Genomic DNA, 72089 nt, shown 5'->3' on the forward strand with positions numbered 1-72089 from the left:
TCAAAAACAAGAGGTTTTCACACGCTGAAACTCCAACATGTATATGATGGAGAGGATGGAGGAGCAGCCGTATGTGCAGTGTAATGCAGACCTGTTGAAGGTTTTTTATATATTTTATTGTGGTGCCCAGTGCCCACTACTCTACGCAGTCCAGATACTACTTTTGGGTGTAATTCAGACCTGTTGAAGGTTTTCTATATATTATATTGTGGTGGCCAGTGGCCAGTCCTCTACGCAGTCCAGATACTATTTTTGGGTGTAATTCAGACCAGTTGATGGGTTTTTAATTATATTGTGGGGAACACTCCTCTACGCAGTCCAGAAAGATACCTCGTTGCAACGTTTTGTACTAAAAAAAAAAAAAATATTGTGAGGTGTTAGGTGTTCAGAATAGCCTTTAAATTATTGGAAATTATTGTTATTGAATGTTATTGATGTTAATAATAGCGTAGGAGTGAAAATAAGCCCAAAAACTTGATTTTTACACTTTTTAGTTTTTTTTCAAAAAAAATCAGAATCCAAAACCTTAAATCCGAACCAAAACCTTTCGGCAGGTGTTTTGCTAAATAAATCCGAACCCAAAACATAGAGAAAATCCAGATCCAAAACACAAAACACGACACCTCAAAAGTCGCCGGTGCACATCCCTAATATACATACATATTCTGAAATATGAATTATTTAGAACATTGCTTTGATGTATTTATATGACCATGGCCTTATCTGTGTGGAGTTTGTATGTTCTCCCAGTGTTTGCCTGGGTTTGCTCCGGGTGCTCAGGTTTCCTCCTACATTCCAAAAATATACTAGTAGGTTAATTGGCTGCTATAAAATTGACCCTAGTCTCTCTGTCTGTGTGTGTGTTAGGTAATTTAGACTGTAAGCTCCATTGGGGCAGGGACTGATGTGAGTTCGTTGTACAGCGCTGCGGAATTAGTAAAGCTATATAAATAGCTGATGATGATGATGATGATGATATTAACTATAGGAATAACATACACCTATAGAAAAACTTAGGAAAGTCTTATTTAAGACTAGGCACACACTGAAGAATATTTCGACCGACGCGTTATCTCAAATGATTGTACCTACGACTGAAAGTCCGATCAGTCTGACAATTCATGCATACACACGGACACAATTTACCTTCAGATCTGTGCTTTTCATCTTGTCCTCTAGTCTTCAGATAATGACAGTACAATATTCATTCATTCATTATTGTCACATTGTCATACTGATTAAAACAGCCTTGTTATAGCTATCCACATGTCCTAACGAATTTCGTTAGCTTCTGTGACTCTCAAACGAAACATTCTGTCTCAGAACGAAAAAATTAAATATTGCTTATACAGCACTCTCTACATTTATTCACTGGGACATTCATTGCTAGCATCGGTTGAAAAGAGCCCGACTCTGTAAACTCTATGGAGGTCGTCAGAATAAGTGCATACACACTACATGCTCAGTCAGTGATTGGTCGGAACATATTACACAGTATGACCAACCAAATGAAATGATGATCAGCACTTTGGGTCGACTTTAGATCATCGTGTCACTATACATACTCACATGATATCTGACCAAACGGTCGGATGTCGGCTGATTGAAGGTTTTTCGTGCAATTATCGGGCCAGTGTGTACGTAGCTTAACTATAGGCAGAGCATCTGAACTGCCATGAAACCTTATCTGATCTACTGAAAATTGATAACGGAATGAAATAAATAAAATTAATATATATTATTTAAACCAATATAGAGCAGATCTAATGTGTTTAAAGGACTAAGCATTTTTATTGTTTTACTGTATCAATCCAAATTTGCACGACCAATGGTCAATATATGTTCATTTGGATGCAATGCTCCCAAACAAAATAGTAAACACGACTCCTTTTCACATCTTCTGCCCCCAATTGATCACTTTCCTTTTATGGTGAAATATAGAATGCCTAAGGATCTTATGGTAAAATACCCATTTTAAAATATTACGATGGTGTTCCAAAAATCAGCACAACATATTGTAGGCTGCTTCACTTTTGAGTATTAAATTACATAATTGATATTGTAGTTAGTAAAACTTTTGACCTGAAATCTTTCGCCTGATATACAAGACTTAAGTTCATTCATATTGTCCATTGGTAATAAATGTACAAGTAATGCAACTAGATTGACATAGTCTCCAGAGACTTTAATACCCCTTCAATGCAGAATGTTTGCATTGCAAACACAATATTTATGCTGTAATAAAAAGCACTCTCTTTGTAAAACTATGCTAGGAAAGAAAAATACATTGATGTATCAGCATATCTATATGATATAGAAATATGAAAATACAGCAGAGGGGTGGAGATAGACGCGCATGTAACGGAAAAAAGTTCAGTAACATAAATAAATAAAAACTTGCATCTATATAACCAGCAGTTAAAACAAACAGGATTTTCCTATTAAATTATTTTCTAGTCTTTGTGTTTTCTCTGATCCAGACAACAAAACATGTAAAAGGTAAAGTACATATTTGAAACATATAACCGTGCCTTTGAAAATTACACTATTATTTTTATAGTTTTGTGCTTTGTATATAACACTGCTGTGAGAACAAAAAGTTTTCCATAAGATTGGCAATATTTTTGTCTGATGCCAAAGTTACAACTGTAAACACACAACCAAGGATTTGTAGCTGCAAAGGACAATGAATAAAATGAGCATTCCATTCCAGTATAACTAGGGGCGGATTGGGAACTTAAAGTGGCCCTGGAAAAAATTCTTGAAGTGGCCTCATGTTGGCGGGTCCAAATCAACTGTAGGTGGGACCAACACAAAAGTAGGTGGGATTTAGAACTACGTAAGACACAGTGGATCATTTCTAAAGCAAAGCAGGGAAAAAGCTTCCAGTCCTGTGCTATAAAAATACATGAATCCTTTTACATTATCTGCGACTGGTTTATTTCTCTTTGCTCAAACCTGTTTAGTTGCCTACTAACACATGCTTCCAAAATTCTCTTCATAGAAACATATCTGACTTTGTTTAATAAAGTTGAACTATTACGAAACATGTTGGCAGAAATCTATTTGATCAGTCTCCCAGAGCAGCATATAAGCAACTCACTGCACTGTTGCATCTTTCCCTGACATCAAGAGATGCAAACTACCAGTCAAATCTCTCTCTTTGATGTATAAAAATGTGTACTGTGCGTTTCAAAAAATGCATTAAAAATAATCCTTCTAATAAATGGCTATCCAATGCGATCACAAGAAAGGTAAAATGCTTCAAGCATCTGCAAGAACACACTTATATTGTAACAATTGTGTATGAGTCCTAAATGTGCCCTGTGATTGGTGGTGGTGATTTGATTTAATAACAGTGCATCGAGGGCTAGCAGACAATGGTATAAGTGAAAGGGAGAGCTATTCCAAGGATTTGCTGGTGATATACTAAGTGCAAAGGAGGCAGGATTAATGGTATTGTCAGTGCAATGGGCGATGGCCATATGTTCAACAAAGTGATCTGAGAATGGAACCAGTGCAAGGTAGAAGGCAGTCAATTGAATCAATGCAAGAACCACTAAAGTATTGCTAGAGCTGGAATAAGGCTTCGGGGGGCCCGGGGCATTTAAGACAAGGAGGTTATCATTTATGACAAATACACAGGCAAAACTGTGTGCACTACTGTTAGGTGCACGCAGGTCTGCCTACCCGAGCAGTACAGTGTAAAGTGGGACATACCTCCCAACTGTCCTTTCAGTCAGACCAAATCCTGACTAAGCAAGACAGTGTCCCAAATTCAGGACTGCCCCAACAGATTCAGGACAGTTGGCAGACTGCCCAAGCTCTCTCCTACCTGTTCTTGTCACTTTCACCACCTGTGGTTGCTGGGTACATAAAATTTGAAACACTCCAACCATCCCTGGCATTTAATCAATAGCACCCACATTTAATAACTAGGCCTCCTTCCAGCACCAACATTAAATAGTATATACATTTAATAAATATATAATTTTCCCTTCAACCAACCCAACATCAAAGTAATAGTATTCCCATTTAATAAATAAACCTATTTCCCTCCGTCCAAACAACTACAGCAATAAATTAATAGCAGTTACGTTTAATACAACCATTTCCCACAAACATCACGGCATTAAATAATTAATATTCACATTTAATAAATAGCTCTCCTTCCCAAACTCAGCCCCACATTCAATTAATAGCCCCAAACCACCCCAGCATTAAATTAAAGGTCCCTTCACCCTATATTAATTTAATTGGCCCCCAGTATTAAATTAAATTGCCCCACCAATAAATCAAATTGCCCCACCATCACCCCACAAATAATAGCACCCATTAAATAATTATCCCGAACCTAAACTCCACCATTACATTAATACCCTACCTCCCACCCATGAACTATTTAGACAGCCCCCCTCCCTTCACTCATATCACGCAATATATTAAGATCCTCCCATTCCACCCTTTAGCAGCCCACTCTCCTTTCCTACACACCCTTTAGCAACCCTCCTCACACACACACACACACACACACTTTAGCAGACACACACTTTAGCAGACCCACACACACTTTAGCAGACACACACTTTAGCAGACCCACACACACACTTACCTTGTTCCTGCTGCCACTCCTCTCACAGCACACATGGGACGGCAGCTGTCATGTGAAACGTCCCATGTGACCTGTGTACAGAGACTGCAGGCACAGAGATAGGAGGAGGGAGAGACAGATCGGCAGAGGGATCCGTGGCCACATTAAGGTGGGTGGCTGGTCCTGGAGGAGGAGCCAGTCATCTAGTACCACATTGCCCTCCCCCCTACCGGTCCCTATAACTGACTTATTAGCAGTAGTATGCAGGTAATAAAGCAAATGCAATTGTAAAGAATTGACCAGGGTTTGAACCCATTTGGCGATGGCTAGAACAAAATCTAATGGGAACACAGTTATCCACCAGCAACCCCTGCAAGTGAGTAGTTAAGGCCCAGCGAAATAGCCTTATAGGCAATAGTTCACAATATAAAGTAAATTAGACAGAAAACTGGTATATATGGTTCAAGATAAGGGCAGGAAGAATATTTTCAGAAATGTTAAATAAGCTGGGGTCAGGGTCACAGGCAAATGAATGGAGTCAGGAACAGTGGTCGAAGTAGGGGTGTACACAGTTGTATGCCATACAACCAGGGCCGGATTAAGGGAATGGAGGCCCCTGGGCTAAGGGGGCCTCCATTCCCCCGTGAGAGCCCCCCCCCCTCCGTGATCGGAGCTAATTGCGGCCCCCCCCTGATCAGTGCTGCCTGAGCTGCCCGCGCTTCCCCCCCCCCCCCCCCTTACCTCTTGCTCCGGCGCGCTGTGCTCTCTTTACTGAGGAGATCTCGTAAGAGTGAGACTCACAAGATCTCCTCAGTAAGGAGACTACAGTGCACCGGAGAAGGACTGCAGGGAAAGTGCTCAGCAGCTCTGATCGCGCCGGGGGCGCCCCCACCCCCGACCGATCAATACTGCTGCTGAGCACTTTCAAGGGCCCCCTGGATGCCATAGGCCCCTGGGCTGTAGCCCAGTTAGTCCAATGGTTAATCCGGCCCTGCATACAACCACTTCTCCAGCTGCCTTCATTGTGAAACTTTCAATCTTTCAAATTCCATTCACTTACATTTTCCGACACTTGTAAATTTCCATACCGCCACTTCTAGATTTCCAATTCACCCACTATTCAGAAACGTCAGGTCGATATTAAAGGCAGACAGAGGAAAGCTTATAAGGGATGCTCATCAGTCACTGGTGGCAATTAAATGGGCAATGATATTAATATAACTATATATATATATATATATATATATATATATATATATATATATATATATATATATATATATATATATATGTAACCCCCTGTCACTGTGCGTAGTGTGGGGTGCAAAGGGTACACAGTGCACCTCCTTCTCAAGCCCTGGCTAGCTGATGGGCATGGGTGTAAATGATCAGGGGGTCCCTGCACATGCAGGTGTTTCTTTGTAGTTAGTGGGACACAGGTAATGTCACTTTGGTGCAGTGTAATAGAAGTCACAATAATTTGGGCGCCAGACCATCTCTATAACAAACTCAACTCTTTATTTACACTCTTCCTCCAGCACGATAATCATAATGGTTGCAGCAATAAAGAAATATATGTACAGCTCCTTACTCTCTCCAGCACAGTTCTTAATGAGCAATACGAATATGGTTGCAAATATATCTCATTACTCCTCCTGCACAGTTCTTAATGTTATCCAGATGTTATGTAACATAAATCATTGGTCTCTCTCTTACACTCCATACTCACTGCAGATACCCTTTCTGCAGGGGCACATGCATGGATGCTAATAGGCAGGCAGCCTCTCCTCCATGCAGCTCTGACACACTCTGTGTACCTCTCAACTGCAGCTCACCCCTCCTCTGCGGGGATGATGTCTCCTGTGCTCTGACACGTCACTCTGTGTACTCTCAGCCTCAGGATCTGACACTACAGCTACCAGGCCTCTTGTAGCAGCCCTCACTCCAGGGCCTCTTCCATGCAAAGTGTCCCCCTCTCTCTTGGGTTCTCTATAGTGGCATGGAGTTCTCCCCCTCATCCAGGGCACACATTCCTTGCCCTGGCTCAGTCACCATGCTCAGACTTCCAGGGAATGCTGGGGGAGCCTGGGAGCTTCCACCCCAGGTCCCCAGCTACAACTCTCCTCTTGTGTCTCCCTTCTCAGTTCCTATCCCCCCTTAATGACAGCCCCTCCTTCCTCTCACTTAGTCTCACAGGCTGGGCTGGGTTATCACCATGGTAACCAGTTTATGTAACTTTTCAGAAACTTCTATCTTACCCTCTAGGTGACCCCTCCTCTATTCACTGAGGTAAAGGTTTAACTAAAACACCACTAGGGGGGTGTTATATATATATATATATATATATATATATATATATATATATATATATATATATATATATATATATATATAATGTAGCCCCTCAAACACCATGCCCCCTCTCTCACAGATTTCTAATGGCAGAATGTTATTTATTAGATGCAACCTTAATATAACGGCACGACTGTGCTCTTATAATTTAATATGCACCTATCTGGTTGCACCTGTATGAAATGCCTACTATCCAGGCGCATACTTGTGAAAGAGAACAAGCATGACACAGTGCCTGAGGTGGAGGCGTTTTATTTAGTTGTGCTCGGATAGGCGCATTTATATATATATTTTAAAAACAAGTATGCAACTGATAAAATTCTTGTTGATTGTCCACAGATAGGGATTATGTAGGGCTTGTTGCAAAAGCAAACAACTGAGAATAAGGGATTTTAGCAAAGATTTAGGGACATTGTTTAATTGTAATGAAGAAGGTAATTTGAATCAACATGACTCTGCATTAGTTCGTTCAAAAACCTTGTATGGACCAATGAAACATGAAGAAAATTTAATGAAAGGTACTTTAAATGTTATGTTTCTGGTAGAAAAAAATCCCACTGACTCATAGTGGTAGATTTACTAAAACTTTTAAATGGCAAAAGTGGAGGTGTTTCCCACAGCAACCAATCAGATTCTATTAAGCACATTCTAGAAAATGGTAGCTAGAATTGGATTGGTTGCAATGGGCAACACTCCACTTTTCCTTTCTTATATATTATATTATTATTATATGGTTTTAAAGAGAATAAAACCTCATCGGATGAGACTACCATCAACAGAACAAATAGCCAAGGGTTTTTGCAATGGTATTGTGAGGATTCCCAATTTTTTTTAAAACGGTCTACTGACTATATTCAATAACATTTCTGGCTGATCCAAGATGTCCTTGACCTCGTATTTGTCTATGTTTTCTGTCAGGATCTTCAGAGAGCCCCTATTTGGAATGAAGCGACAAAGAGTTTCAAGAGGGAAATATGGAAACTGCAATTTACAGGTTACAGAAATGATGATTCGGGTGATGTTGAATGGACCTATGAAGCGGGAGAAAACTTCATAGACTGTACTCTGAGATGTAGTTTACAGGTTGACAGTGAAAATGTCTTCTGGATGCAGGCTTGGGATACCTCACTGCTTGCTATTGGCTTGGATCTCATAGTATAGATATGCTTTAAACAGCGTGGCTCATACTTGACGACAATTCGCTGTGGAGTTTCTGCGGGATGATTTGGACGCAGGGAGAGTGGCTGAGAAGGGTAAATGCTGGTACTCTGGGATGTAAGCCATACACAATGTGGAAAGGGATTGAAGCAATGGACTCATGGTAGTGATTGTTGTGTGCAAATTTGGCCCATGGGCACAGGTCTGCCCAGTCATCTTTGGATGAAGAGATGTACAGCGGAAGGATGGTCTCTAAGTTCTCATTTACTGTTACAGTTTGACCATTGGACTTTAAAATAAAGACTTTGAAACAAGGAACGCCAGGAATTAGCCACAAACGGGACACCATGATCTGATAAAATTTCCACAGGGCAGCCATGAAGATGAAATATTTATTTGATGAAAAGTTTAGCCAGTATTTGAGCTGATGACAGGCCAAGAGGAATGAAATGTGCAATCTTAGAAAATTGATCCAATATGACCCAGACTGTGGGGTATAGCGGTGAAAGAAATCCATGGAAATGTGGGTCCAAGGAGTTGTAGGGGCATCAGAAGATTGTAAAGACTTTTTGTGCTAGGCAGATCAGGAGCAGGTGGCCACGAATTGTTAAAAATAAGTGAATTGGAAAGATAGAAAGGTGCTCAAGAGTTAGATAATACTTGTTTGGCTGTTGTCTATAACCCAAAATCAGAGGATTGTCCCCCCTCTTTTTGATAAAGATACAGGGTTGGGCGCTGCCTAATTGCACAAATGATATATTCAGTATCTACCTATATTGTTGTGGTACTAATATTTTTGTACACAGTGTTTATTTGTTATATAAACTCACTTGTACCACAATACACTTTACACTCTGTGTGCATATGAAACTTTTGCCTAAGTATTAACCACAATGGTTTCTAATTGGGTTGAAATACATTAAATACATGTCGTAGCATATCGGATGCGGCTGAAGTGGTTCTTCCTGGCTCATAAAAGATCCTAAGGAAGGTAGCATGAAAGCAATCTATATCTGACAGAATAGGGTCAGAATTCTCTTACAGTGGAGACACCCAGGCAAAGGCTTGCCCTGACAACAACAAGATGATATGCCATCTTGGTTCTCCCAGTAGGGAAGTTCCCAGGCAGTAATTCAAAGTGAATGCTGTACTGATTTAAAAACCCTCAACAGACCTTATGGACATCGTACTTGGCCGGCATGGGAAGGAGTAGTCTGGATGGCGGAGACTTAGAACCAGACCTCACTGGTTCAGATGTCGGGGGTGACAGTTATCTGTTCAGAGACGTTTGAAGGGTCTCCATTCCTGTAGAGTGTTCCTGCAGGATCCTCATGATTTGGCTCTTATTGGCTTCTTGTCTTTCTATGCATTTAGCTAATATCTGAACTGTTTCTGCCCTTGGGGTATGTTCCCCTGCCAGATCCATAGGGCCAGAACAAAGTGTCATGAATGTTGGGTTTTGGAGATCCGGATCAGGACCCTTGGGCTTAGCTGGCTTAGAAGATGATAAATTGAAGCTGGGAGACTTGAAGAAGCTCCTGCTCACCTGGGCCTTATTCAGAAGAGTTGCATGGCATCTGTTGGTACAGGTGGCCTGAGACACGAAACCTAAACCTAACCAAACTCAGGACTGGAACCGGTCACGGGACACTTAGAACTGAGACCTGCATACAAGCACACAGACCTGGAACCCGCTAAAGGGAAATCAGAGCTGGATTGGTCCACATGACACTCAGAACTGACACCTGGTGAAGCAACAAATAAGAGACTGAACCCACAGTGAAGTGTGTGAGATGGATGCAGGAGGAGGATGCTGTATAGATACTGCAGTCAGGAACAGAATAAGAGCCAGGAGACCTTCACCTAAAGGATGACAGTTGTTCTGGCAATGTGCAACCAGCAGTTCCTGGTTTAAGTAGGGCACAGATAGGCTGGCAGAATTATGTGACCAGAATTGCTGGAGACTGGTTTATCAGAATTGATCGTGTGATGTAATCCAAGATGGCCACTCCCAGAACAGCAGGGTGTATTTGTTTTCAAATAGTGACACAGGACTCAGGAGTGCCATTGGCGACTAGGTGCAGCATGGAAGGCCGTGAGGTGACACCGCCAGACCATGTGAGTGGTGCTACGACTTGGTAGATAATAGAATACCCAACCCGATTGTTTAAATAATATCTTACCTATAGTTGTATCATCAGTCTCACACTTCAAAGTAAGTGACTGCTATGGAGCCTAGGATGCGATAAAGAATATAGGGGCTTATTGATCAAAATGCAGATAAATAGTAGGAACCAAATAACGTTGAAACTGCACAGGAATATCAGCGATGACTGGATACTGGTTGCAAGGAATACTGCAGATACAGGAGGATTGGTGAGATGAAGAAGGATCCAGAGTAGAGATATGAAGTCCAAAAACACAGGAGAACTAAGAGACAAACCAAATGGAAAGGCAACAACAATGACCAGCACAGGAGAGAGAGAGAGATAGAAAGAGAGAGAGGGGCAGGTATAGGTAGGGAACACCCAAGTGCAGGAGATAATAAATGAAACAAACCCCTAGTACTAACAAAGGAAAAGCACAATAGCAGCACCTCTGGTGAATAAAGGTACTGCCATAATATATACAATGCACACAATAATAAAGTCCAAAGTCCATAAGAAAATGAGCTGCCAAGCAAAGCAGCATGCAATGCAGAGAGCTGCAGCAGATTCTGACCATCCAGAAAACATACAAACAATGAACAAAACATATTTAAAGTCCAACTATTTCCCCATTTGTATGAAATCAATTTGCAAATTCAAGAATAGACCCCAGGGCAATATGATTAATTGTATGTTTTTAGATTCACCCACATTTTATGCTTGAGATATGGGTTATATTTGGTAATACTATTGTGCAACGTAAGTAACTCATAATACAAGCCAGCCCTGCTTTACAGCAGAAATCACCCCTACTTTGCTGACATGTGCCATTCGATCAAGCACATGAGACAATGGAGCAGAAGGTGTGGAGCCACTAGATGGCAGTCTCATGTCTTCCAGAGGTTTTCTGATTGCAAATTAAAGCCAAATCACCTCCATGTAGCATTTCCACATTTTGGGGTTTTTGTTTTGAAGTGTGGCAAAATCCTCTAGATGGACCAGAGGAAAATTAAAGTTCTTCCCTGAGTGATAGGAAAAAGGCTGCTGTCTTGGCAAAACAGTCTGCCAAAGCATTTCTTTTTCAGACCTAATCAGGATGAGTGAAGTGTGGGTTGAGTATTTGATGGTAGGTAAATCACAGAGGGTGACATGATAACTGATATACAGCTTTTTCAGTCAAGCCCATCAGGTTTTGCCTAATAAAATTGATGTTTTACATATTACCACTTGGAGCCAAAGTATATTTACTGGCTTACTTTTTTCTTATACATATACATGTGTCAGAGCTACAGGTTCTGCTACCAGTGATGAGTGACAAGAGGATAGGTAATTATTATCAACTTTCTGTTGGTAACAGACAGCATAAATGCAAACAAGAGTACCATCTTCATTTCGTAATCAAGAGCAATGAACATAGAAAATAGTTCTTGGATTGTGCAGAGCTATATCTTTAAGGTTAATACTAGGTGAAGTGTTATGGGAAGTGTACAATCATCACTTGTTCACCTGCATATGCAATAGGAAAGCTGGGTTTAATACAATCTAAATGATTATTAAAACATAAGACCAATATTTTAGTAAAATCTCGTATTTGGTGAGCTTTGTGGCTGAGAGATGTTGGGCCTGATTCGTCAAGGCACCTATCTGCCAATTTTGAGTGTATTGTACGCAAAATCACTCCGCGCATTCCCAGAATGGGGAACATACGCCAGTATGTTATATCAATAATGCTTTTATTAATTGGTGGCATATATAGATAAAAAAATTCTGTACTGTCTTTTATAAATGTATAATCCACAAAGGCTTTGGACGTATCGTGCAGCGTCTTGTTTAGCAGACCACAGCAGACTTACACCAAAATTCAAACGCGCATATATGTTGAGATCTGGGCCTTGAATTTACTCGCGGTTTTAAACAAATGTGTGTTGCGCTCAGTATGCGTGCCTTGATGAATTAGGCCAATTGTTTTTTAGTACTAGGGAGTAAATATGATATTTCATACACCACTTTAGCGTCATCATCATCATCACCATTTATTTTTATAGCGCCACTAATTCCGCAGCGCTGTACAGAGAACTCACTCACATCAGTCCCTGCCCCATTGGAGCTTACAGTCTACATTTCCTAACACACACAGACAGACAGACTATGGTCATTTTTTAATAGCAGCCAATAAACCTAACCGGATGTTTTTGGAGTGTGGGAGGAAACCGGAGCACCGGAGGAAACCCACACAAACACAGGGAGAACATACAAACTCCTCACAGATAAGTCCATGGTCGGGAATTTAACTCATGACCCCAGTACTGTAAGGCAGAAGTGCTAACCACTACACCACCATGCTGCCTTAGCAGTAAGTGGGGTGTCTAAAACAATGTTAGCAGAGAATTCTACCAATGTGGCAGCATGCCTGAATCGTTTCCTGACAAAGGTATATATGTCTATTATTACCTTCTTGTGGACTTCAAGCAAACAATTACAATTTATCTTTAGAAGTTGAATGACTATTTAAAGTATCATTTATGAGTAAGTATATAAAGAATCAGTTTTACATGTCTCAAGAAATGGAGAAGCAAGAAGTAAACTATCCACATACTCTGAGGACAAAACAAACTGTGAATTTTTGTTCAGAATTTGGGAACAGAGGGACCATACCCTAAAAGCACTATTGTCAAGGTATAATTTGTACTTTAAATGTAAATGCAATTAGAAGCTAACCATTAGGATGTGCAGGAGTTCAGATAAATGCAGAAAAAGATCATCCACTGTAAAGTATCTTGTTTCTGGTGGGAAACTAGAAAGTATTGTAACAGGTTTTGGTACCACAAGAAAGATATGTATTACAATACTATTAATAGCTCAAAAGCTCCTGTAAGCATTTTTCCCTTTCTTTACTGGTAGTATACGTGCATTACAGGTAATTTCATTAGAAATTATGTCACATATCACATATGCCCTCCTCAAGTTCTGGCCTTATTGCTGCATTGTAGGAAGGGATGTTGCAGGATCAATAGTTATTTTAACCTGAGTGACTGTCAGAATTCCCTTCCCTCCATATAGAGCAGATAGGGTAAAGGAAATAAGAACTGAGATCTGCATAGGAACGAAGGATAATAAAAGCTTTGCTGTATCTTTACCTGAGCTATTCTCTGGAGGGTTAATGGTTAACTATTTGGGTATGCCCATCTGGTGTCATAGGGGAGGGGTTCAGAGGCTATAAGTTGAATGGGCGGAGTTTTAGTCAGTCTTGCAGATCTGGATGTTGCCCACCCTCCCTGTTTCGTTGGTTCATAAGAACATGGAGAATCGCTAGGTTACTTTCAAAATGGGTGCCAGTTGCTAGTGGCAGTCATAGTGGTTCGCGAAGATGGATGGAGTTTGCCGGAAAACGCAGTTCAGTCGACGGCCAGTGGTTGTGTGGGCGCACATTTACGGTATTAGGGCACGTTGAACCCGACTCTCTTCGAGTGAATCGGCTATTAGTCTCAGTTCAGGTACCACCCCTGTGGGTTGCCCTGTGGTTGCTTTCCCTATAGCCCAGAGGATCGGCGGGTTCAGTAGAATCCGGACGTAGTGCCCCGTCCAGGTAGATATGTGCGCCCGGGGTGTGATTGGTTGTCCCCCACTTGAACACAGGGGTTGGTTGCCCCGGATGAGTCCTAAGGAGTTGCTAGGACAGTTGGGTTTTGCCTGGCACGTGTCGGACTGACTGCTTTATTCTCCTCCACCATAGTAATAAATTCATTTAATTTTTGCCACACTCAAGTCTCGTGTCGTTACTTTAAGGTGATAGTTGAATAAGACGAAGAAGGTAACAGAGGTTAAGATATCACACATACACCTTTTATAGATCTTGATGGCCCTCAGATTGACAACATTTTGAATTATGTGTCAATTCATTTACAAGTGAGTATATTGGTGTTATGGGAGATGGGATGTAAGAGCTGTAGGGAAATACTACATATGGTGCTTTTTAGTTTAGCTTTTTTTATTTATTTATGAAGTTTATCCTTTTACCCTTATGGATATTATAATTACTCCTATATCTCAGTTCTTACTCCTACAGTTCAGTTTCTTTGAGTACCCGTCATTACCCATTCAGCACATACTCTCCTTTGTGCACCATTCACACCAAATCAGAGCTTGATTAAAAACCCATGGGGTCTAAGCAAGATACGGATATTACCCCTATCGCCCTCCATCTCCCACATCTTCACCTGCCTGTAAAAAAAACAAAAAAACATAAAAACAAGTTAAGGTAATCTGATATATCAGATAGTCAATTGTGATGTCTTTTCTTTCCACCGATTCAGTTGCTTGGCTATAGTCTCCAAAACCATCATATCATGTGTGGGAAATAAGACAAAAAAGTCAATATGATGTAGTATACCCAAATCATGTTAGATAACTCCAGCCAATAGAATCCTGTGGGAGTGTTTGGGATCGTGTGCCCATATATTCTCACGCAAAGGATGCTGAATCCTCTTCCATCGCAGAAATCCCCTCCTACCTTTCCCTTTTTTGTGATATGTTTACAATTCTTTTCATGGTTACAGAGTGAGTACGGTTAGGCAGGATAGCTCTTGCAGTACGGTACAGGGTGTACGGTGTTATATCTGATTGGCTAATGCCACCACATACTTCGAAGCACCCTGGTTCGTGGTTACCTTGTACAGGGACCCGGTGTTCTGCATTGTACAGCAATTCATTCTTGAGCCCAGAAGTGATGTGGTCACTATTACACCAGATTTAGCACCGGCCAATCGTAAGGGACTAGGTCCTGGTACCAGTGGGAGGCCTATTGGTCGTACACTGGTTTAGCTTTTAATAGTTAGCTGAAGGCAAGTGCTCTCGCCGCCACCAGGTTTATACATATTGTCATGACTAAGTATAGCGTACCTGCTATCGTTGGCACTACTCGAAAGAAGGTGCGGAGTCTAACGTGCCCCTGGTGTTCACCAGGGACCCCCGCAAGGAGGTATGGACTCAGCTGCAGGAAACACGCAGGTCGCGGTCCTTCCACGAGTCAGATAGCGAGTCACGAGAAGAGTTGTCAGACAGGCCGGTTCGGCAACAGTGCAGGCAAGGCAGGTACACGAGGAGAATCCAAAGCGAGACAAGCCGGGTCGGTAGCGTTCTGGCAGCGTGGTACAAAAGGGAGATCCAAAAGGGTAGTCAAGGCAATCCGGGTCACAAGGGTCACAGGCAATACGGTAATAATCAGGAGACAGGCAAAAGGTCAGTAGACAAGCAATCACAGGAACACTGGAAACGCTGGAGGACAGGAAAGGAGGCGCTTAAATAGCACAGGTGCCCAATCAGCTTTCAGCGCCGCCCTATTATTAGCGCCGTAGCGCTTCCTTGATGTGGCGTCCCGTTGCTTAGCAACGGGAACGCTTCCTGCACAGTAGCCAGGCGGCCGAGCGGGGAGGAAGTGACGCGTCTGGTTGCTAGGCAACCAGACGCGCGGATCAGCGAGGTGCCCGTCCGGAATCCAGGCGGCGCCTGACACATTAATAAACTGTGACCTATTTGGCCAAAGCAGAAGTTGTCGGTGTTTCATTTATTAGTTGGTAAGAGATAGTGTTAGGCCTGTTGAGAGGTTTTGTGCGTGGAAAAATTAATCTGTGGTATGAAGTTTAAAAAAAATCAGCATTGTGTTCCATGGAAAAAGCAGTGGAGTTCACCAAATATTCAGCTGGCACAAAATGCCTGGATGAATTAAGTATTGCATTATGTTTTAAGTTTAGGTATGCAAAAAAACCAACAAAACAAAACAAAAAAATAACAAATTGCACTGTCTTGCCCCTCTTTGCCGAGTGATGTGGAATTGAAAGCATTGCAAAGCCTCCATTGAGTATATACTCTACAAGGTCACACTGTACAATGCATTTTTATTAAGAAACTCAGTTTTTTCTAATACTCCATAAGCAAAGGAAAAACAGAAATAACCAACACACAAATAATTAAGTAGATTAAACAACACTGGAAGCCACTGGAAAATATTAGCAAATGCTTCATTGTCAAGTGTAGTGATAAAATATGGCCAATATTTAGAAGGGCAAGATGCTCAACACATGATGATAAAGGAAAAAGGAGAGATAAAAAGAGGGAGGTTACAATGGTAGTAATGGGAAGGTAGTTGTACAAGAAAGGCAGGCATAGCAACTAACCCAGTCGACCCAAGGTGCCAGGAGTGGGATAATATCCTGTGCTTTTATTTGTGGAGTCTACCAAACTGCCAAAGGTGGTATAACACAAAAGAAAGGACAAATTATGGGTACTCAAAGCTTTGTACATGGTAGTGTCTTTAAACTTAATAATTTAAGAGAAACCATGTTTGAAATAAAAGCTGAAAAGCGATACCCATCTAAAAGAACTGCCTCCTCCATATTCCGTATTTTAGTTTTACTAAATTCACATGTCATTCTCAGTTGTAGTCTTTGTAGATTTCCAATACAATTATATTAAGGACATTGCATACATTTAGAATTAGTGACTTCTGGTATAGACCAGTCAAATTGTGTTAAAGAAGAAAGCCAGATCAGTGTTAAGAGATTTCACATAATATCATGAGCCAGCCATGCAGTGTAGTCTAACTGGGACAGACGGGAACAATATTTTCTTGGAGGAAAAAACTGCAGCTTAGGGGAGGTGCCAACCACTGACGTGCAGCAATGGCGGGTGGCATACAGCAGTGGTTCCCAAACTTTTGCAGTTCGCGGCACCCTTAGAGTCTCCAAATTTTTTCAACGCACCCCTCCAAAATAATTACTGAGCAGTCCTGTTTAAGAAGTAGTTGGGTCAAAAAATTGTAATAAGTATTTAGGTCAGGACAGAAATACTTATTTAGTTGTATGCAAAAATGCCCCCTCTGCCCCCAGGCACGCTGCCCCCTCTGGCACGCTGCCCCCTCTGCTGCCCCCCTCCGCTGTCACAATCCTTCTCACTCTGCCCCCTTCTGCTGTCCCGCTGTCACGATCCTTCTCACTCTGCCCCCCTCTGCTGCCATGCTGTCCCCCTCACTCTGCCCCCCTCTGCTGCCCCGCTGTCCCGATCCTTCTCACTCTGCCCCGCGCCAGCCATAAAAAAAAGAAAGAACACAAAAACTTACCAATCCACACGGCGCTGGGACCCAGCATCCACCTCTCTTGGGTCCCGGCGCCGTGCGGATTGGTAATTTTTTGTGTTCTTTCTTTTTTCTATGGCTGGCCCGCGGCACCCCAGTGACAGCGCCACGGCAGCCCTGGGAGCCGCGGCGCACACTTTGGGAACCGCCGGCATACAGTCTTATTGTTATAAATTAAAAGGTATCTTCCAAAGCAAACTTGCCAATACCGCATATACTTGCTCTTTTACTCCAATCCTGTCTACTAGATGGTGGATCTTTACTGTTACCTGCCCCCATCTTTCTAACTTCAATTCTCATGGGACACACACACGGAGAAACAGGGTTCGTTAAGAAAAGTGAACAACACAATGAACTCAAACATCACACCATTCTCAAATTATGGTGTCTGTTTCCATATTTGAGGGGGAAAAATAAATAATTTGGGCCTGGTTTGAGTGGATTTGTCAAGGTCGAATAATTGGATGAAAGTATATTGATTAATATTGTTTTACCGTACTATTGCATTCAGTACGCCACGTGTCATGACGCAATCACACGATAAATAATGCACGCATACACTTACATTTACACATTCACTTATACATAGTTCATATTTATTAAGGTTCCAATCGACATTTATTTATTAGTAAATTGTATTAGATTGTTTATTCATGCATATATAATACTGTAGTAATGGTATTTATGGTTCAGGTGTTTTAAAAGGTAAAGAGTTTAGTCTCATTTTAAAACTTATTACACCAGCATTAACCCGGTGTGAACAGAGTAGCGATCGCATCTAGTGAACACAAGATACAAGCAATATGAGATTAATACTCAAAAATACTTTTGTGTGGGTCAGTTGGAACTGGTCATTCAGAGTGAAAACATGTGGACAATGGTTGGGGGGGGAAGTTGCCCCTCACTCCTTTGAAAGGATCAAATAAACTGACCTATAACCTGCAAGGAACTGGAATATCATTAACCCTGGACCAATGAAGACCTCACTAAGTGTTATCTGTATACTATATACAAGCATGCTGGCCTTTGTTCTAGCTCTCTTTGATCCTGGCAACGTAAGAGCATGGCTGTATTCACAGGACCTGGGTGAACATTAAAAGAAAGATGTAATGCATTCGGTGCTTTTATACTTTCCTACTTTATTGTAATATCTTTAATGTGTAATAACGGCTTGCTATAAAATCCTGCTATATTTTGCAATTAAATATTTTTGTGCGTTGGAACCACAACAATCGCATTGTACAATGTTTTATTGGTAAGCGGTAAAATAACTTTAATAGATTCTATAGACATACAGCATAAAACCATCATCACCCAACACATATCATTTACACTCTTCAGCCCTTATGTATTTACACTTTAGCTAACCAGAGTTAAGATAGTGGATACACTGAATTAATTTTTTTTTTAAAAGATATTTTATTGGGTTTTACAATACAGACAAAAAGGGAAACAGACAGTACAAGTGGAAGAAAGCTGCAATGAAGTTTCCATAAAATATAAACAACATATTGTTAACGATATGAAGAAGCATAGATAAATTTAAGGGGAGTAGGAGGGAGGAGAAAGAAAGAGGAAAGAATAGGGATGAGAGGGAAAGGGGGAATCACTAGCAAAAGCGAAGAAAAGAAAAGTATGGAGAAGGTAAAGAACCATGACAGAGTTTAGGATTGATAGTTGAGGCTCAAGGGCCTTAAAGTGCGAGAGGGGAGGATGATCCGTGGTGCTCAGTTCAAGGACTCCAGACCTTGTCAAATTGGACAGGAGTATGGCGAAGAATACTAGTCATATACTCCATATAGTAAACTTGCCATGTGTGGTTAATAACCGATGGCAGAGAGGGAGGACTCGGATTTTTCCAAAATAGAGCAATTTGGCATCTAGCAGCACTAAGTATATGTGTGATGAGTTTCTGAGTTGTTTTTGATACCTTGGGAATAGAGCGCAAGAGTAAGGAATACGACAGAGATAGGGGCAAGGAGATCTGAGTGACGTCAGAAATTAATCGATGGACCAACTTCCAAAAAGGAAGTAGCTTTGGACAGTGCTACCATATGTGAGACAGGGTGCCCTCCCGACCGCATTGACGCCAGCATAGCGATGAGGAGTCTGGGTATATCATGTGAAGACGGTGAGGGACCAGATACCAGTGGTAAAAGATCTTGCGACTGTTTTCGCTAATCTTGGTGCAAATAGGTCTTAGAGAGGTTCAGATGAATCTTAACCCATTCCTCAGGAGAAAGTGACTCCCCCATGTCCTCTTCCCATTTAAGCTCATGAGAAGCCCTGAGAAGAGGAGCGAAGATTACAAAAAGAAACCAGGGGAGAGGTTAGATGTATATCAATGACTGTACGTCGGATAGAGTTATACAAATGTCGAAGTTGTAAGTATTGAAAGAAGCAGGACGAAGGGATACGAAATCGCGTTTGGATATCAGCAAAAGATGGAAAGATTAGCAGTGGCATGATATCGGAAAGGAAGTTTATGCCACAACGCGTCCAGTAAGAAAATTGAATTGGGCGGAGTCCAGGGGGAAAGGCGGGATTATTCCAGAGAGGCGTCACGCACCATAAGTTGGGAGCTAAATTATATGAGGAGACTGTATGAGTCCAAGAAGCAAGTGAGAATGCTAGTGGAGGGGGGAGACGTGAGGAAGGAGGCCGATGTTGGGGGTTAAGCCAGAGAAGCAAAGAAGGCGAGGTAGTGTCTGATAGAGCGGATTCAATATCGACCCAAAATCGCTGTCCTGGGGGAGAGTGAAGGAGTACACACTGGGTGAGGTGAGTAGCATGGTAGTATTTGAGAAAGTGAGGAACGCCCAGGCCTCCTTCTTGAATAGATTTGTGGAGAGTCTGCATACGAATTCTGGGCTTCCTAGCAGACCAAACAAATTTGGTGGCCATTTGTTGAAGGAGCTTAAAGGAGTTAGCAGGGATTTTAAGGGGTAAGGTCTGAAACAGGTATAAAAGCCGAGGGAGGATGTTCATTTTAAGGGAATTTATTCTGCCCGTCCAGGAGATAATGAGTTTATCCCAACTGAATTCATTTTTATACACTATTAAAACAATTAAACAAAAATGAAAATAGGATTTCCCAATGAAAAATCTACATATCCTGGGCATTTAGCCAGAATGTATGATCTTATTATTGTAAGAAATAAATATAGAGATGCAGAGAAAAGACTTTGGAAAGTTATCGTATCCAAAGCACAAAATATGGCCTCTAATCCCCCAGAACCTGCCCGGTTTGTTTGCGCCCAATGACAGACCCTGTTACCGTCAATTCACTAAGCCACCTGGAAAAGGACTGGCTCATAGAAAGAGAAGTAGCTAAAATAAATAGACAGAATGGATAGTTTGGGTGACGTATAGTTGATATAGAATTGTTTGAATATTCATTCTGGATTACAAAATGGAGTCTAGCAGCCACATTTGTACACATATGCTACAGTTTTAACGCAACTAAGTTTTGCAAGAAATGAAAGTGCTTCTGACTTTCATGCTTCATGGAACGTACCCTTACCATATCATGTTGATCTGAAATAAACGGGTAAGAAACACCAACTGACATAGCTGTTTCAAAGGAGTTCGATGATTTGAGAATGAAAAAAAAGTCAAGCTTATTAATGTGTGTACACAAACCATATGGTCTGATTACAGCAGAAAGTAAGAATATTATATTTGTACATAGGTTTTATAAGCAATAATCTTGGCACCCTTACGCAGAAAGGTGTTAGCTTGGCATTTACATTGATTGGATAACTTTACAATGTGCACCTCTACTCAAAGAATGTGCCTCCTTAACCACAACATGTTTAAAAAATGGGGCCCTGTCTCTGAGGTTTGGAGACATCAAGGGCCTGATTTATTAAGGAAAGTAAATCAAAAATAAGGAGTAAATTTGCTCCTGAACAAACCATGTTAAAGTGCAAGGGGTGCAAATTAGTTTATTATAGTGCACGTAAGGAAAATACTGGCTGCTTTTTCATGTAGCACACAAATATTTGATAGCTTTATTTTTACATTGAAATGTAATGTTGACCTAGGACATGCACTTCCCCGACTATAAATCTGTCCCCACATAAATTTACCTCCCTTACAATGCAACATAGTTTTGCCAAGGTGCAAAGTTCCTCCCTTGTTTTGCTTTACTTTCCTCAATGAATCAGGCCCCAATTATCTTATCAATGTTTCTAAATAAGCACTAGTACAAAATAGTACTGGGGGTGCATTCCATGAGGCATTAAAGTCATAAACATTTTAATTTCTTGCAATACTTCATTAAAGCTGTAGGATATGAGTACCAATGTGGCTGATGGACTTAATTTGTAATCCGGGCTGAATATTCAAAACAATACTATATCATAGTTAGGAGACAAAATATGATGGGAAGTCAGGCTGTATAGATCGTCTAAGCAAGCTCGCTGTGTTGCTATAGATTGGTGGGTCTTCATGTGAGGGGCAATGTTTATTAGGAACTCTGTATTTACAATGGAGTGATGGGCTTCGCTGTGGGGAACCCACAGGATCTGCCTGGCAGAATTAACCTCACTAAGCAATAGCTGACTATACAGTAGAAAACAAGTCATAAATCATGGTAAATACACAGTCCATCAGGGCAAGCAGAACAAGGTTTCAGAAGTATTAAACATGCCTGGGTCAGGGTCACAAGCAAACTGTAGTCAGAAACAATCCTGGTCAGGCACACTAAAGCTTAAACATTAGGAAAACAAACCAGAGAAAAGTGAGAATGGGTATAAATAGAGAACGTCTGACGTCATGGGCATGTTTCCACAAACATACTTACAAGACACTGGTAGCACCTAAAAAGGTGCATGCATGCATGTATATATACATATATATAATGTCACCATGTAGTAAAATATACTGAAAATATTATTTAATCTTTAATTTAATCTGTATTTTCCACAAATGTGCCATAAAGAAAGGGTTGAATTATTGCTAAATATGATTTCAAATGTTAAGCCCCGTTAAACATACACATACCAGCCAACTTGACACATTTTCCCTGGCGTGATATTAATCTGATTCTGCACTTCTGACCAATCTTTCCATTTGCATTAACCTGGGCTGACTTGATATACAAAATGCCCTTAGCACCAGTTAATTAATTCAGCTCAGGTTATTGCGGTAAAAGAGAAGCCATAATGTTAAAAGAAGTCAGTCTAGCAGACATATACATGATACTAGGGTTATGAGTGCCTAAATTTACGACAAAGTGCATTGCTTTGTGAAGCAATAGGACATTGCTTGAAAACTTGATGTTAGTGATAGGGGGCACCTCTCAGGTTGGAACATTCCTACACATCCTGATTAACCATATCAATACAAATGCATCTATTTAGGGATGTAGAATTACTTTCTACCTAGTGCGGTTGTTCATTTTCTATGTTGGTAAATAGGGTCAGATGATGACTGATACCAGTATGTGTATGCCATCATCTTCAGACCACATTAACAGACCCCAGTGACACCAGAAGATATCCAGTTGCTTGGTCTGTGCTCCAAACGTCTGGGTCTCAACCCTGTTTGTACAGCATTACATCTGTTGCTAATCTTTTGAATTCTAAAGTAGTTAAATGTAATTGATCCATCATTAAAAAATGCAATTAAATCCTTTAGGTAATATAAATAATGTAAATATGTGCAATGATTTAAAAATAAACATAATAAAAAAAAACATTATTGCATAAATGAGAGGTGACACGTAATACATACACATACCTGACATTGAAACCCTTTAGACCAACAGGAACAGCTGTTGGATTTTATATTTGCAAATCCACGGCCCTTCAATTATGATATTCTCCCTTGTCCATGGAGGTACATTCCGTAACGCCTAACCTCCCTGAAAGATTCCAGAGGCTAACCATAATTCCATCCCGTATGTTATGAGAGCAATAGGTCACCACATGTGCTTAAAGTCAGCTATGTTTGAATAGCCACATGAAGTTAAATAAAACTGACAATTGTGAAGGGTTCCAATACATGAAATGGAATTTATAATTTCACTGTTTACTCATCCTACAATTATTGGCAGCAAGCATAAGTTTAGTTTGGTAAACTCTTCAATATAAAATGTATATAGCTTATTAATCAGAGCTAAAACCATCACTAAACTCATATGATGCACAGGGTGGATGTTATTGTCTTACATTTAGGAGTCAGAGCTAGATTTTAGCATTTTGGATATACACATCAGACCCAAAAAGTCAACAATGGTAAGAGAAAGAGAAAAAAGGGGAACTTGGTCCAAAAGAATGACCACTGCAAGGCATTAAATGGCCTTAACAATATTTACAAGTAATGTACAGTAGATCTCACTGTAGTAAGCATTCTCTGAAAGGAAAAATACAGACATTCATATACAAAATTACAGTTTACTATGCAAAGGGGACGTCATTATTTTAGGGAATATTATTTGACATTGCGCAATTTATAGTTACACATCCCAAGTTTGTTCTCGTAAAGAAAGATAAATAATGCATATAAATCTTACTGATATTTTTTACAAGAATTATAATAAAAAAAGCTATGAGGTCAACTATCATTTCTATTGCTTGCAAACACTCATTGCACAATAAGATAATACTGAATATTAACAGACAGCTCCATCTCAAGGAATACTTTGTAACTGCAAAATGTTCATGCTTGGAACAAGGCTTGTTATTTATTGAAAAAGTACAGTGCATTGCACTATTAGCTGCAACATGTATTATTAATTTTATTATTAAGCTACCACCAATTTTTGTATTGGTGAAAATCAGATTTTTTTTATTGCATTCCCATGGGAACAGGATGTAGGTTGGACAGTTTTGTCTTTAATTGGTTGTCTTTACAGATCTATTTATGTAATCTTTAAATCTGCATAGATTGTATATGAAAGTCTCCAGTGTTCTAACACTTGAAAAATGTAGTGATCATTTAGGTTATCATGTACTTAGCAATTTTGTAAAGACATTAAGGCTGGGTACACGCAACAGAAAATTTCTAACAATGCTATATCGTTAATGATTTTACGAATGACAAAGTCCGGATCAGCATGCAGATATGCGTGTACACACTATACACGTTTTACAAGATTTACCTTCAGATCTGTGCCTTTCCTCTGTCATAACCATTGGCTGAAAAGATCATGACTCTGTAAACTTTATGGAGATCTGCCTACACTGCTGGATGTGCATACACACTTCAGAGATTGCCCAACATTATTCCATCTTTTATAGAGACTTTTAGTCCATTTATAAAATCAAATGATATGATGTGCTTTGGAGTGATAAAACATGATCGCTTGAGCATACACACTAATGCGATATCGGACCTCACGGTCATTTATTGTTTTATTGGCACGATAAATCGGGTGAAAAACCTGTATTGTGTACCCAGCTTTAGAGTAGAGCTACACTTTAGATCACGTCACATGTGACCCCAGCACACTACTGAAAGCAAACATTAGGGCACTGCTGGAGTTGTCTATACTTGCATCTGATTGTCAGATGGAACTGCAACAGTGCAAAAGCATTGCAGCATGCAAAGTTATCTCTAGATTTCTAAAACGCCAAAAAGTTCCACTGCTGACTAAACCTAGTGTAGATTAGTGCTTAGGCCACATTAACTCGTGTAATTAGCTTTTCCAATAGCTGAGCGCCTTGTTAGTTTATCAAACTTTAAGAAATGAAATTTCTACACATATACTTGTTGACATTTTGTGCACATACAATTCAGTCTTACCAATATAAAAATTATTTTCCTCGTCAAATGCTAATTTACACTTAAATATAAACAGTTATTTACCAAACGGCAAGTGCCGTTAAATATTGAAATGTTGCATTTATTTCACACTTTCAAATAAATTGAAAACAATTAGTTCATCAACATCAGAAATGAGTTGTGGCACTGGCACCTCCAAGATAACACTCAAGGTATTTCTGGTATAACGGGATGTAGTTGAAATGTCGACAATGAAAATGTTGCCATTCAAGTTGACACCATAATGATGACAGTCAGAATGTTGACATGTTCATTAAGTTGATAGGTTGTAAACAGTCAGAACTTCAACATATAGCATTCAATTTACACCGGCAACACATTTAAAAAAAAGAAAAAAAAAAAAAAAGAGAAAGAAAGAAGTGTTTAAAAAATTGCATGCCACCCCTCACCCCAAACTTAACCAACCCTAGTGATGCCAGCCTAGGCTGGTACTAGCAAAATCAGGGGAACAAACAGTGTAGGGTTCGCCCAGTTTTACAATTACCAGCACTGGGCTTTACCAACCGGGGAAGATGCTCCCTGCTATAGTGCATAGCAGGGAGACCCACAGCTTGGGGTTCCCCTGCCACAGTTATAATAATTCACAATGTTGACATTTTTAATCTTATTGACCGAACATGTAGACATTCTGAATCTCGACTTTTTGTACCCAACCAGTTATAAACATCCTTCTGGTTTATCGTCAGGATACACGTCCCTATTTCCCTAATGATCCCTAGCACTAAGTTACATAGACACCTGTTGATTAGATTGACTAGCTTCTCCAGCATTGATTGCTCCTCCCACACAAAATACAAGCCTTTTAAGCTTCTCCACAGCTATACCCTGATAGACAGATGTCAAATCAATGTCTTTCCCTACCTTGCGTTTAACACCACCCAGCTCCCCTAGATAAAGCTGATTAGGACAGGTGCACTTTTTTGACAATCTGTAAAGCCTCATCACTGCCACAACATGGAGCCTTCTACTATTACATACACATGGTAAGTTTTTCACTTTGCCGTACTTCCCTCCACCTGGCTTAGCGCTAATTTTCATGACTTGCGCACCATCTTTTCTGCCAAGTCTGTTTGGCCTAGGACAGTGGATCTCAAACTTTCCCAGTTCTAGGCACCCTTAGGATCTCTATAAGTTTTTTCAAGACACCCCTAAGTCAAAATAATTACAAAGTAGCCCCCCGCCTTGCTTAGCACCTCAGGGAGCCGCAGCAGCAGTTTGAGAACCACTGGCTTAGGCACAGAACCATCCTATAGGAACCTCTGATTCTACAACTCTAGTCTCCTATCACTTGGCACTTGGATTTCCTCTTGCCAGGTTTAAAGGAGATTGACATGGTATATCTGCTGCCCTTTTTACCTATGAGTGCAATACATATGTTTGACCTTATAAATATCGATCCTGTAACTGTCAACACCATAATATAAACAGGATTGGAAAGCTGCCATTATTATTAGGGCAACAATTGAAATGTAGACAGTATTTTTAGGTGGACAATAATTTCCCTAACCCTATAATATGGTCTACATTTCAATTGTCAACCTAACAATATTATTCTTTTATTGATATATATTTCTATGGCGCCACAAAGGGTGTGCAGCCCCATACATAGTGCATAGGAGAAAACAGAACATAGCATGCAGGAAGGTACAAAAAAACAAACAAAGTGCAACTGAATTGTCAACCTGGCTGAGGACAGGTAGTCCGGGCACAGAGCTATGCCTGAATAAAGAACGCTTCGGAGCCAGAAAGGAGAAGGAAAAGTGGTGGGGAATGACCTAAAGTAGGATGGACGTGAGCCTGAGTGTGAGGACTAGAGCCAGTAATAGAGGGGTGAGGAGGAACCCATGGCAGAAACCCAGAGTTGAGGAATGAAGGTGGGGTGATGGAAGCAACAGGAAGGTGACAGGAGAAAGACACAAGGAATAGGGGACTCTGCTCATGGGAGCTTACAATCTAGGGTAAGGGGCAGACGAACAGGAAACCTCAAGGGGGGGGGGGGGGGGGGGAGTCAGGATGAGGGGACTAGAGTAATGAGGGGTCTGGAAAAATTAAGGGGAAAAAAAAAAGTGTTGAAATGATGAGGGGATGAAGAAAGAGGATGAGGTGTTAGACGACAGAAGGGTAGGCAATCCTGAACAGGTGGTTTTTGAGGGATCATTTCAAGATTGCTGGCTAGGGGATAGTCTGATCGAACAAGGGAGCTTGTTCCATAGAAGGGAAGAAATCTTGAATGTGGTAGTGAGCTATGGTAACAAGGTGAGAGGTGAAGCGGCAGTCATTGGCTGATCATAGAGCATGAGAGGGAGTATGAATGGAAATGAGCTGTGGAGTTAGAGGGCCTTGTAGGTGAGGGAGAAGAGCTTGAAGAGGATTCCATAGCAGAGGGTGAGCCAGTGGAGTTCTTGACAGAGAGGGGAACCAGAAGTAGAATTGCAAAAGTAGAAGATTAGCTGCAGCATTGAGCTTGGACTGAAGAGGAGCGAATCTGGAGCAGAGGAGGCCAGTTAGTAAGAGGTTACATAGTCAAGGCAGGAAATGGTCAGAGCAATAGTGATTGAGAGGATGGGGGGGAAGGCGATTTTTGAGGGAGGGAAGACTAAGTTTAAATTGGGCTATGTTAAGTTTAAGGAACCATTGGAAGGAGATTGTAGAGAGGCAGCGGGTCACCATAGTGAGGAATGCAAGGGAGTGTTCAGGAGATGAGAGCTAGATTTGAGTATCATCAGCAAAGAGGTGGTTCTGGAAGTCGAAGAAAATGATAAGCTTAAGCAATGAGGAAGTGCAATGAAAGAAGAGCAGAGGGCCAAGGATGGAACCCTGGGATACACTTACGGAAGTGGAGAAGATGGGGGGAGGACTCCAAGGTGAACCAAGAGTAGACAGTATCAGAAAGGTCAACGAATTGTTGACTTTCTGAATGTTGACCAAATGAATGTCTAGCAGACGACCACATTATTATTATTAATTTTTATTTATAGGGAGCCACAAAGTATCTGTAGCACCATACAAGGACAAACAATGGCACAGTACAAACAGGCGCGGGCTGGGAGGTATAAGCCCGGCAGCCGCATCACATGACACGCGATGCGGCCGCCAGTAAACAATTATTGCATCCACGGCAGGGGGGAGGCAGTCTAGCGGCCCAAACAGCCGCTAGACTGAGCGGCCTGGGAGCCCGCTGCCCCTCGGTCCAGCCCACCCCTGAGTATACATAACAGTAAGCACTACAACTCTGAGAGCTCAAAGCACAGCTAGAGGGTGGGGGATAGTCAGTACAGGCAGGTATCTTGAGCCCAAAAGGGTGGGCGCAGATGACAGGTTAAGAGCCACTGAGATGAACAGAGAGAAGTGAGAGGAGTCGGAGGGCAAAAGGTCTGAGAGGAGGAGGGCTGAATAGCTGGAGAGCGAAGTTAAAAGTGGTGGAAACAGGAGAGCCCTGCTCAAAGGAGCGTACAGTCTAAATGGAGGGGAAGACAGACAAAGACACAAGGGTGAGACAGAGAAATGGAGACGGAGTCAAGGAGGGTGGGGGAAGAGAAGGGAAAGGAGAGGTAGCCGATAGGTGAGAGGTAAGGCAGGTGACTGGTAGGCTTTTAAGAAAAGGTGGGTTTTTAATGTTCGCTTGAAAGAGGACAGATTAGGGGATGTTCTGATGGAGCAAGGGAGCTTGTTCCAATGAAGGGGGGCAGCGCGGGAGAAGTCTTGGATACGTGCATGAGAAGAGGTAATCAGAGGGGACGAGAAGCAACGATCATTGGACGATCGCAGAGAGCGGGATGGAGTGTGAATAGAGAGGAGGTTGGAGATGTAGGGAGCAGTGGAGTTGGCGAAGGCCTTGTAAGTCAGAGTGAGGAGCTTGAAAAGGATTCTGTAGGGGAAGGGGAGCCAGTGGAGGGCTTCGTAGAGTGGGGAGACAGAAGTGGAACGGCAAGAAAGGAAGATGAGCCTAGCAGCAGCATTGAGTAGAGATCAAAGAGGAGCGAGATGAGAGATGAGGACCACACAGCCTCTTGCTTCAGTTGGGGCATGGCAGGTCATTTTTCTTGTAGCTGCTGCAATGATCTACAAGCGGTCACCGAATTACAAAAATGACCAAAACATTTACAGGCCACAGACTGCATTTTCTGCATTGACCTAATTTTTTAAGAAGTTCTGAACCACCATGTTTTGTTGCAAAGCATGGTACATGTTGCAATTCACTCATAATGCACACACTGGTGACACAATCAGATAAGGCATTATGTATCTTTGTTATCTGGATGCAACACATGAAAAACAGTTATTGAGCTCTATTTCATCAAAATGTTTTCCTCGCTCGTCCATTTTATCAATATCATCATAAATTGTCCAAACTTCTTCCAGATGGTCCAGGACTCCTGTCACATTACATTGGTGCTAAATAAATTGCTGTAAAGGTTATTCCACCATATATTGATATTTGTACCCATCTATGGTTGAAATGCCCAATCATTGAAACTTGTTGGACTACAATTCTTAATATTTGCGAAAATAGTCCTCCAAATCCACATCCAGCCTGTCCTAAACACGTTTTTCTACATATCCATGCAGTTTTTACAATAAATTATTAAGTGGCATTTTTTTTTTTTTTATTACTTTTATTGTGTTCCAGAGCATACTATGCTTCTCAGAAATCTAGATGTTAAAAACTGGTGTAGGCAGTAAAAAAATTAGAGAGTAGTGCTAAGAAAGGTCATCACATGTGGAAGAGTGTTTAACAGATCTACTGAAGTGCCATCTGTTTTTCTGTTGAAAACTCAATCACTAATTTATATTTCATGTCTCCATCTTCACAGTGGTATATTCTCTATCCACTATTTAATTCAATAGTCATGAAAATAAATCAATAAATATAATTGGCCACCTTGTAAACTACGCACAGGTTTTCCGCATATGTGAAAATGTAAGATACATCCGTTTCCCCTTCAACATCTGATAATATCATGGACTGTTTGTTTCTAACAAACTTCGTCATAATTTACCTGTTGCCATATTCTTTTAAAGATGACTTAACAACAATCCACGTCTTATAAGGTAACTATAGTTACCACTTATACAATGAAGGTATACGTCATAAGAGGCGGAGTCCGCATCCTACGATTGGTCTTTCCTTCTGCCATTCTATGCCCATGTGAACTCTGTTGCTACAACGTCGCTAAGGCTGACATTGTAAGAGGCGGGACCTTTAATAACATAAATAGCAGTTCTATTGGATGCCTCGGCTTGCCTTTGATTAATACATACATGTGGTGCTGCCTTCACGCACAAACGGTGTATGCTGGAGGATGGATGTGTGAAAGACAGTCTTCAAACGATTCTATGTAACGCTGCCTTCACGTACACTCCTCTCTTAGAAGCTAATGTAGGTGACAAAACTACCACCATTAAGAATACCCAGAAAAAAAACATGGTCTGTTAGTGGCTTGAGGAAAGATCTATGTATCCTTGTTTCAAAGTAAATATCTGACACTATACACATGGTTGAAGTAATAATGATGAACAAGCCAAATAAAAAAAACAAACACCAAAAAAAAATATATAAACACCTAAATGCATACAATTTTAAGTATAGCACATATACAAAATCAGACCAAGTCGACTTTTATTTTTTCTTTCCCTACTACTTTGGAAAAACAGAAAATATTTTAAACGATTTTGAAAACAGAAAGGAGACCCTCTACTGGTCTAAATAGATAAGCAATTCCCACACTCCTGGTGGTAAATGTATGAAGGTCCGATTTCTGCAAGTCGCCAGAAATGGACGACTTTGCAGAGGAAATTTAAAGCGGCAATGGCTTGTAAAGGCATCACCGGTTTAAATTTGCCATGCAAAGTCACAGATTTCTGGCACCTTGCAAAAATCAAAGCTTCTTGCATTTTACACCCTGGTATTGAAAATTCAAGCACAGATCATTTTGATTTAGTTAATTCAAATCCAAATGTTTGTTGGAAATGTTTTAAGGAAAAAAAAAAAAAAAAAGCTGTAAGAGGTTTTTTTTTTATAAAGATAATGAAAAATCAAAGTCAAGCAAAAATTCCAGTCAGCTGTCCATTTCTTCCAATAAATCTGTCACAGTAAGCATTGACTTTCTGTCAACTGCTATGTCAGAAAAGTCAACATCAGGCAAAGGAGTCCTCCAATAGTGGAAAGAATTGAATTCACAAAAGGCTTCATCTTTCTGAAAGAAGAATACAAAGCACATTATTTATGCAATGCATAAGTCATGTGAGTAACATTGATATAAAAGGATTCTTTAGGATGGTGTCACACGTGTCCTTTAAAAGGCAGCATCTGAAAACTTTACCAAATATCTTCACAGATTTCAATGAATTTTATGAAAAGGCTATCTCACCAATTAAGATCATGAACGTATGAGTAAAAAATTTTTTAAATTGAAACAAAGCACTCCTTGAACTGTATTAAGCAAAATCTTTAAACCAACGTTTTTGGATTCCAACAGGACCCTTCATCAAGGATAAGTGCGCATGTAAGTATTGAGCCCTTATATATCCATCCTCCCAATCAACAAGTTTCAAAGGTTATAGGGGACATGTCGACGTGTCAGATACCCATAGAAAAGTGTATAGCGCGATAATGGTCCTAAATGTAGTGGATCATATGACATGGTTAAAACCATACCTAATGTAACAGTGACAATGAATTTGTATCAAAGGCATCACATAATAATAAAAAAAAAAAAAAAAGACCCACATATTTACATTGCATCTCCATAGAGGCAGTCAGATCATAATTACAGTGGCCAAAAATATGGGTACCTGAAATGTAACCATATACTACACCACAATGGAGGAGCAAATGAATAGAACCTGTGTATAAAGTAACTAATTATTCATTGGCCTATATACAGGTCATAAGACATACAGGATGTCAGAAGTGGCCACATACGGTTATTACATAGAGTGCAGTCTCCATCACAGCACTGGGACTGGCCAAAAGTTCCATCTAGATAAATGATTATTGTCCATTCTCCTCTTTTGCAGATAAGTTTGTAAATGAAATATCCACCATGCCTCATGCTATGACGACAGCTGTGTTCTGTTTCCTTCTCCTGGGCGCTGTAACATGGCCAATCATCATGTAATGTTTGGTAGGTAATGGAGGTTGTCAAGCACCGTCATCTTTAATAACTCTTTAGTGGTTAGATTTCTTTAAGAGCTGGCAAATTATTGACTGTTGCATCCTAATTAGGCTTAATGGTTTTAGCAATATTGATTTTGCTGTGTACATTGTGACAATAGGAATATTATTTGCAATAACTGGTCTACTTTTAGGAGCAAGTAGATATGTTCTATTGAGGCAACATGGTCTTTCAAATCAGTTACCCCTCAATCAACCTGTTGGAGCACTTAAGATGGCTATCAATCTCTGTTAGATCACTTTCTATTCTTCTTACTCTCAGAAGTTGTTAGTGTGGTAAACATGTCTTAGGTGGGAGTGGCAGAAAACTAGAAGCAGATACTAAACTGTTGATAGCTGTAGGCTTGGTGTTGACCATGGTCTGCAAACGTCATCCAGAATCATGTTCCATGGTCCGTTTGACCGGTGGCATCGATAAGAGCTAGTCTTAAGATTTTTTCTCTCTACTCCAAAGCATTAAAAAAAATGCCAATGTAGTGACAATAAAGCAAATATGCTTATTAATGGACATATTATGGAGAAAGTGTCTATCTTCGAAAAAGCACATGTATGAATATGCATACGTCCAATAGGAACCATTTGCGGCTTCAGTGCGCTGCATATAGAAGGTCCCCTCAAAAGCAGAATAGCTATACCTCAACTTGATTGAAAGAAGTAAAAATGTAATGCCAGCTCCCTTTTAAAAGAGGATTATCGGCTGCCTGTGTTTCACCATTGTGTGGAATGCTGGCATAATGGTTCTGTACATCCATTGTCACTAGATCTTCATCTTTTGTAGATAAGGCTAATTTAATTTAGGAAGTCGATACTATCCTGTAAATATTAATCTTTTGATTGCACACGATTTAATTAAAATAATTAAATATCCATGTATTTTGGCAAAAACTGTACAATGGAATTTCATGCAGAAACAGGATATGTTTAATAGCGCAAACACTGTTCCCATCACTAAGGAGACAGTTTGAATTGCACCCCATCTCCTCTGACACTTTATTGGGATATGGGCTATATAAGAATTCACGGTTTCCATGTGCACTTAGCCTTGATAAAGGGTCCTGATGCATTCCAAAACATTAAAGTATTAAAGTAAGTCTTGTACAACCCTGCCTTAAATCGCTAGGAGCTCAGACTACCATGTTGGACAGCACTGTCCTCTGTGTATACTCAGAGCTCAGTACTGTTCGGATACAAATTCCCTTTAACTGCATTAAGATTTAAATGTATCACATGGTTTGCCCAAATGTTTGTAACATATCACAGCACAGATTTCTTTTGTAGATGGTGTAATTTATTAGAACACAGGTTCATTGTAAGCCTGCATGGTATGTCAGTTTCTACAGTACTTGGTAACAATTGGCTAAAATTGTTACCAACTACTGTAGAAATTGACATACCATGCAGGCTTACAATGATCCTGTGTTCTAAATACTACATTAAGATTGATAAGACATAATAAAGCAGATTTAGTAAATTCAATAGACTTGACAAATATATATTTCTTTATATGACTAAAAGCCTGGATTGTTAGCAGTCCATTAGTCTGCAGGCAATAATGTTTGTAAGTTGCACTTTGGTATGCTGAATCATTTGTTTTTAAATACCAGGAGAGTTTTGTTAGCTGCAATATAGTGGTGCTTAAAGTGCCAGAATTACATCTTTATTCAGTATCTTTCAAACACTTTTTTCAAGTCTCAAAGTGGATATAAACCTGATTATATTTATAATTTAAATACAACATGAAATGTCAAATAATAATGTCCAACTTATCCTTCAAAACATATAATTAGACAGCCAACATTAGCTTATCAGTGTTAAATCATCAGAACATGGAGCCAGCATTGCAGTTTAGCAAACTGACACCTAGATTACAAGTATTGTATCCATATTAGGATAATTGAACCAAACAGGTTTTAGTTTACCAGATACAGCAGAGCTGTACAGGTGTCGGGGAACAAGACAGAATGACTCCCCATCAACCTCCATATAATTTACTGAAGGACTTATTTTGATAATATTCAAACCTCAAGATATAGACATTATTAGGAAGAATCTAGTTTCTGGCTTCTCTAATCATTCTAGGAGAAACGTTCCTAATGCTGCTGCGTCACAGGAATACTAGGAGAAACTCTGCATTTAGGACCTGAACAGATAAATAAAAGAGTGTCTCAGTTAACAAGAAGCAGTGGGATTGCTGTAGTTACCTGACACCTGAACTCTACAGCTGTGGCATCGTTGCTCTGGGATACCCTCGGCTTCTTGCAGGGAGGATGGGAGGATGCTGCAGGTCTGTCTTCCTGTGTTAGTCTCTCACACTCTGGTGAGGAAATCGTCTCAACTGACGGGGCTGACCTGGGCTCCAGCTTTCTCTTCTGCCTGGGAGCGATATGCACGTCCTCAGGGGTACAGTGCCTGGACCATTGGGACGGCTCCCACACTCTTCTCTTACACGGAGGCAGCAGAGTGCCGAGCGGCTGCTGCTCAACTTTTCTCTTGGACATGATGAGAGCAGCGCTCACGTGTTGTGTGTACCAACAGGGCTTATGTGCACCCCGAGCTCACACGTGTGCCACTTACACATGTTTTGCTTCCGCCCTCTACACTAGAAATGTCTTCATTGTATAATACTGATGAAAGTTCCAACAGTATACAATTTACACAGCGCCCTCTAGCACCGCCGACACAAAATGCAGTACCAGACTTTCGAAGGGCTTCTGAGATTCTAAACAGAATAAAGAGAAATAGAAAGCTGGTATATTATTATTATTATTATTATTATTATTCTGGAAAAAAGCAATAATACAAAACAAATATTAACTTTCCTAGCTTTGATTTTAGTCAGATTTAGTGGTCATTATTTGTGTTTTATTAGACTGCGTTAACACATGGTCACAATCATGACATTGTTTCAGAAGTGCTCAATGGTCCATTGGAAGGTATTGTGTTCACTGCACACTACCACTATGCTATGCAGAATAGGGGAGAAAGGGACATACCTCCGAACATTCCAACCATTGAGAATAAATGGCAACAATCTGGACAGTGGCACTGCGACCCATCTAAATTAGTTGATAGGTATGGTTTTATATAGGTCAGTACTTACTATCCTTAATTTAGAATTCTCACGATATAAACAAATTACAAAGACACGACGCATAACTTAAAGTTTGCTCTTCCAAACCATTTTACTATCTTGGGTGGGAGCGAGACATTTGATACATAAAATAGGGGAAATAAACCCTGCCTAATTTGTACATAAATATGTAGTGTAATACTAAAACTTATGTTGTGCTAGGAGCCGAGGACATTCAGAATTATCTTTGATAATTAAAGACTAGAGAGCAAGACAAAAAAAAAAGTGCTGCAAGTGCGTTTGTGTGCATTCCAGTAATAATTAATCTCTTTAAATACCAAATGAATCTGCTGGTGGGGAAAGTGTGTCCCCACTTATCCACTAGCATTGCATTAGTGTGTTTTTTTTGTTTTATTTTTTTTACTGCTAGTGAAAATGTATGCCAAGCACATTTGATGTGCATTTATTACGAACGTTTGGAGTGTACCTGGTGCACGCTCTATGCTTACACAATGCATTTACCTACAATAAACCCATGTGAATAGAACAATATGTGCTTCAAAAACTGAGCCACAAACAGAACACTGCCGCAATGCTAGCAAATGCTAATAAGAGTGATAGTGGTTACGGTGACATTGGAACCAATGGTTTCACATAATAATGTAAATTGTTTATCACCGGAGCAAGTTCTCTGGCCAAACGCTCACACAGTCAGGGGTGTTGTGTGGGTGCAGCACATGGAGCAGGCGGGAGTCGGAGTACGGCAAAGGCCTAGGTAAGTAGCTGGATGTATTTTTTTTTCTTTTCTATTTTTCTTCGACCAGTGATCCATGGCACAGGGTTGGGTAGGGGCTGATGGTTGATTTAGGACAGTGACAGAGACCTGCAGTCCCCAGCAGACTGCTCCCATTCTGACTTATTCTCTTCTTGCAGTGTGCCAACACCACTTGCAAGATTTGCTTTCTTATTGTGGCCTATAAAATATATACTGTACTATCATTCATCTATGAACTTGAGTTTACATTAAAAAAAATTATGACAATGTTAGCTGACATAGAGCACAAATGGAATTAGTGTAGGTTAGTGTTGAAGTAGTGCAGCAGCAATGCATATCTAAATGAGACACAATAATTTGTAGGTTTATTAACATAAACCAGAGATGGTCAAACGCAGTACTCAAGAGCTACCAACAGGTCATGTTTTCAGGATTTGTCAGTAGAAGCAGGTGGGATAATTACTAACCCAGAAAAAGAGATTAACGTACCTGCACTTGATTAAAAACATCCTAAAAACATAAACTGTTGGTAGCTCTTGAGATCTAAGTTTGGGTACCTTTGATATAACCTACTGCTTGTGGTTGCCTTAACTCTAACATATTCCATGGTATGCAATTCTAGTTTATCAAATTTATGTGTGCCTGTGTTATAAGCACTAAGATTAATATTAACAATTATGCACAAGCATGTACACTGAATGACTAAAGTGGGCAAGATTTTCAGACAGTTCAAAATCTTCCGATGTCAAACTGAGAGCAAATCCTGTACCCTTTATCGGCATACTGTGCCCACCCCTGAAGCATGTACACTTTTCCTTTAGGTGAGGTAATCTCAGATGCACCCTAGTAGAGAACACACACGGAGAAAGTATTTTGAAAGAAATAATATATGGGTCTTTTATATGTAAAAAGGCATTTATTAAAAAAAAAAAAAAAAAAAAGTCCACGACGATTGACTTTTCCTCATATATAAAGACAGTGAAACCATGACCACAGAATGGTTTCCGCTCATCACATCACAGAAGTGATGTTGTAAGTTGTAGCACTCAATGCCAGGCAACATTTGGAAAAGTAAAGAAAATACTAAGAGGAAAAATGCGCATAAAATAAAATATTACTACTTTACAACGCACTAGTAGAAAGTGCCTTAGAGGTGACCTAATTAAATATGTATAAATATATCCAGTCAATATACAGATTTTTTTTAATTAACTTTTTGCACCAACAATCATACTGAAAACAAGGGGTCGTCAACTGTGAATGAAAGGAAGGTTTCATCATCAGTGGTGGTAAAGTTATGGAAACATTTACCACATAAGGTTACAATAAATTTCCCAAATAAAAAGATAAACAAAAATGGATTGGATATCTTGCAGGAAATATTATTTGTATCAATAATTACTAGAGAAAATTATAGGGAGTAACCGATTCAGGCAATTTATCAGGTTGTTGGTTATTACAGATTTTTGTCTGAGGCCAAATTGGTAACAGTTTTTTACTACCTTACCTTACTCTGAATCCACACTAGGTTGAACTTGATGGACCGGTGTACAGTCATGGCCAAAAGTTTTAAGAATGACAGAAATATTATTTTTCACAAAGTCTGCTGCCTCAGTTTTTATGATGGCAATTTGCATATGCTCCAGAATGTCATAAAGAGTGATCAAATGAATTGTAATTAATTTCAAAGTCCCTCTTTGCCATGACAATTAACTTTATCCACAAAACATTTCCACTGCATTTCAGCCCTGCCACAAAAGGGGACCAGCTGACATCAGGTCAGGTCAGTGATTTTCTCGTTAACATAGGTGAGTATTGAGGAGGACAATGCTGAAGATCACTTTGTAATGCTGATCGAGTTAGAACAGCAGACTGGAAGCTTTAAAAAGGAGGGTGGTGCTTGAAATCATTGTTCTTCCTCTGTTATCCCTGGTTACCTGCAAGGAAACATGAGCAGTCTTCATTGCTTTGCACAAAAAGGGCTTCACAGGCAAGGATATTGCTGCTAGCAAGATTGCAGCTAAATCAACCATTTATCAGATCATCAAGAACTTCAAAAGAGAGGTTTAATAGTTGCAAAGAAGGCTTTAGGGTACCCAAGAACATCCAGAAAGCACCAGGAACATCTCCTTAAAGTTTATTCGGCTGCAGGATTGGGACACCACCAGTGCAGTTTGCTCAGGAATAAGGCAGGTGTGAGTTCATATGCACGCACGGTGCGACGAAGACTTTTGGAGGATAACCTGGTGTCAAGAAAAACATCAGGGACAGACTAATATTCTGCAAAAGGTACAGGAATTGGAATGCTGAGGACTGGGGTAAAGTCACTTTCTCTGATGAATCCACTTTCAGGCTCTTTGGGGCATCTAGAAAAACAATTGTCTGGAGAAAGAAAGGTGAGCACTACCATCAGTCCTGTGTCATGCCAACAGTAAAGCATCCAGAGACCATTCATGTGTAGGGTTGCTTCTCAGCCAAGGGGATGGGCACACTCACAATTTTGCACAGCCACAAATAAAGAATGGTACCAAAACATCCTCCAAGAGCAGCTTTTCTCAAACATCCAAGGACAGTTTGGTGACAAACAATTCCTTTTCCAGCACGATGGGGCACCTTGCCATAAGGCAAAAGTGATAACCAAGTGGCTTGGGGATCAAAATTTTGGGTCCATGGCTAGGAAACTCCCCAGACCTTAATCCCATTGAGAGCTTGCAGTCAATCCTAAAGAGGGTGGACAAACTAAAACCCACAAATTCTAACAAACTCCAAGCATTGATTAGGCAAGAATAGGCGCCATCAGTCAGTATGTGGCCCAGAAGTTGATTGACAGCATACCAGGGCAGAATGCAGAGGTCTTCAAAAAGAAGGGTCAACACTGCAAATAATGACTCTTTGCATAAACTTAATGTAATGGTCAATAAAAGCCTTTGACACTTATGAAATGCTTGGAATTTTACTTCAGTAGCAACATCTGACAAAAAGGTCTAATAACATTGAAGCAGCAAACTTTGTGAAAACCAATAATTGAGTCAGTCTCAAAACTTTTGCCCATGACTGTATTTCTGCACCAATGTTGCTACATAGTTTTATCAGACAAAGGGCATATTGTAAGAAGTGGTGGTCTAGTGCCATGTGTGGATTAGTTACTTTCCCCAGCACTCCTTTGCACTGACCACAGGGCTAGCCATAAAGTGTGACAAATGTGTGGGAGCGTTTCTTACCGTGGGAAACGAAGTGTAGAGCCGAGATGAAGTAGGAGTGGAGATTGCATTAACCATAAAAAGCACACAAATGACACAATCTGTTTGTTGGATCTTTCTATTAGGACAATGCCTGTTGACACCTGTGTGTTATTTATGAGTGTGTATTGTAGGTAAGGAACAGTAAGTGGTTCCATTGTAGAGAAGCCATTGTCTGGCGGTCTAAAATTTCTTCTTTAGTCTGTTCTAGCTCTGTTTCTTTTGTTTGCCGTCAGCAATGTCTGCACTGCTTTTTCTACTATTATCTATTAATCCTATGTTTCTAGTATTTTAACATAGATTTCACAGCAACAAAATAAAAAGTCCATGTTTCCTTTAATTTACAATGAGTACAATAAGAAATTAGGCTACAGTAATAAACAAATATTGTATCAAAAGTATTGGGCAATATCCTTGTGCTAGAAATATAAAATCATTACTGTAGCTAGTTTTATAAGTGCACAGCCGCAGGGGAATACGTGTGCGCACATAAGGAACTTGGTGCTTCACCTTATAAAGCACATAAGAATGTAACATTGAGAGTTTTACATAGTAAAAGCCCGATTTATCATAAATGGATTAGAAGCTTTAGCCAGATCCACTCCTAGCTCTCTCAAATTGCATTGAGATATAGTACATGACAAGAAGTGCAGGACTAGCCAGAAAGCAAGGACTGTAAATTAAAAAAATAAATAGGATGTTGAGGATGGCAGATAAATTTAGTCACAAGACTGGGAAGCCAGCACCCAGTCCAGGGTTATATACGAACCAGATTACTAAGCAACTGCACCTACACCTTGAAACATTAACTTTCTACCACAAAAGACATGAACTACACTACAATTATACAGGCTAATGACCACTCATGATCACAGTAAATACAATAAATTTTGACAAATATTAAGGAGCTTTCCATAATGGTTACCCACTGGTGTCCATAAAGCACCAGTGACACCACTTATCAAACATGATTGTATTTGGCATGCGACGATGACCAGCGCTTAGGGGATGAAGGGTCAGTAAGACACTCCTAATGCTTGCCGTGAACGTGAGTAAATAGACCTAGTAACTTCTAAAAGACACTATCTTTTTTGTTCTTAAATTAAAAGACAAAAAACAAACAACACCACAATAGTAAAAGCGCAATTTTTCATGCCACTGGGTAACTAGACCTCATGTAAACTGCAGAATGTTCTAGGGAGAATGAAAATGTAGCATCACTTGGAGAAGAACACATAAATCATTCATTCCTAAGTTTACACATGTGGTCAAATATCACAGATAAAAAGCACACATGAATTGATATGTTTAACTTAAGAATTAATGAACCATAATATGCATTCAATTGTCATTTGGGTGCAATTTATTTGGAACACACTAGACCCAATCAGGACTTGCACATGGCATATACGCTACCATGAAATAATCTATCTCCATGTGTGTATGCAAAACACCCAAACGCAAGTTACTAAACTCCCCCATCCTAATCTACAGGAATACCATTACTTGAAATTTGTATCCAAATAAAGTATGTACTATATACAAATACTGCTACATATAAAACTTTTTTTTCTTTTTTAAACAGTAAAATAAAACAAGACATTGATCGAATTTGCTCTGAACTGCAAAAGCCTTGAGATACAATATATAAACAAAAGTATTTGGATATTTGACCATTACACCAACAGGGACTGTAATGACATTGTATTCAAATACATATACTTTAATAGAGTTGCCCCCCCCCCCTCTTTTGCAACGATAACAGCTTCCACTCTTCTTGGAAGGCTTTCCACAATATGTTGGAATGTTTCTGTGGGAATTGTGCCCATTCATTCTGTAGAGCATTTATGAAGTCAGGCACTGATGTTGGACGAGAAGGCCTGGCTCACAATCTCCAGTTCATCGCAAAAGTGTTCAATGGGGTTGAGGTCAGGGCTCTGTGCAGGCCAGTCAAGTTCTTCCATACCAAACTTATCAAACTATGTCTTTGTAGTCCTTGCTTTGTGCACTGGGGCACACTCATGTTGGAATCTTCCCCAAACTGTTGCAACCAAGTTGGAAGCATAGCATTGTCCAAAATTACTTGGAATGTTGAACATTAAGACTGTCATTCACTGGAGAGAAGGGGCCTAGTCCAAACCCTGAAAGACAGCTCCATAACATTATTCTCCTCCACCAAACTTCACAGTTGGCATAATGCAGTCAGGCAGGTAACATTCTTCCTGTACCCGCCAAACCCAGAGTCGCTCATCTGATTGCCAAACAAAGAAGCATGATTCATCCCTCCACAGAAAATGTTTCCACTGCTGCACAGTCCAGTGTGCTTTACACCCCTCCATCCAACTCTTGGCATTTGTCTTGGTGATGCGATGCTTGCATGCAGCTGCCTGGCCATGGAATCCCATTCTATTAAGCTCCCGCCGCAGTTTTTGTGCTTACATTATTGCCAGTGGTAGTTCGGAACTCTTCAGCTATGGAATGAGCAGAGCGTTGGCGACTTTTACGCACCAATGCGCCTTAGCAGTCGTTGACCCTGCTCTTTGATTTTACTTGGTTTTCTACTTCGTGATCGAGTTGCTGTTGTTCCTAAACATTTCCACTTTCTAATAATTGCACTTACAGTTAACCGTGGAATATCCAGCAGGGATGAAATCTCACGAGCTCTTCAGAACAACCCATTTTGTATCACAAATGTTTTCAAATAGAGACTACTTTGCTAGATGCTTGATTTTATATACCTCTGGCAATGGGTTTGATTGAAACACCTCAATTCACTAATTAAAAGGTGTGGTCATATACTTTTGTCCATATAGTGTATATAGGATTGAAGATATATTTTATATATTCGGATTTGAAAGTCATTGTCCATTTAAACAGTAGCAATTAAAATATCTATCAGATACATTTACTTCTTCTTACCTGTCATTCTCCATTTGTCTAGAAACCCTTTTGCAAAATAGAGCAGATATGATGTGAATGGCTCACTCGGAGACTTCTGTCCACCACCAGCCCCATGGATTGAAACAGATAAAATATATCTCTTTTTGTAATATTTTGATTGTATTATAACTTAAAACAAATCTTTTGCCAACCACCTTACAAGTCCACTTTAAACAAAAAAAAAAATATGTTGACAAGTAAACTACACTAAATCACAACCTCATCTCAGACAGAGGGGCATAAACAGAACAAAATAAAAACAAATAAACCCTCCACAAATGCCTTTGGAAAACCTTATAAAATCTTGCATTTGATGAAATTAACGAGACAGATTTCATACATTCATATGAAAAGTTAACTTGTTTAAAAACAATAGTTTGATATACAAGGGTAGATGGGCGTTTCCTCAATAGTGTTGGCATAACTGTCTCTGGAAATAAATAATTTGTTCGAAAAGCGGAATCGCCTATTGATAAAAAGGCACCATTGTTTCAAGTTTAGATTATGACCATTTGCAGAGCCCAATTCAGGTTGCTCTCATCTTTGTCTTCCATAGTTCATAAGCTTTGAAGAAGATCAAGCACTATTCAGGCTTGCGAGCCACAAAAAATATACAATCGTAGTAGTATTTCATCATTGATAAACTATTCACAGTGTATGTTGTGGTGACCGTTTCCCTCTCAGCCTGTGAAGAGAAGGTAAATATTAATGTCAAAGAAAATTAATTTAGATATTTCTAAAGAAGTTATACATAGAAATTTGCAGTTGACTTCTGTAGTCAAACACAATATTTTACGTGACAAGTTCACATTTAATTATGGATTGGAAACACTTATTATTAGTTTTCTCCAATAAAACAAACACAAACTGATCTGTGTTATTTCATAGCTTGTACATTTATCCTGTCTAACTGCTTATTGTTTTGTTTGCTTGACAGATTTTTTGCAAAGTGAAAAGTGTGATTCTAAAGTAACAATATTATTATTTTTATTATATAATATAGTGTTTATAGAAACTAATCTTGCAATAATTTTAAATTGAGCAGCCATAGAAATTTACTCCAAAATGTAGTTGGATTTCTTTCTAACTTCTTTCTTTTCGTACCTTGTTTGCTTAGGTACTCAAATCAATTAGACCATTATGTGTAGTTTGTTTGACCAGGTACCAAAGAAAACATTCACAGCCAGCCAGGGAGACGTCTGTCCATCTGACTTATGGATATTAATGCCCTGGTATTTTGAGATTCCATCCAGTGAGTTGTGGTGTTCTGAAGAGATTATTATAAAAAAAAATTAAATGTAGAATTCATGCAGAGGAGTGCTTGTTTCTTCTGATCTTCGTGGCACGCAGAGTGACCAGCTATATATGGGTTCTTTGAGCTCTATGAAGACGGTGCCACTGAGTGTCCAGACTGAAAACAGGAAGCGCCGTTACCAATTGTCTTGGAAATTAACAGTTAAGCTGTGATAACGGAGGGGTGACCGCTACGCATCATCAACATTTATTTATATAGCACCACTGATTCCGCAGCGCTGTACAGAGAACTCACTCACATCAGTCCCTGCCCCATTGGAGCTTACAGTCTAAATTTTCTAACATACACACACACACACAGACAGACAGACAGAAAGAGATTAGGGTCACTGTGATAGCAGCCAATTAACCTACCAGTATGATTTTGGAGTGTAGGAAGAAACCGGAGCCCCCGGAGGAAACACACGCAAACACAGGGAGAACATACAAACTCCACACAGATAAGGCCATGGTTAGGAATTGAACTCATGACCCCACATAGCCACCGTGCTGCCCTACTCAGATAAAATATAGCGTTGTCGGCAGGGAAGTACCTGCATGTAAAATGTAAGTGTATTCACGAGAAAGTGTGTCTGAACAATGTCACCAAATGTTCCTGGAAGGGCTGTGAGCTCGCTTCCTCATTTCATTGCTTACACAACACATTTACACCACTGGATTACAGATTAAAGGACCAGTAAACAAACTATAGTTCATAGAAAAAAATGTCCCTCTATCCAGCTAGCCCACTGTCCAACACCACAGTAAAAAGGTATCTGTCCCATCTTTAGCTAATCATTTAGCTGAAGCTGGGATAACCTCTCATGGAGGATCTCATATGTCATTGTATATATGCAAATCTAAGAAACCACTCCTTCCTATTGGACCCTGATGCTTGTGTATTCCTGCACTCCATCCCCCCAGCCTCCAATACAACTTTCTTTTGAATAAAGCAGCCTGTTCAGTGAAGTGGAGGTAGTGTCTGCAGGTACCAGGCTGCATTTCAAGCAATGCAATTGATTTTTTTATTCTGTAAAAGGCACCGCAAGAAAGGCTAGAGGACAAATAAAGCGGAAAGGTAAAATAAATTTGTTTAAATGCCCCCTTTCTACAATGTTCTCCAAGTCTGCTACTTCCCTGGCTGTGTATAGCGGAGTCAAGAGCCCTGCTGGGGTGCATAAACTATTTTCAGCCATTCAGCTTGCTTGCATAGTTGACTATCCCCATTGCTGACCTTCTTGTGATCCATAAACCAGAGATAAGGTAGCAGGGGAGAGGCATGGTATCCTAGGACTCCTGTCATTAAACCCTTCAGTAAAGAGATAGAAGATCAGATTTAAGAATTGAAATATTGTAGTGCCGATGCATCACTCCCCACTGCACCCACTCCAGTCTATATAGCAAAAGAGTGGCAAGCAATGGAGACTGTCAGCTGGGTAAGCACAGCCAACCACATGAACATGGGAATAGTTGCAAGTTTGAGGTTCTGACGTGGGTGAACAACAGGCCACAAGAACAGAGAAAGTACCTGTGTTTATCCACCTTCAGTCCTGTTAGAAGATTCACGGTGGAATTTTCTTATAATGGTTTTGTCTGTGCTAGATATGCAGCTGTAGTAGACTACCACATTCAATAGTTACACCTTTTGCTGGTTAAAACTGAAACAGCTTTTGTTGGTTTTTAGTGTACTTTATGTGCCAGTAATAATTCCAAAGTTAAGATACCTCTATGAGAAATCCATACTGTAAGATAACATTTTTCAGATCTTCATAGCTCAGTTCTATAGAAAGTTCATTTGCCAAGTTTTCAAAATGATACAGAAGAGGTCCTTGGGAGGAAAGAAAAAAATATTTAGATCACCAACATGTCATAGCTTTTCACACTCAACCACCTGTTAATTCAAAGTAAGAAGTAAGGAAAATATTTTTCCCATAAATGGCAGTGTAAGTAATTGGTAGGGACTCCACTTTTAACTGAAAGGCAACCCCACCCCCCCCCCCCCCTCCAAAAAAACAAAAAAGAAACTGATGGCTTTTCTAGCATTTTAAGTTAACATTAAAAAAGCCCAAAATATTCATGATCCTGCTTCCCATGCCAACACAGTTGACATTGCCCCTAGTAGCCAATTGCAAATAGAGACTTTCATTGTTCCAATACCCGTCCCCAGAGGTATTGATACGCTCTTCTTCTAATGCCACGTTAGGAGGTGTTGGATGCTGTCCAGCCAGAGCCATAAAGACCTGCAACCACTGTATGCTTGAGCACGGACACAGAACGATTGAATGATTACAAGCTGTCCTGTGGCCTTGCTTTTGGGAATTTAGCGGCGTAAATGTCAAATGGTGTGTAGGCCTCTTCACTGGGACCCTCTCCCCTCTGATCTGATCACTGGACACTCATTCTTCCCTAGTACCCAGTCTCCTTTGCTTGGATTGTGTCCATTGACACACTCCCTTGTCGCTCCACTTACACTATATCCTTAACTTTTTTTTTTGGTATTCTTATTTAATGAATACCGAATAATTTTTTGCATTTTGGGGAACCCCCCCCAATGAAATTAATACAGGAATACTGACAATGCATTTCCCAAAAAATAAACACCAAAACCCTTATACACTATTTATGCCTTGCAATAGTGCTACCACATCTGTGGCTGCTTAAATTTAGCGCAGATGTTTTAACTTCTAGTTTGACACAGCCAATCCGAAATAACACTTTCTGAAAAGCAAATTAATGGGGCTGTCCACCTGAAACAAAAACTATGTACAAGCATTACATATTAACTTCCCCCCCACCCTGTCTCCTATGGTCAATGCACAGAAGCAAGCCTGGAAAGGTTCTATTTGAACTGGTCTGTTAGTTGTCCCTCAGTGCATAGCTTGGACAACTTTTAGGACTGAGACATACATTTGGTTAAGTTTTGCTGACAGAGTGTTCCTGATGAAATGCGATGTTTAGAAGCTGTATAGGCATCAGGATTATTGATTTCTCTGCACTGTAAATACATGTCAAGCAAGTGCAGAAAAATCATGCCTGCTCAATGTACTAGCGTTTCAAGCTGACCTGCAAATAACACTGCCACTTTGTGAAGCAGAGGCATGATTTTCTGAGCAGTTTGCTCGTAACACGTTTGTCTGGTGGGGTGAATGCATTCTGACAGAACAGTCTCAACAGACCCTTTCAATGAAGATACAGAAGTCCGATGAAAATATATTAAATATTTTGATATACATCTATATTTCTGATTAATACTAGTTTTAACTTTTCCTACCATACACTATTGAACATTTGTAAAAAAAAATAAATATATATATAACATCAAAACAAAACACCTCGCTTCTGTTCTCTGCATATAGTTTTTAAAACTATAAGTCCAAATGCGGAAATAAAATTTCTTATCAATATTTGCTTTGCAATTAAGGTTGAAATAGTGGTTACCTAAATTAATCCACATGCCACCCGGCTTCAGTATTTTCCAAATTGTCTCAACATAGTCAAGAATATTATGTGCGGTGTCTATAAAGAAGCTTGTTGCTATGCAGTCCCAAGAACCTGTTAACATAAAAGTCAGTTTTAAGAAGTCTTAATATACTCTTTCAACTCAGATGCATTGACAAAAACACCCTGGAGCAAGAGACATGGGGGTATATTTACTAAACTGCGGGTTTGAAAAAAGTGGATATGATGCCTATAGCAACCAGATTCTAGCTGTCATTTTGCAGAATGTGCTAAATGAATGAAAACTAGAATCTGATTGGTTGCCTATAGGCAACATTTCCACTTTTGCAATCCAGAGTTTAGTAAATATACCCCATGGTCTCTAGCACAAACCGTTAGAGGCTTCGCTACAACCAATGGATCAAAGGATAGGGAGAGTGTAGGTAAGTGGAATTGCATTATTTGATATATATCCTCTAATTCTACCCAAAACAAAGTATTTGTATAGATTTTAAGGATAATTCCATCCAACGCTAAAGTTTAAACAGGTAGATTCATTGACAACAGTCTCCTCACACCATTAAAAATAAAGAAGGCCATGTATTAAATTCTATGAAACCAATTGGAATGAACGGGGAATATGAAATATCCTAATTTATATAACATTCTTACTTTGTGAATGGTAAATTATTTAGTATAAGGACATTTATTTTTGAACTTCCCTGGATGTTTGAAGTTCTATACCAGGCCTGGGCAACCTGTGGCTCTCTAGGTGATGTGAAACTACAAGCCCCAGCATGCTTTGCCAGTAGTTAGCCAGCCTATAGCTGGTAGGGTATGCTAGGACTTAGTTTCACAACACCTGGAGAGCCACAGGCCTGTTATGTACAGAGATTAATAGGGATTTATTTGGATCAAACAACCCTGGATTGGTTTCGTAGTTCATGCAATATGTGATTATTGTTAAAGGCAACATTAAGGTTAAATGCCACTGTGTGTGTCACAACACTTACAAGGAGATTGTAGGGAGTGGTACTACAACCACTTGTCGTATGACAATACTGTGTGTAGGTGTATTCACCTACTACATTTATTGGTAAATGGGGACAATACATTCTGGCGTCCCATGTCAAGCATGATGCATGTGCAACCTTTTAGAGCAGTGCTTACATTCAAAGTTCAAGAAAGAATAAAAATAAATGAGTCATGACAGATACTACATAAATCACCGATAGGCAACCTAATTCACTTCAAGGGCTACATCGATGGCCATCCAACTTTTAAAAGGACTGCACATCACCCTTAATCTCAGTAATCAGTTAAAACAATACATTTAATCAAAGGAGGAGAAATGTTATTACAGTTATACCAGCAGTCACTTTTTAACACAAGTGTTATAAAGCTATAACAAACAAATCTGACAATAAAGCAGGAAGGAGCTGGAGGGCCACAAGCGAAGGTTTGGAGAACCATCTGTTGCCCATCAGTGACAGAAATGCAACCAGGGACAAATTAGACCTGTGTGGTGGTAGAAGTGTTTTTGTCTTAGTTATATTCTAAGCAACTCCAATTTTTTTTTACTCTTAGTTTTCTCTTATCTCTGCCCTGCTGCAATAAGTGAAACTCATCCTTTACAATCTTGAATGGCAGTAGCAGGACATGTCTCACCTCAACCTGTTAAAGAAGAATATCTGTCTTTCCAACATGACCCAATACAAGCAGCTCTGCTCATATATATTATATATATTCCTGTACAGAGAATATTTATCACTCACATCACACCTTGCCGCATTGGAGCGTACAGTCTAATTTCCCCAACACACACTAGTGTTAATTTTGTCAGCAGCCAATTAACCTACCAGTATGTTCCTTGGGAGTGTGGGAGGAAACCAGAGCACCCGGAGAAAACCGGAGCACCCGGAGAAAACCAACGCAAACAATTTTTTTCTTGTTATACATACATAAGTTCTCAGGAGCAAAGCATGTTGTACCAGTAGAAATGAGTTGTGTTGGAAGGTCTGCACAGTTTATAGGAGCTTGAAATAGTTCTTGAAAACCTATTAACTCACAGTTTTCTGAATAAATTTCCTGGAAGTCTCCTGCAGTCATGGAAAAATTTGCATTGGATGGGAGTTCGTGAGGATTGACATCAGGAAAGTAAACAGGTCTTACTTGATCTATTGATCTCACGTTGTTGCTAAACTGATGGATCCAAGGATAAAGTTTAAAAGCGTTAATTTGGGAACATCTGGAAAATATTAAAAGAAAAATAATTCATAGAAAACTATTAGTACAAACTTACTTATAACAATTATAATCCAAAAACAGAGTGGAATGGATCTGCGAAAAATACTGTTCAGATGTGGATGTTACAGCTAGGATTACAGGAAGAAAATACACAGCAGCAGGTACAAATTATAGCATTCTGCTGAGAGTACAGTACTCCTTAGTGTAGTTGTCCACAATCATGTCGTGCGCAGTATTACTAACACATCTCCTGGAGGTCACTATAAAGTGGAGTAGCTCAAAAGTAAACAACAAACTCTATAAAATAAGATGTCGAATGTTCACTCACAGTAAACATGTTGCTATGCCCCCACCCAACTAGCGGAACAGTAGGGGTCCAATACCCAGATGGGGTTGGAAGAGCACACATTCCTTCTTCAGTCTAAAGTGAATTGAAAGGACTGCATGACAGACCTACTGGCTCCATTTTCTATGTCAAGATTCCAAACAATGGCTTTATGAAACATCCAACTTAAATATTTTTATGTTTAAATCCCTCCTTGGTAAAAGGTATCCTTACTACACTGGCTTTAAAGGGCTGTCAGAAGCCATCTACCCAATCTTAGCCTCATCAGACAAGCAAGCTTGCACAGCTACTTTCACTGACAAAGAGAGGGGGTCTGCGATGAAGACTATCAGGTTTGTGAGTGCAGGCTTGAACAACGGATAAGCCAGTAAGAAGACTGGCACAAGAGACAATGTTTGTCTGTCAGGGTATCGGGCTAAAAACCTACACAGACAAAGGAGAAAGGGGGATTTAAATTAAAATAATTTACATTAAATGTTTACTGGACCTTTAAACTAACACATAATACTAGGAATTTGTCAGAACTGGAGTTACTGGAGGTCTATACTGAAAATCACTAAAGTTACCTACTCAAAGCTGAATATTGCGGATTACAGAATTCAGCTGCTGTACACATCAAGGGCACATACTATGACAAATACTACAACAATGGCTGAACTTTAATTTATAGAACCACTTATCCTTAAATTAAACTTCATAATATATTTATTTAAGTATTATTCAATTAGATATACTTGTAACTTTATAATATTTCGTTAAGAAAAAAGGTTGTGTTATATTAAATGTCTGTAGTGATGTTCCTGAATGGTCAAGCAAGGCGGTTTGTTTAAGTGATTAAAGACCGTAGAAATTGGTAATACCACCCATGAAGACATTTAGCCAAGACAGCAGCAAATAATCGTAAAAGCGACAGGAAAAAAAAAAAAAGTCAAACTATAGATTGTACTTAAATAAAACAAAATATATTGGCAATTCTGCAAAAAAAAAAATATTCAGATAATATTTTCCTTTAACATTCAGATCAACAGAAACATATACAAAAAAAATACACATGCCAACATGATTCCTCTCGCAGGGTAAGGCCTGAAAGTGGTGCTTTCTCTGTGTCCATGCGCCAAAACCTCAACATAGGGAACACTGATCCCTATGAAAATAAGTCACAGAGCAGACACCACTGTTCATAACACAATGATAGATGAACACATAAAAAGTACACATGGAACACCACCACCATCTCCTCTGTCACTCAACTCCGCTGGCTGGGCGTCACCTTCGACTCCTCTCTCTCTCTTTTGACCCCCACATTTAATCCCTTGCCCAAGCCTGTTGCTTCCCACTACGGAACATTGCCCACATACGGCCCTTCCTCTCTCTGGATGCCACCAAAGCTATCATCCACACACTCATCTCCCATCTCGATTATTGCAACCTCCTCTTTACCTCTCCCATCTCACCCCCCTCCGCTCTATACTCAATGCGGCTGCAAGACTCATCTTCCTCCCACGCCGCTCCTCCTCTGCCTCCCCTCTCTGCCTTGCCTTACACTGGCTCCCCTTCCCCTACAGAATCCTTTTCAAACTCCTTACCATCACTTACAAGGCTCTCTCCCAGCCTACTGCCCCCTATATCTCTAACCTCTTCTCCATTCACACTCCTGCCCGCTCCCTTAGCTCGGCCAATGACCGTCGCCTCTCCTCCACTCTGATCACCTCTTCCCACTCCAGAATCCAAGACTTCTCCCGGTCGGCCCCCCTTCACTGGAACAACCTTCCTCGCTCCATCCATCTCTCTCCTAATATGTGCTCCTTCAAACGAGCACATAAAACTCACCTGTTCCTCAAAGCCTACCAACCATCCACTTAACCCCCTTATCTCCTCTGCTCGTTCTCCCCTCACTTCTCCTGTGCCTGATTTTTGTTTACCCTCCTTTAGGATGCAAGCTTGTATGAGCAGGGCCCTCTTCCCTCCTGTCTCCATACCTGTTCTTCTGCTCCGTCTTTACTGCATTAGCCTGCCTGGAGTTTCTGAAGTATTGGTATTTTTTTGTTTATTGTTCAGTACTGTTTCACCCTCTATAGTCTACTGTTTTGTACGGCGCTGCGGAAATCTTGTGGCGCCTAACAAATAAAGGATAATAAATAATAATAATGGAAGCAATTTAGAATAGACACAGAGAAAGCAGGTGTGTATATACCCTTAAGGAAATCGTAAATAATTCTACAAGCTGCAACAAGTCCGATATTTGCATTTTCTTTTAGGCTGGTGCAAATTACACAAATGGAAATGATGAGTTACAAACATGCTGGAAGCCTGCATTTATAATCAGCCTCTTTAGGGACCATCATATCACTTTTAGCATACAGAAGGTTATCTGACATACGATATACACAAGTTCCGATTATAGATCATGTATTACTATATTTAAAATGATAACAGTAGTGTCAGACTGTACAACCAAGCTGAATAATTATATAGTAACATCAATAAACAAGTTACATACCTATTAAGTACAAAATTAGAAGAGAATAGCATGAAAAAACTCCATTCATTTCCTTGGCAAGAATACCCATGTTTTGCTATTTCCCAAGCCAGCCTACCAAGTCCAGCACCAGGCACCAAGACATTGACTTGAGATACATCGCTGTAGGTTAAAAAACACAAACAAAGCAAGTCAGTAAAGCAAGTCAGTAAAAAGGAGAGCACTGAAAAAGTAAAACAAACTTCAATAATAAAGAACAGACACATAAATGAAAAAGATTACTCCCCTCCCACTCCTATTAAAGGTTAATTTTTAGTGCAGTTATCCACAAGGGAACTATTCCACGGCCCACGAGAGGTAAAATATATTCTTCTACAGGAAGAGACTGCAGAGAGTATGTAGACCCCTGATTTGATGAGTGTGGGTACATTAAGAATCCTAATAACTCACTGGGATTTATAGATAAACCCTGTGCTCTAGTAACAGGTAGTTAGTAGTCTTAGTGAGACTACTTAGTGAAAATCTAAATATTATGCAAGCAGACAATAGGATTCTATTGTAAAATGCATTTATGAGTGTTCCGTCGTCATTTATGCCCTGGTGGTAGCCACACTACATTGCTGGGCTTTCCAGGTGCATTGAGCGTGTGATCCCTCAATATACCTGGAGGCAACTACACATATAGTACCCATCACCTATACATAGTGGCGGCAGCCATATAATGAGTGACCATAGGGTCATTCCACATCAAATCAACATCATTTTAGAAAAGAAAACAAACAAGCAAACGAAAAAAAACATACCTTACATTCTCTAATTTCAATTAAATTTGGTACAATACATGCTGCCATTGGTGTAAAGAAACCCCCAAATCTTAGGCTGATATGTACACAGTTTTGAAGTTATATCCCTTTATAGTCGCAATTTTTTTAAACAAAAACTTACTTTTAACTTTTTTTTTTTTAAATTGCATTTAGAGCTCATCTAACTGAGCTCGAGTTGGGCAAGGTCTCAATTTAAGTCTCTTTTTATAGGCTTTCATTTGATAGAACACAGCATTATGTTTTAATAACAATTTAAAATGTTACATTTTCAAAATTTTAAATTGTTAGAGAGCCATATTTTTTAATTTTTGAAAAAACATCTCAAACATTATTCATACTGTTGTTAATAAATTCCCAAAGTTTTATTTTGGGATCATGGTGGCATCATCTCCTACAAGAGCTTTCACTTTGGACTGTGTATTAAAATAATGAAATTTAGAGCTTTCTAGGCCTGTTCATCACCTTTAATTTATCTCCTTAAACAATCCCTTTCATGTATATTATGTACAATGACAAAGTATATTAATACTGAAATATTTAAAACATTTGTGATAATTTTATGTATTTCACATATTTTAAGAAATATTATTACAGAGCATTACCACTTGGTGCTGTTGCTCTGGATGGATGGTGCTACTTGATGGGTTGGAACTGGCTGAAGTCTTCATTTGTTTTTAGTATTTCTATTTCAGAAAGGGTGTACATTCGACCTGTTGGAATTAACAGATTCACCTTACACAGAACATCTACCATAGTGATCCATAAAACATCCGGCTTCCTTGGGTATGAAAAAGGTGATGATGGACCAGCTGGATGCAGGAATGTCACTTGCACTTCATCAATGTTTTCATCTTTCTCCAGAATAAATGTGAGCTACCATTCGTAGTCATAGACAGCATTTACATAACCACTGATGTCAGCAAGTGGGAGCTGATACTACATTATCTTGAGTAAGTGAACAATGACCCTATTGCTCCTTTCGAAGTGTTCAAAGTTACTTTCTGCAGCTGGCACAAACTTCTGCAACTTTTGGCATTTCAGAAAATAATTTACACATCCATTCTGAAACAGTTCTCAATCCCTTATTAGAAGCATGATTAACCTTTTTAAATAGGTTTAAACAATAAAAGGTACCTGTCACTTTCCTCCATCTTTATTATTCTTTACTTGTCTAATTTAAACACTGACCACTGCTCTAAACCAATTTAAACACCACAGCAGGCTTGGACTGCGCTGCCAGGGAGCAGGGGTAAATAATTCCTATGAGACTCTGCTGAGAGGTGAGAGGAGCATGTGCTGAGCCCTGATTGAAGGATCCCATCACATGCTCCTCAGACCCGTGGGAGATCAGCAGCAGCCTGATAGGCTGTGCATTCTCTTCTCTGCCTGTCCGGGTGACTGAGGCTTCTTTTTGTGAGTACAGTGTTGATCCCAGTCTGCTGGGTCTCTCCCTCCCAGTACCCCTTCTCCAAGTTGCTGTTCCTCCCTCCTCCCAGCACACATCCTTCCAATCGGATACTACACTGTAATTAAACACTCTGGGCCTGAGCCATTAAGGAAAGCGACGCAAAAAAAGAGGAGTGAATTTTCTCCGGGACAAACCATGTTACAATGCAAGGGATGCAAATAAGTTTATTATTTTGCACATAAGTTAAATACTGGCTGTTTTTTCATCTAGCACACAAATAATTGATAGCTTTATTTTCACACTGAAATTTAAAGTTGATCTAGGAAATGCCCTATCCAAACTATAAATCTGTCCCATTTTAAATTTACCTTCCCCTCCAATGCAACATGGTTTTGCCTAGGTGCAAAGTTACTCCTTTTTTATGCTTTGCTCTCCTTTATGACTCAGGCCCTCTGCTTTTTCAAATGTGACACAAATGGTCCAGGGTCAGGCAAGGTTTGTGTGGGCTTCAATTACTGACCAAGGGGCTTTTCTTCACTAATTAAAGCCCACTCACAATAGCCTGTCCCTGGACCACTTGGACCTGTCCCCTGGGCCACTACGCCTTTTACATTTCCCTGGACCACTTGCAGTGGTTCAGGAAAATGTAAAAGGCGGGCCTATTAAACACACTTGAAGCATGTTTCCACTTAGGTGTACACGTCTGTGCAGAAGTGGGAGCAGGCGCTGTCTGTAGAATCACATCCCCGAACAAACCTGCAGAGTAACATGCATTCCTCTAATGAAGTGAACTGGAAAAAAAAAAATATTGTTTTGTTGATTTTCTCAGAAGTGTAGGGCCTCAATAAACACAATTTTTATGAATCACTCAAAACTGAACGCTCCTGTAGCAGTTGATCCCATTATGATCCAAAAATAAAACTTTGGGGATTTGTTAACAGTATGAACAATTTTTAGATGTTTTGCAAAAATTTAAAAATATGTTTTTTTGCGAAAATCAAAATTTTGAAAATGTAACATTTTTAATGTTTATTGAAACATACTGTTGTGTTATAGATGACATGAAAGTCCATAAAAAGTGTTTAAAACAAGACCTTGCCCAGCTCTCTAGCTCAATCAAGTGAGCTACAAATGCAATGTAAAAAAAAAAAAAAAAAAAATGTAAAAAGCAAATATTTCGATAAAAAAGTGCAACTTTAAAGACAGATAACTTCAACACCAGTGTACATATCAGCCCAAGATTCAGGGGTTTTCTTTACACCCATGACAGCATTTATTACACCAAATTTCATTACATTGATGTGGGATGACCCTGGTGTTAAAGTATCACAGAGACAGGAACAATAATAAATTATATTCTGTTGGGAAGAAGGAGAATATAGATAATCTATTTAATGATAAACGTATTACCCTTTATCTTTAGGAAAATATTTCAGAATCTCATCAACGATGGGCTGATAACAAGCGTCTCTCTCGGACTTGCCTTCTTCACTCCAATCACGTACAAATTGCTTTATCGTTGACTTTAGCTTGTCCATGTCAAAGGTGGATACAGGGGTGAGCTTTCTGTGACCCTAAGGAAGTTATAAAATGACTGTAAGCTCTACACATTAACTATAGCAGAATTCTATAACGCACAAACCTACTTCCATATTTATTTATTGAAAAACAAAAACACAACAATATGCCCTTGTCTTAGAGATGCTTTGTTCAAAACATATGGTCATGTAAATACAAGCAAGTATCTCACCACCTTTTGTGATAATCAAGCAGAAATAGTGGTTTAATTAACAGTATAGCAGCCCCAATCATGTTAATGGATTAATATATGGAAAATACTGAGGTCCTGTTTGCCAAATAACATACACCTACTTATATGACTTCCTAAAATTGTTTTCTAAATTCCAGCGTTACTTAACAGTTTGCTGTTATCGTTAAAAAAAACAAAAAAAAAACTGTATGGCTGTAAAAGCCACCTAATCATCTAACAAACACATCAGTCTCATCAGTATCGAGATCTTTTAACACAAAGAGTAGAATGGACTATTTTTGACATCATCAGGAGGGCAAGCATCTGCTCACAAGTAGGAGGGTCTAGACAGCAAGCTACACCCACAGTGTTCTGCTAATAGGTGAATGGGAATAAATGTTAAAATTGTTCTGTTAAGAATTACAATTTTAGAAAGGGAGGAGGTCCTTCCGATTGCACTTTTTATAATGACACAAAGTAATGCACAGAAACAAGCCAATTAAAATATACTAACCTGAATAAGGAGTAAGAAGAATATGATGTGCATACTGCATTGAGAGTAAACACCCCATTACTGTAAATGCTTATGGCTGCGTGCATAAGGAACATGCAACACTTTCAAATTATACCTCTAAGATGATAAAAAACCAACAGACTTTAGAACCGAAAATCCTCCTCCTCCCACCTAGTAGAACCTTAAGGCTCCCGCAACTGAGCCCCTGTAGCTGGGGAGATACAGTGGCTTTTACAGGCTGCAATAGGATCACACTCAAAATTTTCTAGAAACTACAACTGTTGCAGGGGAGGGGGGCATTTTAGTAAGAAATTGCTATGCTCAAGAATAGTCTTAAGATAAAGTCAGCGATGTGTCAGGGAACCAGAGTGTTGTGCAAAGTGTACCCCCAATAAAACCGCTGCACCTCTGGAAAACATCATTGACATCACACTAAACCATATGGTGTACAGGCAACATATTTTTGCTTCATTTCTTCACATTTCTCATGAAAATGATATAAATCAATAACCCTGTAGAATTTATATGAGACACTGAACAACACATTACTCTTAAACCAGCAAAAGTACCAGCTCTAAAATCATCATCATATAGTTGTAAGGCGCTAGAGCAGAACAGTCACTACACCACATGGTACAAAACAAGTACTTACGATGTTGCTGAAGAATGTGCAGAAGTGAGATAGAGGGTAGGGGTGGCCTCGATGGTGAGAAAATAAAGACTTACATTGCTGCCGTACTCTTTGTTCTCAAACATGTGTGAGCAATCGTTGACAATCATCTCCAGAATCTCCTGATTGTGATTGGCACATTTACGAATTCTGTCCAGGTTAGAATGGAATTGAGGGACCATTTTTTGTTGACTGTTTGGCAGAGACAAAAATTGTCTTTCTGCACGATTAACACGCTCATGGATGTGAGTTCTGACAAGATAAAACATTTTATTAAACACAGAGGAGGGGAAAAAAATATACGTTTTATTATATTTTGCAACATAAAAGCAAGTCTAGATTATCAAAATGCCAAACATGGCCCAAATTTCATCTTCTATAGAACTGTGTCCATTGTGTTATACAAAAGTATGTCTAAACTATAAGCATTTATTGAATAGTTAAGAACAGTCTACTACATTTTAGAAACTTTATCAGATACGGTTCTGTTGATAAAGCTCAAGATGAAAAAAAAGAAGTCAACGGAAAACAAAAGAAGAATTCAACATTTTAGAATATTTACATTTGTACAGCACTTCTATATCATGATCTCTTCAAACATTATAGGCCATCCACATTTTGATAAACATGTGGTCAACATCTCAAAACTGAAACAATTTGTCTTCAGTTTCATAAGTAAAGATAGTTGTATAGAGGTGAACAAAATATATTGAATTCAGGAGACAGTAAGATCAAGAAGCCAGCAGGATCTTCTAAAGATCCAGAAATGACTCCTAAAGTAAAGCACTAGCAGCAATTAGTTTTTTTATTGGCTACCAGTCCCCTGGGACTTCTTTTTCCTGCAAGTCCACAGAACACATTAGTAATTAACATTTTGTATTTGAATCACTTTCCAATAGAACTTATTTGGAGACACATGGTGTAAAATACACCAGATCATCACAAGAAAAAACTAAAGTTAGTTTACATTTCAGACTAAAGTGAATAATGTGTGTCATCCTATTCATTTCCACTGCACTACAGTATTGTTCAAGAACCTTTGCTGTCCACATGATGCACCTGAAAGCTCTCTGTACAGTATGACAATGCTTTATAATGGCTCTCCAAATTCTAATTTACAATGATGTTTTATTGCAATGACGTTATGCATATATTCACCCATAGCAGGAAAAGGTATTAATGATCTTCCAGAAGTGCTCTCTCTCCAGCCTCTCCTCCTCCTCCGGGGTCTTGCGCTGCCTCCTCTCGGTGTATACACTTATCTCCAGCTCATCCTCTTCCTCCTTCCCAGAGAGTATGCATCCCTGCTCTGTATTGGTACCCGCACAGCCCTCCAGCTCCTCTGAGTCTCTTCTCCGTCGCCGCCCTCTGCTGTTGGTTAACATGTCTTGGGCTGACTCTGCACACGCTGTCCCCGGCTTGTATAAAAAGGACAGAGCGGTGCTTTGGAGCCTGGGTTGAGTGGAGGGACAATGAACACCACGTGATGCGACCAGACCTGGCTTCTATACTGTGGATGACAGCAAAACTAGTACCGAACGTGGACTCTGCTTTCCGAGTGTAGGCAGCTTGTATATGACGTCACGATGCAAGCGACGCCTTTGAAAGTTATGGAGCGAACACTTGCAACGGCCATATTGAACATTGGCAAAACACATTTTTGTGACCGCATCACCATTAATTATTCCTGCCCTATTTCTTCTGGGGTATAATGAGTCAAGTGACATGTTTATATAAATAATTGCACGCCACAATGTGGACCCATACTGATCAATGGTTCCTATTTTATAGGGTATAAGACAGGTCTTAAAGATTATAGCTTTTTTTTTTTTTTTTTTATAAACTGCAGAACAGTTTCTATTACTTTGTTTATCAAATGGCATTCTTTCTACATATTCTTAGGGAGTTATAGGTACAAACAATATCTGTTACAATTGTACAAGATATCTGAACACATTGTTGCAATAGTTCATACACTGTTCAGTGTCAATATTTAAACCACCTGCAGAATATTGTGTAGGTCCCCCACGTGCCGATAAAACAGCTCTGACCAGAGGAGGCATGGACTCCACAAGACCTTCAAAGGTGTCCTGTGGTATCTGGCACCAAGGTGTTAGCAACTTGACGAGGTGGGGCCTCCAAGGCTCGGACTAGTTTTTCCAGCACATCCCACAGATGCTCGATTGGATTGAGATCTGGGGAATCTGGGGGCCAAGTCAACACCTTGAACTCTGTCATGTTCCTCAAACCATTGGTGAACAATGTTTGCAGTGGGGTAGGGCGCATTATACTATACATTGCCCAGAGTAATTTTTGCTACAGTAGGTCTACTGTGGGATTGGACCAGACAGGCTAGCCTTTGCTCCCCAAGTGCATCAATGAGCCTTGGGCACCCATGTCCCTGTTGTCGGTTTACTGGTTGTTCTTCCTTGGACCGCTTTTGGTAGGTACTAGCCACTGCAAACCAGGAACACCCCTCAATACCTGCCGTTTTGGAGATGTTCTAACCCAGTCGTCTAGCCATCACAATATGGCCATCCTTATGCTTGCCCACTTTTCTTACTTCCAACACATCATCTTCAAGAACTGACTGTCCATTTTATGCCTAATATATCCCACCCCTGACAGGTGCTTTTGTAAGCAATGTGATTCAGTTCACTTCTCAGCACTTGTCAGTGGTATTATTGTTGTGGTTGATCTATATATATATATATATATATATATATATATATATATATATATATATATATATATATATTGTCGCAAAGAGGCCTTTTTGCCACACAGTCTTTCCCATCTCACACAAACACACAAGTGTACCATATGTGTGCTATTGATTTATTGTCTGATTGGTTTGCAGTGTTTGGGTGGGGGCTAAAGGACTGTGATGTTCATTTTATGTTTGTGACTGATGCTGGGAGAGCTGGCCAGTCAGTAGAGAGCTGGACTGTGTTTAGTTAGCATTAGGGTTACCAGGAGGTATAAGCAAAGGGTATTGTTTACTGATGTCATCCTGACTATGAATTGCTCTTTATTGTGACGCAATAAAGCACCATTTGATTTGAAGCTGACTGTGTCTGATGTCTGCAGGGTGTCAGTGCCCGAAGTACTACAAGTGGTGTCAGAAGTGCTACAAGAAGGACACGTTTGTTACAATATATATATACTGTACATATACACACAATACATGCTCATAGTGTGACATTGTACAATAATGAACTGTGAATAAATGAACACTCAAAGTGAGTCTGTAATAAGAGTAATAGGAGGTATTATTGGCGTGCCCCAATCAGACTCTATAATACAGCCTCAGTCAATGTTTCCATGTCAAGCTCTCACTCCTAACTATATCATATCTCAGACCAATAAAAAGGTCATTGTTTTTATATTTATTTGCATTAGTGATGGTTGCCACATGGTGGCTTAGCGGTTAGCACTTCTGCCTCACAGCACTAGAGTCATGAGTTCAATTCCTGGCCATGGTATTTTGGCCTACAAAATATGTTTGTAATGGCTCAGAATAGAAGTTATTGAGTTGCTTTGAGAGCCAGTATAGAGAACAAAGGGGTTATCATTGATCTGTTTGTTAAATGGAGATCAGTTATCACATATGATAGGTGTCTATCTGTGCACGTATATGACTAATGTTCTTTATTTCCTCGGTGCATTTTGTCTTCAGTTGTATCGTGTGTGTGTGTGTGTGTTTTCCCCCCACAATTAAACAGGGAGTTTATTTTGCTTGGAGTCACACAGACTAGGATTCATTTTGTTCATTTCATAATTTATGCTTGCTTCTGATGCGAAATAAAACTAGTTACGGCCTGCTTGCACGAGACTGCTTGACCTTGTATCTGTTATTTACTGCTCTCTTGCTAAGTGCCACTGTCTACCCCAAGAGTAGTGTCTGCTACCTAGTTCTTTCTTATAATATCTATATGAACACAGATAAAACACGTTTATTTGAGACAAACAGAGGCAAGCTGGGCTGAATGGCAAGGGGCATCTTCTCCGATCCCATAGTGAGCTACCTTGGACTGGGTCACTAGGCCACCTGCAATGTTTTTCCTTTAATTCCTAATAGACTGCTGAGTCAAGTCTTGTCCCTGGGCTAAAAATTGCCAGCCCTCCTCTGAAGACAAATGATGCAAATATGTCATATGGCAAGCCAAGCTTACTCAGGAACATGACATTCAGGAAGGTAAGCGATCAAAAGCATTGGTGGTCAGTGGACAGCAACAGTCAGCCAATCGCTAGGCTGCCAGTTGCTGTATGGACTCCGACATCACTGTGCAACAGACAGGAAGACGCACTTCACTTCCTGTCTGATCTGAGGTGCAAGGAGCAACGCTGGCCAGCGCAACTAAAGGTGAGGGGGCTGCCATGCAAAACTATAGGGGGGAAGGGAGGGTCTGCCATACAAAACTATAGGGAGGGAGGGGTAGGGACTGTCTTACAAAACTTTAGGGAGGGAGAGGGGGCTGCCATAAAAACTATAGGGAGGGAGGTATGGGGGCTGTCAGACAAAACTGTAGGGAGGGAGAGGGGGCTGCCATACAAAACTATAGGAATGGGGGCCTGCTATAATGTGTGAGGGAAGAGGGGTGTATGTTGCTATAATGTGTGAGGGAGTGGGGGTCTTAATATATTGTGTGATATGAGGGAAGGGAGGGGGACTATCTTAAAAACACTTTGGTGCAAGGTAGGCTATTAATATAATGGTGCCGTTTAGGTGGGGGCTAATTATTTAATGTGTGATATTTTATTTGTGGGGTGATGGTGGGGCAATTTAATTTATTGGTGGGGCCTATTAAATTAAAATGGGGTGACAGGACCTTTATAAAGCTGGGGTGGTTTGGGGTTATTAATTGAATGTAGGGCTGAGTTTGAGGAGGAGGGCTATTTAGTAAATGTGAATATTAATTCTGCGGTAAGTTGTGGGAAATGGTTATATTAAACGTAAATCTATTCATTTATTGCTGGGGCTGTTTGGAGGGAGGGAAATAGGTTTATTTATTAAATGGGAATACTATTACTTTAATGTCAGGGCTTGTTGGAGGGAAATAGATCTATTTATCAAATGTGAGTACTATTATTTTAATATTGGAACTGAAGGGAGGCCTAATTATTAAATGTGGGTGCTATTGATTTAATGCCGGGGCTGGTTGGAGTTTTCTAAATTTCATGTACCCATTTTTTTCCAAACAGGTCCTCCAGTATTCCAGGATCCAAAAAAGCAGCAACTGATTTGTACTGTGTGTTTTTTTAAACACACAGTACAAATATTAATATGTTATATAGAGAGAGATTTGACTGGTAGATTGCAGTTTAGGATGTCAGGGAAAGATGCAACAGTGGGGTGAGGTGCTCATATGCTGCTCTGGCAGACTGATCAAGTACATTTGTACCAACATGTTTTGTAATAGTTCAACTTATTAGACAAAGTCAGATATGTTTCTAGGAAGGGAATTTTGGAAGGATGTGTTAGTAGGCAACTAAACAACTTTGAGCACAGAGGTATAAACCAGTTGCAGATCATCCATAAAGATTCATGTATTTTTATAGCACAGGACTGGCAGACTTACCTCTGATGAACCGTCAGTTGTGATGGAGAAACGCGTCAGGTGACCTCACTTCTGGAATCCCGACCACACAGCGAGAGGATCGTGAGCGGCACACAGACCACACTGCACCCGTTCTCCGGATTAACAGGCTGCTGCAGTGGATGTGTATACACAGAAGTCTATGGTTGTTAATGAAGATATAATGTTCGCAATCCATTTGATCATTACCATTATGGATACCATTGTGTCCTAATATATATATATATATATATATGTCAACAAGAAGATATAGAATTTAATTACTGGAATCTGTGGACTTAATATTTCGGCTTTCCAGCAAGCTATTTCTGTGTGACCACAGGAGGTTTATCGAATGGAACTAATAACGGTATGCGCATAACCAACATATCAGAATTTACAAATATACCAGTATTTTTATTAGGCCACACAATATTGTAGCCACCAGTTCATGCTCTGGACGTTGATCAGCCTGGTTTAATCCTGTTTAAATTGGTCATTTTAAGCTGTGGGTCAATTGATTATGAATGAATGTATTCCTGGATGTTTAACTGTATATTTACTTATATAGGTTTTTTAATGTGATATTATTTTAAGAAATTCTATATTTGCTATTTTTTCAGTGCTTCCCTCTTTGATTTATAGTAGGCAACTAAACAACTTTGAGCACATTATTTTTATAGCACAGGACTGGCAGTCTTTTCCCTGCATTGCTTTAGAAATGACTCACTGTGTCTTAAGTAATCACATCCAGGTTTTCCTAAATGTTACTGCAACCAAATTCTAGTACTAAATCCCGCCTATTTTGTGTTGGCCCCACCTCCAGTTGACTTGGTCCCACCCACATGAGCCATTTCAAGAATATTTTCCAGAGCTACTTTAAGTTCCCAATATGCCCCTGGGCGGACTAATGTAGGCAAAGTATAGTAAACGTGTGCCGAGTTCGTGCCAATACAGATGCAGCCAATTCAAGGTCTGTGTTTCTTGAAAGTATATTTTTGTATTAATTTTTGTTTTTACACACATGCATGCCACTAGATAGGGGACAGCTATGGAGGGCGCACAATGTGATGCAGGGGACAGCTGTTGATGGTGCACAATGTGATGCAGAGGACAGCTATGGAGGGCTCACAATGTGATGCAGGGGAAAGCTGTGGAGGGCGCACAATGTAATGAAAGGGACAGCAATGGAGAGTGCACAATGTGATGAAGGAGGGGGACAGTGATGATGAAGAGGGCGCAGTGTGACGTTGAAGGGGGCACACTGTGACGTTGAAGGGGCACAGTGTGTTGAGTGTGATAAGAGTGCAGTGTGTGATGTTGAAGGGGTACAGTGTGATAAGGGTGCAGGGTGTGATGTTGCAGGGACAGTGTGATTATGAAGGGGCACAGTGGGATCATAAGGGTGCAGTGTGATGTTGAATGGGACACAGTGTGATGTTGAAGGGGCACAGTGTGATAAGGGTACAGGGTGTGATGATGAAGGACAGTGGGATCATAAGGGGGCACAGTGTGATGTTGAAGGGGGTCCAGTGTGATGACTAAGAGGGCACAGTGTGATAGAGGGGACAAAAAGTGTGATGAAGGAGGGGGCACAACCAAACTAATTTGCCAAAAATGTAAAATCTTATTACTAAGAATACATATTCTTCTTATATATTATTCATATAGCAATTCATGTTTACTGTTTAATGTATTTATTTGTATTACTCTCTTTATTAAAGTTTATTATATGATTTGTTTTAAAAGAAAAAGCATTATTGAATGAACAAATAATTTATAAGAGAAGGGCACAAATTTATTTTTTGCACGGGGGGCGCCAGACATGTTAGCACCGGCCTGCTTATACCCAGATTCAATACAGGCGTACGTACACTCAAGTTCCCTGCTCATTTTAAAATTGCAACTTGGGACAATGTTCAAGCTTTTAAAATTGGATATTTTATATTTTATATTTAGATAATACAAGTGTCCTTGCTATTTAATTGCGATAAGTGTATAATTTTTATTATTTTTATTGTTTTGTGCTGATGCTCCTGATTCCATTATGTTGGCTTTTATGTTTGTTTTGCTGTACTTAAAAATGTCTGTTTAAAGTTGCATAAAAAAAAAAAAAAATGTATATCAAAGAAATTAGTTTTGTAAATAATAATTAAAATAAAGCTATATTGTCAGGGCAGCTTCTGGCCCAACACCTGAGACTGTTGAAGTATACCCCCCTTATCCTCACATGAGGCAGAAATAACGTGTTAGAGAATAAAAATAAACTAAAAAATCCTCCATCTCATCTCACTGGTCTTCTAATATATTCCTTGACTGCCAGTCATTGCTACACCTCAGACCTTCCTGACGTTTACTGACAGGAGGAAATGAAATGAACAAGGATTGGGTCATTTACTGAACATTCATCACCTGCTTTCTTCTGTCAGTGTCTGAGTAGTGGTGGTTACTAGCAGTAGGGGTATGTATTAGAAGGGCAACAATGTGAACATCAACATGTATCGCCAAAAATAGCTGCTATTGTTATTCCCTTACCTTTTGTATCAAGTGTACCCACACCTTTTAGACTGTAAGGTCTTTGGGGCAGGGCCATCTTTACCTTCTGTTTCAGGCCATTGTACGTATGTCATCTGTTTGTATCATGATTATCTCCATGTACGGTGCTGTGTAATATGTTGGCGCTTTATAAATAAAAAAATAATAACAAAGTGATGCAGAGGACGGCTAATTCCCCTGTGGTCCTCTAGATCCCGCCAGCTGAGGGGAAGTGCTTACATTACCCCATGCACATATTTGGGCTCATTTAGATGTGAACGTATATGTGCTCAGAACTTACGTAGGGAAAAGATGCACATGACAGCATATTTGCATGCAAATGTTGAGACAGAAATATCTGAAGATATATGCAGCTCAGTAGAACTTGTGCCAGGCGTAAGTTAGGTGTAACAATTGTGTATGATAGCGTAGTAGAAATGTGACTTGACATTTTTAGTAATAAATGCTAAAGTCGTGATGCTATATAATGGTCAAAAATAATATTATAGCCGCAATGCTAATGAATTTAGTACGATCAGCTGGAGTGGTCAATACACAGTCAGTCACTGGCTAGGTAGTGCTGCTATTAATCATCATCATTGAGTATTGTCACACCAGCCTCCAGCAACTGCAAGAGATATGGATCATAAAAGGTATGTCGTACAGTAGGAAATCTAAAATAAGTGTAAACAATAAAAAGAAACATACAACTAAAGGTGGTGATGGTTGCCTGTAAAAGTCTATGATAGTGTGTAGTGATCATAGAGGAATTACGGTTATAATGGTTAACCCATCACATAATTGTGGTGAATAAGGCCTAAATTATAACTGCAGTGTAAATATGGTATATCAAATTAATCCATTGATAAATTGAGCTACTAAAGTGTAAATGTGAAGTCAGGGAGTCTGTTGTGTGTGTATTCTGTGGCTCTGCACATCCCAGTGTTAGAAGATAGCAGTGTCACCTGTAGTAACTTCAAAAGGCCCTGCGGTGAGCTATATCCTGGCCTAGGATGGAGTTTTGACACCTAAATAGACTTTTAGGAACCACTCAGCATGGTGTCTGGCTTAGGGAGACCATGTGCTGACGGCTATATTTTATATAAACAAAAATAATTCAGTTTCGAAAATGCCACTTAAAATTAATAAAAGTAGTGATCAACCATATATTCCTCAATAGCGTGTTAAAGGGCAGCAATATGTCAAATTAAGAATTCTGCCACAGAGAGAAGTTGAAGAAATGAGTATAAGATCAACTGATACCAAATAGGCCTAGGTACAGGGTATCAATAGATGGGCAAATTCATAGAGGATCTATTAATAATAAAATTGGGTCTGTGTGACAATCCACAGAAAAGTTAGGTCTCATAGTAGAATTGGGTAGTAAATCAGGGAACATGCAATTGGTGATTGTAAAATGTGTCACAGACCACAACCTCCCTGGAGGTGGGGGAAAGGCAAATGTGTCTTTAAAAAGCTGAGACCAGTTACAACAAATTGTCAGATTCTTGGGAATCAATCTAATTGCAGGGGCCCTCTCCCCTCCTGTCTCCATACCTATTCTTCCGCTCCATCTTTACTGCATTTGCCTGCCCGGAGTTTCTGAAGTATTGGTACTTTGTGTTTATTGTTCTGTACTGCTTCACCCTGTATAGTCTACTGTTTGTACTGTGTACGGCGCTGCGGAAACCTTGTGGTGCCTAACAAATAAACAATAATAATAATAATAGCAGTGTTCACCAAAGTCTGCAGTGACATTCAGGAGAGCTCCATTGCTAATTCTCATTGCAGAAAAATACAAATACTAGTGCTTTCAGGGTTGGTGTAATTCTGCAGTCAAATTCTACTGTGTTATATAGGTAACACACAAAGAGGAGAGCTCTATTAGTAATTCTCATTGCAAAAAAATACAAATACTAGTGCTGTCAGGGTTGGTGTAATTCTGCAGTCAAATTCTACTGTGTTATATAGGTAACACACAAAGAGGAGAGCTCCATTGCTAATTCTCATTACACGGGGGTCAGTAAGCATCTCTAGTGGAAACCTGTTATGCTAGGCTATATTAATGTTTGCCACTAACATCCTAATGTGTCACAAGATTCTTTTATCACTTGTTCTGTTTCCAGTAATGGTGATTTGCAAAGCTTAAAAAGTTGCCCAGTTTTGCACAGTAGCATTTAGACTAATTCCACCACCATGAGTTCTTTAACCTGGTTTTCCATCTAAAACAAAGATTTACCCGACTCCCATTGACATATAGATTTTAAGCTATTGAGCAGGGACCTCTTACCTCTTTGTCTGTTTTACCCCGTATTGTTTATTACTGTGTTTGTCTTAATTGTGCTTGTCCTTAGTTGCAAAGCTCTATGGAATTTGCTGGCACTATATAAATAAATGTTGACGTTAATGATGATGATGATGATGATGATATAAAAGGAAACTTTGTTAAGTCTAGCTATACTGGAATTGGAATCATAGAATTATTTACAAATTCAAATAAATCAAGCTAGTAGTTATAAATCAATTTAATAAACTAATCAAAAGGGAAACACATATAAAAATGATTGATTACAAAGGTGTGTAGGATGGAGGGGAAATTACCAGAGATGAGGGGAAGAATTTTCAATGATAAATGTAACAAGCAAGAAGCTGTCTTTTAGACATATGTGTTGCGTGTTTCGGAAGAAGACATTCTCCATTCCCTGCCAGGTTTAGTCGTCCTCGCACTAAACAATGTGCATTTCTTCATATGAATGTCTGGATGTGGAATACTCCTTCCTCTAATAATAAGCGCCGTCACCGGCTGCTGCATCTTGCCCCATGTGTTGTTAAGAAACGGGGCTTTTCTTTTTTCCTGTACAATGTTGGGTAAATGTAGATATCCAGGTAACACATTATCATGCGCTCTAGGTGGTATTTGCGGATTGCAAGAAATCTGTGGTAGAGATAGATGTTTCTTTTAGTTTTCTCCTCTGTTAAAAAGAAACTCTCTTTCTTTTTTCCAGGTTAATATTATGAAAATGTTGTGAATCTCCAATCAACAAATCACCACATTCATGTAAATATTTACAATACTTGTCAGTGTCCTTTTTCGACTGAGAAACTGCAATCCAGGTGGTTTAAGTGAATTGCCAACAATCTGTGGCAGAGAGAGGGGCTTCTTGTGTATTTCCTCTTGCATGATAGCCTGCAATAAACATTGCAAGCAATAGGTTAAAAGTGAAATACTGTATCGACTTGAGCTGCATATTTAAAGTTTTGGTGCAGTGATGGGTTCAAAATTGGACCCAATTAAGAACATGATCTAACCCAGTGGTGGGCAAACTCAGTCCTCAAGGGCTACCAACAGTTCATGTTTTTAGGATTTCTTTAATCATGCACAGCTGAGTTCATCTTTTTGGCTGGGTCAGTAATTATCCCAGCTGTTTCTACAGACAGAAATCCTAAAAACATGAACTGTTGGTAGCCCTTGAGGACTGAGTTTGCCCACCACTTATCTAACCCATGGTTGTACTTCTAGAAAGTATAAAAGAGAACTGTAGTTATCTGTTTATCACACTCAATAAAATTAAATATCCAAAACCAGATAAGGGTCACTGTGATAAAAAAATAAAAAGGAAATCATCAGAAAATATAACGTTGGAACGTTTCTCCTGCCATAGGCTTAAATTATTGTTTAAAGTGCTCATCATAAGAGTCGCAGTGTAGACAAATATTGGTACTACATACTCTGTCATGACATGCTCACCAAGCATCCTTGTAATGTGATCATTTGTAATTACAATTCGTATCAATAATAAATGTATAAAACCCAGAGAATACTTTACTATTCACATGGTTAGTATTTAGGAAGAAGGACATTTTATGGGCACATTATAACATGTATGTATTCAGTTGCCACCTCAGGTTAGATCCATCCCTCAGTACAGCTCATAGCATTCTTCTCAAACATCATCCTAACGAGAGGTATGCTGTCACTTCAAGGAGTGAGAGAGACATCACATACTAGAGAGAAAGGAAGACAGTGCCCACTAGACAGAGTGGGAGACACAGCAATACACAACAGGGAACAAGATAGATGGCATAAAAATACAGGAAGGGAGAGTCTCTACAGAGGATGAGAGACAGCACAGATAGTAGGGAGCAAGAGAGACAACACCAACTACACTGTCTTTCAGTATAGCTCTTTCAAACGTCAACTTATCCTAATTGTCACACTCACAACCACTAAGAAATACCCATAAGCCTTTACACTAATGTCTACTAGAGAGACCTGGGTTATTAATTATTCCAATTTGTTATTTTTATTCAGACATGTTGGGCAGTATGCACTGCTCTCCTCCCTTCATTGATATGATACCAGACTTACCTCTCTCTGCGGTTCCCTCAATCTTCTGTTCAGGGAAGGAGGACTCTTCAATGAAGCCTTTTGTTAAAATATAAACAAATAAAGTTATTTCAGTCTTTTTATACATGTCTGCACTTGATGAAGGGGGCAAGAAAGAAGCAGATGGTAAGTAAAGGGTGGGAAGAGGTAGAGAGGTAATGTGTGGGAAATAAAGAGGTTCTTACCTAAAAGACAAAAGATAATATTAGAAGGGTCTCACATGTCTGGCGGGATACTCCTGGGCAGTGTTTCCGTATCTTAAATTTAAAAAAATAAATAAACATAATTACTGACATTAAAAAAATTACTGTCACATTATTTAGAGATACAAAATGCTTACAAAAGTAAAAGTATGACCAATCTAGAGGACAGACAGGGTCAAACATTGACAGTACGGGGTTATACAACCTTACAGAGGTCCAAACCATGTGCGTTGCATACATGTTATGTGAAGCACCTTAATTGTATCAGTAAGATGCCATTTTTTGCAAATTATTAAATTCTGAAAGGCCAAAATTTATGTCAAGACTTACAGTTGCAGGGAAAAGTTTATACAAATTTTATTTAGTTATTTCGGAAATATTCAAAAATAGCTTATATTGTCTTTAATGAGTAGGTCTGGAAACTATTTATATACATTGAGGTAGCAATAGGAAAGGAGAATGGGTTCAAAATTATATAGCGCTCCCATCTATCCAGGCTTTACCAGGACAATATATAGGAAGTGGAGAAAAAGCACTGGTTCAACTGTAACAATTTATTAAGTATAAACAATTAGTAGCCTTGAGGCATAAACATAAAATTGCCACAACTGACTAGCGTATATACATTAATTAAAAGTCAATACTGATGAAACTTCTGGTTAAGCATAGGAATAAGAAAGTCGATCAACTAGAAATAGAGATCAATCATATTCAAGTCTCACTTAAAGATTTTGTGAACGAAAAAGGTTTTAATGAACGTGATCTTAAAATCAACAAGAGAGTAGAGGATTTTGAGAAAACTCTGCTAACCCGGAAAGATGGGAAACTCATGAGGGACAGAGAGGACTACTCCCACGATAGAGTAAGATCTTTTAATAAACATACATTTAGGGGAGCAAGATCTGATAGATCTAGGTCCAATCATTCTAGAAATACTTTTCGGAATAAACAAGATTATTTTGATACCAGGTTGGCGAACAATAGGTCTGTTGCTCCATATACAAACAGGAATAAGAAAGAGCACTACAATGACAGTCCGGTAGAACATAATAGATCTGATAGGTATCATAACTCTGGTTCGGTTCCTGATAGAAGAAACAGAAGTCGTGAGGGGGCAAGACCCAAAGAATTGATTGATGAATTGCTGTTAGACACTGCTGAGACTAATAATAAAACGCCCCCTAGATCTTACTATGCTAATTCTGCCTCATCCTCTATGCTTCTGTCCTCTTTTTTAGGGGATCACCCAAAAGTTCTCACATATGCTCAAACTTTAGAGGGAAGAGGGTTACCTCTACCCACAAAAAGATACAGAGAAATAGAACTAGAGGACGTAGAGGAGGAATCACCCAGAACAAGAAGAAGCATGCGTTGATTCTGAGTACTAAAGGCATTTTCAATTTGTCAAGGAACAAGATCCTGTCAGATTCTGAGCTACGGTTGCTCAATAAGGGCCTTAAATTTGCCCCGGCATCAAAACCTAATCTTTTTAATTTATTCGTAGATTTAAGTAAATATATGAGGACCCTTAGCAGGAAACAATACTTTGCTATGAAAGCTCTCAAAAAGCATGGAGAAGAAGGGTCACCGATAATACTCAATAATGATGATTTGCCAGCTTAACGAATTATAGAGTCTCTTGAATCTGAGCACCCACATGATGAATTCACTACGACCAAATTTTTTTTGATGTAAGTGATACTCAGTCTGGGAATTTTCCAATGAATCAGTTCAAAAACCCTTCTAATTTTTATCCCTTACAGTTCAAAGGCCCTTTTTTAGAAAGTTTCTACAAGGCCACTATGGATGACTTCTAGAGACTGTGCGACAAAGCAAATAGAGTCTCCTTGAGAGATAACCTATCCCCCCTTGAAAGAAAGGCCATTAAAGATCTAATGCAGGATCCAGATATCATAATTAAGCCGGCTGACAAGGGGGGTGGGATTGTCATCCAAGATGTAGATGACTATATGATGGAGGCCATAAGACAACTTACAGATACTAAATTTTATACTCAATTATCAGGTAATCCTACACTTAAGTTCCA

At 39.6% G+C, this 72089-nt stretch overlaps 3 protein-coding genes across 8 annotated transcripts in view; all 3 read right to left on the reverse strand.

Annotated features, from left to right (window-relative positions):
* Positions 1 to 30771: 30771 nt before the first annotated feature.
* C1H9orf40 (chromosome 1 C9orf40 homolog) lies at positions 30772 to 42433 on the reverse strand. Its single transcript, XM_075210991.1, has 4 exons — positions 42349 to 42433; positions 37698 to 38127; positions 34547 to 35064; positions 30772 to 31365 (listed from the first exon to the last, which is right to left on the reverse strand). Exons 3-4 carry the CDS (start codon positions 34841 to 34843, stop codon positions 31228 to 31230), a joined length of 435 nt encoding a protein of 144 aa, XP_075067092.1. The 5' UTR covers positions 34844 to 35064; positions 37698 to 38127; positions 42349 to 42433; the 3' UTR covers positions 30772 to 31227.
* Positions 39749 to 58917, reverse strand: CARNMT1 (carnosine N-methyltransferase 1). Its single transcript, XM_075210990.1, has 8 exons — positions 58497 to 58917; positions 57395 to 57590; positions 55815 to 55978; positions 52194 to 52334; positions 49170 to 49348; positions 47101 to 47214; positions 45387 to 45490; positions 39749 to 43054 (listed from the first exon to the last, which is right to left on the reverse strand). The coding sequence occupies exons 1-8, from the start codon at positions 58721 to 58723 to the stop codon at positions 42953 to 42955; spliced, it is 1227 nt and encodes a 408-aa protein (XP_075067091.1). The 5' UTR covers positions 58724 to 58917; the 3' UTR covers positions 39749 to 42952.
* Positions 58918 to 67959: 9042 nt separating this feature from the next.
* The window catches only part of NMRK1 (nicotinamide riboside kinase 1), a 150722-nt gene continuing 146592 nt past the window's right edge, over positions 67960 to 72089 (reverse strand). For 3 of the 6 annotated variants that reach the window (XM_075210993.1, XM_075210992.1, XM_075210994.1), the window contains 3 exons: positions 70060 to 70096; positions 69822 to 69878; positions 67960 to 68639 (listed from right to left, as the gene is read on the reverse strand). In XM_075210993.1, the coding sequence (XP_075067094.1) occupies positions 68572 to 68639; positions 69822 to 69878; positions 70060 to 70096 (162 nt within the window). In that variant the 3' untranslated portion in view covers positions 67960 to 68571. Of the gene's footprint in view, positions 68640 to 69821; positions 69879 to 70024; positions 70097 to 72089 lie in introns of those variants that run through there. The other 3 variants (XM_075210995.1, XR_012691695.1, XM_075210996.1) reach the window with 3 other exon arrangements.

The sequence above is a fragment of the Mixophyes fleayi genome, chromosome 1 (genome assembly GCF_038048845.1).
Source record: "Mixophyes fleayi isolate aMixFle1 chromosome 1, aMixFle1.hap1, whole genome shotgun sequence".
NCBI classification, from domain to species: domain Eukaryota; kingdom Metazoa; phylum Chordata; class Amphibia; order Anura; family Limnodynastidae; genus Mixophyes; species Mixophyes fleayi.

Coding starts and splice junctions, on each gene's coding strand:
- CARNMT1 (XM_075210990.1), bottom strand. CDS start 58,723: ATGTTAACCAACAGCAGAGGGCGGCGACGGAGAAGAGACTCAGAGGAG. Junction 55,979..57,394: donor ACAAAGAGTACGGCAGCAAT/GTAAGTCTTTAT, acceptor TAACTTCCTTAG/GGTCACAGAAAGCTCACCCC. Junction 52,335..55,814: donor TATTTTCCTAAAGATAAAGG/GTAATACGTTTA, acceptor TTTAACCTACAG/CGATGTATCTCAAGTCAATG.
- C1H9orf40 (XM_075210991.1), bottom strand. CDS start 34,843: ATGTCCAAGAGAAAAGTTGAGCAGCAGCCGCTCGGCACTCTGCTGCCT. Junction 31,366..34,546: donor CTGTAGAGTTCAGGTGTCAG/GTAACTACAGCA, acceptor TTCTTCTTTCAG/AAAGATGAAGCCTTTTGTGA.